We start from the raw sequence: 72089 nt of genomic DNA, 5'->3' as shown, positions 1-72089 counted from the left end.
TCCTAGGAATTTATCCCATTTCTTTTCTTTCTTTCGAAACAGAGTTTTACTCTGTCACCCAGGCTGGAGTACAGTGACCCGATCATGGCTTATTGCAGCCATGATCAGGGATCAAGTGATTCTCCCACCTCAGCTTCCCAAGTAGCTGGGACTAAAGGCATGTGCCACCACGCCTGGCTAAGTTTTGTATTTTATGTAGAGATGGGGTTTGACCATGTTGCCCAGGCTAGTCTTGAACTCCTGGGCTCAAGCAATCTGCCTGCCTTGGCCTCCCAAAGTGCTGGGATTACAGGTGTGGGCCACCAGGCCCAGTGTCCTCTTCCACATCTGATTTTATTTATTTGAGTCTTCTCTCTTTTCTCTTAGTCTAGATAAGGGGTTGGCCATTTTGTTTATCTCTTCAAAAAACCAATTGGTATTTTTGTTAAATTTTCCTATTCGTTATTTTATTTGTGTCTAATCTTTATAATATTTTTCTTCGGCTAATTTTGGGCATAGTTTGTTCTTTTTCTAGTTCCTGGAGGTGTAACATTAGGTTTTTTAAAAAATCTTTCTTCTTTTATAATGTGGAAATTTATCACTATAAAATTTTCCCCTTCATATTTCTTTTGCTGCATCCCATAAATTTTGATACATGTGTTTTGATTTTTGTTTGTTTTGAGATATTTTTAAATTTCCCTTATGATTTATTCTTTGACCCAGTGGTTATTCATGAGTGTGTTGTTTAATTTTTATGTTTTTGTAAATTTTCCCATTTTCCTCTTGTTACTGAGTTCTAGTTTCATTCCCTTATGATTGGAAAAGATACTTGGGATGATATTAATGTTCTTAAGTTTAAGATTTGTTTTGTGACCTAGCATGTGATTTATGATGGAGAATGTTCCAGGTACACTTGAGAAGAATGTCTACTCTGCTGCAGTTGGGTGATGTATTCTGAGTATGTCTGTAGTGTTGTTCAAGTCAGCTGCTTCCTGTTGATTTTCCATCTGGATGATCTGTCTGTTATTGTAAGTAGGGTATTGAAGTCTCCTACTACTAGTACTTTGCTATCTATTTCTCCCTTCAGATCTGTCAATGTTTGCTTTATATATTTAGATACTCTGATGTTAGGTTCATATATATATATAGACACACACACACACATATATATAAATGTTTTATCTTTCTTTTGCATTGAACCTTTGTTATTATATAATGATCCTCTTCATCTTTTATGATAATTTTGACTTAAAGTCTATTTTGTCTGATGTAAGTATAGCCACTGCTGTTCTCTTTTGGTTATCTTTTGCATGGAATATATTTTTTTTCATTCCTTCACTCAGTCTATGTGTGTCCTTAAACCTAGGGTGAGTTTTTCGTTTGTTTTTTTTTTTATAGACAGCATAGAGTTAAGTCTTGTTTTTGTTTGTTCATTTGTTTTAATCCATTCAGCCACTCAATGTCTTTTGAATGGTGAATTTAATAATTTTACATTAAAAATAATTATTGATAGGTAAGACTTACCATTGCCATTTTGTTAATTGTTTTCAGTGTTGTAGTTTTTTTATTCCTCTCTTCCTCTTTTTCTATTTTCTTTGGCAATAAATAATTTTGGTAGTGATACACTTTTCTTTTTTGTGTGAGTGGTTACCATGAGGCTTGCAAAAAACATTTTATTGTTATAGCTGTCTAGTATGAGCTGACAATTTTAATCACATAAACAAACTCTATACTTTTGTCACCATGCACACATTTTATGTTTGATGTCAGAATTTACTTATTCTTATGTTGTATATTTATAAACCACTTTTTGTGGTTATAGTTATTCTTAATTCTTTTGTCTTTTAATTTTTATACTAGGGTTAAAAGTAATTTATACACCATCTTTACAGTGTTACATTATTTTGTATTTGTTTATATATTTACCTTTTCCATAGGCATTTGTGTTGCTCTTCAGGACTCTTGTTTCAACTTGGAGAACTGTATTATTTTTTGTAAGAAAGGTCTAGTTTTGATCAACTTGCTCAGTTTTCTGTTTCTGTGGGAAAATCTTGATCTCTTCTTCATTTCTAATGGATAGATTTGCCAGGTATAGCGTTCTTGGTTGGCAGTTGTTTTTATTTTTCTTCTTTCAGCATTTTGAATATCATCCCATTCCTCTCTGACTTACAGGATTTTGCTGAGAAATCTGCTTATAGTCCTATGGGGAGTTTCTTGTATGTAATGAGTCACTTTTCTCTTGCTGTTTTCAAAATTTTTTTTGTCTTTGGCTTTTGACTGCTTAATAATATTGTATCTCAGCATAAATCTCTTTAAGTTCTACTTATTTGAGATTCTTTGGGCTTCATGAGTCTCCATGTACATTTCCCCTCCCAGATTTGGGGAGTGTTCAGCCATTATTTATTTAAATAAGCTTTCTGTGCCTTTCTCTTTCTCCTGTGCTTTTGTAAATCTCATAATGTATATTTTGGTTTGCTGATGTTCAATAGGCTTTTTTCACTCTTTTTCATTCTTTGTTGTTGATGTTGTTCCTGACTTAGTAATTTCAAATAATCTGTCTTTGAGCTAACTGATCCTTTCTTCTGCTTGATCAAGTCAGCTGTTGAAGTCTCTGCTGAAGTTTGTAGTTCAGTCATTGTGTTCTTCAGCTGCAGAATTTCTGTTTGGTTCTTTTAATGGCTTGTAGCTGTTTATTTCTTTAGGGTTAGTTACTAGAGTTTTCTTTTGTTCCTTTAGTGATTTTGGTTCCTTTTGTTTTTCAGGGGTACCATGTTTCCCTGATCCTTATAGCCCTGAGTTGGTGTCTACGCATTTGAAGAAGTAGTCACCCTTTTTCAGTCCGTGCACACTAATCTTGCCACAGAAAGCTCTTCACTAGTTAGCATATCCAGGAGTTCTAGGTGGGCCAACTGGTGGGATCTGTGGGTACGTGGGCCTGGTATTGGGGTCTATGGGCAGGTAGGTCTTCTGCCAGTGTCCATTGGTAGGCAGGCATGGTGCCAAGGTATGTGAAGGTAGACCTGGTGCTGAGATCCACTGGCGTGGGCCTGGTGCTAAGGTCTGCACAAAGTCAGACATTCCCTTTATTATTTCTTTCCCCACAGGAGGACTGGTGGGCTGAGGGGATCTCTTTTGGTGCTGTGCTGTGCAGTGCAGGCTTTGGGGAGGGGCAAAATGGATAAAGTAACACTGTTCTTCTCACTTTCTCCAGTGCATCTTTTGTGGTTTCTGGGCTCTACTTCAGCATTATAACCTTTCACCTGGGTTACAGAACTCTCATTATCATATTTTTGGTCCATGGATAATTGTTAAATCAGTGTTTCTGTGGGGAGATGAGGTCTGGAATCTCCTATTCCACCATCTTGATATCATTACTCCCATCACTATTTTTAATACTCTAGTCTGGACACTACTAAGTGCCTATTAACAACAGAATGGGTAAATACATTGTTATTTATTCATACAACATGCTAATGCCAAATAATTTACAATTATTTATAAAAATATTGATGAATATTACAAATATAAGATTAAGAACAAAAAGACCAGAAACAGAAAAGAATACAAATAGTTTGATGCTGGTTATATAAAGTATAATGGAAACATTACTCTCTAGTGTTAGACATCAGGAGAGTGGTTGCACTTGGGGCAATGTAGTAAATAGAAGGCAAGAGAGCAGATTTTTCTGAGGTGCTAGTAATGTTCTGTTTGTTGATCTAGGTGCTGGTTTACATGATGTATTCAGTTTATAAAAACTTATCTAGCTCTCTTTTATGTACACTTTTCATTCAGTGGCTCTCCCTGTCTACCCCTCCCTGCCATAAACATTCCATCCTGAGGCCAGTGTACCAATGGCATTACTACAGGTCTTACTCTTATCCTGCTTCTGCTCAGCCTAGACCACAGACATTTGTCCTGTGTCCATTCTTTCAAATCCTGCTCTTGGCTATGACTAATCTAACAAACTACTGTGAGTTGAAGAGTTAAGAACTGATAATAACTAATTGTGAAATGTGTCTTTTTCTCCCCCAGAAGACAATGTTACTTTAATTTTGAACTTTTCTGTCTTAAACATTAGAAAACAAAAATGGGAACATGGGGTGTTGTTGGCTGGCCACTAGGGAATATATTTTTGGAAAGGTAACTATGGCTGGCATTCTTCAAATCATAAGACCTAGGCAACTAATCATACACAAGCCTGTCTCGACCATTTTGTGAATTCTCTAGGGCTCTCTTCACAGTTTAAAAAAGGTTGTTAGATCCCTTTTGTCTTAATGATGATTACAACTTCTAAATCATATTCTTGTTTATTTCTTCAAAGTCCCTGGTTGAAATTACCCTGATTTAATAAACTGGAGATTCTATTTGGTTTAAGCATGAAACATTTGCAGCTCAGAAACCGAGAGAAGAACTGGTTTTCATCAAGTTCTCCACCCTAGTCCAAATGGCAGAGGGACATGTTTTGACCAGTTCCCATTTGACGTTTCTGAGTAATCAACAAATCAGACAAACCAGAAGGGTTTATTAGCACTTTGTTCTTCTTTGAGGCAGAGTGCTGAATAAATGCCTTTTTTTCTTTGGAAAGAAATCTTACTAGTAACCATAGCAATAATAATTCCATCTCCAAGTGAAAATTATTATTGTTATCTTCGTTGGCAGCCCCAGTTTCTTTCCTGTCACAAGTAGACAGAACGCAGACACCGTCTTGAAGTCTATAAAAGGCTCACCTAAGCAGGATGGGGAGCAGCTGTTTTCTCTCTCAGCTGAGAACAGAACAAGAGAATAATGGCTTAACCATAGAATGAGGGGCTTAAGCTAGATATGAGGAAGTGGTTCCTGGCGGCGTACTGGATAGGTTGTCATGGGAGTTTACAGAATCCTCTTCTTTAGAGGCCTTTAAAAATAGCTTAGATAATCTGTTTGTGGAATGGCAGATGTATGTCCTGCTTTGCCTGTGTCCACGGCACATTTAATACACTCTTGTATGTACAGGCATGTCTTTACTAGACTCTGAAAGCAAAGGCTACTGAGCAGGATTCTTGACCCACCAGCACCGGACATGTATCACGGGCTCTGGAAATGTGAAGGAATGAGTGAAGCTGAGAGTTTGGATACAATGATTTAGCATTGATCAATTATAGCCTACTAGTTTGTGGCTAGTTAAATACTGGCCCTGTGGTTATTGTCTTACAATCATTTAATAAAACAAAATTTAACCAGATGACACTGTTTGGCTGGAACTCTCTTTGAAGAGTTCATTGAATCCAACTCCCTTCTTCTAGGTTGTTGACTTTGTCCACTTGATGATTCTACACTAGCTCTTGAGTAAAAATTAAATGTTCTCTGAAGTGGGCATTATATCCTTCAAAAATTTATTCACATACACGGGAAAAAAACATTTACAGAAAGAACTTTAACCAGAGTTAAATCTGAGCATTCCTTCTTCCAGCGCAACGTATTCTGCCTCATCAGAGGAATGTGCTAAAAAGAGCTTTCATTTAAAAAGTAGTGGTCAGAATCCTGCTCAGTTCTTCAGCAACCATATTTTACCTCAGAGTTGACATTTATATGCCAGCAACTCATTTGTTACAAATTCTAATTGCAGAGCAACAACCCAAAAAAAGGCAATGCAAAGGCAAAAAGAAAAAAGTCTCAGAAACCCTTTGAGATCCCATCTAATTAAAAATGCAAATTAAGAAAGAAACTTAAAGTCATAAGTCCTGTTCAGTCTTTTCAAAGGCACCAATTACTAGTGACTCACTGGGAAAGGAACTGACTTTAATTTTAAAACAAATTTCTCAACAATATCCCATTGGCAGGAAATTAAAATGACTACCAGCTTAGTAGAACAATTAGCACTACAACCCTTGTTACCCAAATTTTAGTCATTCTTGTTTTTCTGTTTCTTTAGAAACCACTAATGTAGACCATTTTCCACTGAATTTTTCTGAAGTCCTAAGAACGTTTTGTTTTTCAGTGATAAGCAATCTCATCTCTAAACTAATCCACTCCTTCCCATGAAACCATATTGAGGTACATTCCAGAAAAGAACAAACTTCTTGAAAGAATCTAAAAGAATACTTTAGGAGGCAAGGTAGGGGAGAATGTTACTGCAGAATGAAGGCCCTCATACAGGAGATGTGGACTGCTGAAGGATTCTTGCTAGGCCTGGGTCTGGCCGTGTGTTACTATGAATACATATCATATGGCAGGGCCTTCAATGTTGTTTTGTCTTCAGGTATTAATTTATAACTTATGCATTACACTTTTTATTATCATGAGAAGTAACATGAGTTGTGGAATCAAATTTTTTTTAAAGTCTTAGAACTAGAAGAGAAATAATATATAACAGATTATCTAGGCCAATCTATTTAGTGTTGGGCTCGCTTAATATGAATTAGATGTATGTATCAGCCAGGGTCCAACCAGAAGATAGAAACCATACAATAACGTGAACAAGGAAAATGTAATATAAAGAATTAGCTATAATGGTAGATTGAAGTAACAGGGGATTGGAGAGTAAGAGGTAAAGAGAGTCTAAAGAATATAGGGTAGCAGATAAAAGGAGCAGTCACTACCTCCAGGACTGACATAAAGTGTTCCAGAAAGACTCCCTTCTCTCTTTCCAGCTGAGATCCAGATAGGGCATAGCTGTGGCTCACTAGATAATAAAGAATTAACTAAGGTGTCAAACAGGTGGACTTTGCTAGGAATTCATCCTGTGGAGCGCTAAGGGAAGCTGTCACTAGTTAGGTACTGCACCTAAGAACTTGCTGAACAATCCCATAAAGGATCAGCCAGGGAGTGTTATGATGAGGAGGTTGCTTGCCAATGCACTCCATTGCAAAGACACATAAGGGGATGAAGGGGGTAAGCTGCTGGCCACTAGACCTGCTGCAGAATCCAGGCATTGGGGAAACTGTCACTGCAGGAGCCAGGTGCTGGAGAAGCTGCCTGGGCTGCAGGCTCTGGTGACTAAGGAAACTGTGTGCCCTGTGGAAGATAGGTACTGGGGAAGCTGTACATGCAGCAGGAACCTTGCCCTGGGGAAGACACTTACACTGCAGGAGTAGAGCACTGTGGAAGTTGCAAATGTTGCAGGACATTGGCAAGAAAGCACAAAGGAACCAGAAAGGAAAACTCCATCCTCTATCAGTGTCCTTCTAGCATCCTCTACTGACAAAGTTTGACATTGTGCCTGCTGACAAAAGAGAAATATTTAAAGGACCCATCTCCATTTTTTACAGAGCGGGCAATAAAGTTTGGATTTAAAACTGAAAAGCAATACATTGATATTGGCACAGTGCCTATATTATATGGACACACATTTTGCATACATTACCAAATTTATTCCCTATAATATATCTAAAAAGTAAATATCATCATGCACAAGTTAGAGAGGTCCCAGTGTTAAAAAAGAGTCACTGAGCTAGTAAGCAGCAGAGCGAAGATTCAAATTCAGTTTTGGCCAACACCAAGCCCATCCACTGTCTTTCTGTACTATGTTTTCTCCAGTGACGCCTAGATGTCTTGGAAAAGCGGTGGCCTAGTGGGACAAACTTAGGGAGGGCCTGAGTATGAGGAGTATGAAATGGGGATGGGAGGGATTCTAAAAGACTAGGCTGTGGTGGGAATGGGATTGTATTGCTGTGAGTTGTGGAGCCTGGGGAAATCTGAAAGGCAGAGTCTGGAGCAAAACTGAGATTAGAACTAAAACACAAGTCCACATGGGCTAGGCAAAAAACTGAGATCAGTTTTAAGGCAATAGGATGAAACCGGGGACAGGGACACACCAAAGCAAAGAAAACAAGTCCCAAGCACAGGCCACCAGTTCCTTGAGATGAATTGCCCCTGTTGGCTATAGAGGGGACTGTGGCCATGCTTACATGGCCACAGAGGGTGGCTAGGAGTGTGGTTTTTGTTCATCAGGCTAACAAGTCAATGGTTAAACTGGGACTATAGCCTGTCTTCCTTGACTCCCATTTCTGTGCTCTAGTCACACTTGTTTTCACCACCTATTAACTCTAGAGTTAGACAGCAACAGACAAAAGTGAGTGAACCAGCTGGACCCCAGAGCACTTAGCTTGTTGAAGTTATCAGAGGGCACAAAAGTGGAAGATATTGATCACGCTTAGTTCAGCTTAAACATTTGATGTTTTCATAGCACTGTGCCTTCTCTCCCTTTGTCTTCTATGAGCCTTCATGAATAGGTGTGTGGTAAGTATTCAGGAGCCATGTTCACAGACAGAGCTTCACATCGTCATTGATGTTTGTTAGGTCTTCCAATCAGGGCTACTCGGACTTGACTGAACACTGGAATCACCTGGGGAAAAAAAATACTAATGCCTGGGGCTATTTTATACCAATAACCAGAGTATATTTCCAAGTTCCTCAGATGATTCTGGTGTAAATCTAAGGTTGGGTATCACTGTCTTTTCTTGACTGTAGCAGAGTGACATTGAGAGAGACCAAAAAAAAAAAAAAAAGAAAGAAAGAAAAAAAAAATTAGCCCTCTCTTCCCCTTTACTCTCCCATGAGATTCTGAGATCAACAACTTTTACAGAGCATTTGCCCACTCAGCTGTGTTGCACATTGACATCCCAGGAAAGACTCTGAACTCAGTGCTAGTCAAGAAAACTGGTTAGCGACTCTGCAGAAGGAAGTTACTAACATAAAGATGTACTGGTTTCTAAAGCCGAGGACCAACGCTACAAGGAAGGCTGGCATTTTCTTTTTTGGAAGGGAAACTTGTTACAGATCTGAGGCTGATCCACTTGTCTGCCTTAAGTAAATGAGGTGTGCCCCCAACAACCACCTAAGGGTAAGATTTTAACCAGGAAATCCTGATCTCCAGTGACATATGCGATGGGGAAAAGCAACGAGACATCGTTTTGCTTGGTGATGGGTGAAGCCCTAAAGACTCAATCTGGTCTTGATGAACATCCAAGAATCTGGATGTGAGCACCCCGCGGAGGCAGGAGCTTCTGCCAATGACGAGGGTAAGGAAGTCTGTGGTTTCTTGCAGTGTCAGATTTGTTCAGTTTGGGTTTCAACAAATACCATAATTTCTGTCCTAGGGTATAAACAAGCAGGTTTTAGTCTTGTCTCCAGATGCCATTTCTACCCATGAAACTAGTTGCATATCTAATAAAAAAAATGTTATTTAACCTTCAATTTGTTCTATGTCATTCCACATTATTTAAGCTAGCTCCCCTTAGCTTTGTGGAACAAAATAAAATTCAGGTTTCAAACAAGATAAAATTCTTTAAAAACTTATTATGGAAAATTTCAATTCTGTGCACCGAATAGTAGAATAAACTCTATTGTGTGTGTTACCCAGCTTTAACAATGATCAACTCATGGCAAATCTTGTTTCACCAATATACTTACCTACTATCCTCCACGATATTCTTTGGAAGCAAATTTCAGGCATCATATTATTTCATCCACAAATAGTTAGATGTTTAACTCTTAAAATAAGATATATGAACGCTTAAAAATAACATGTAATAAAATATTAATGATAATTACTCAATACTGTCTAATACCCAGTGTCCCAACTACCAGTTTTATCAATTTTATATCAATTAAATCAACTTTTTACATTTTGTTTGCATCAAGATCGAAGTAAGCTGCATACATTGTAATTAGTTGAAATGCCCAAATTTCTTTCAATTTATAAATTCCCTTTATTTTTTCCCCTCTTGTAATCATCTACTGAAGAGTCTGGGTGGTTTGACCTGTAGGGTTTCCCACAGACTAGGTTTTGCCTCTTGCACCTCCATGGTATCCTTTAACATGTCCTCCTGTTCTATATATTTCTCATGATTTAGTTGTTGGATATATATATGTTCAGGTTTTTGAGGCAAGACTACTTCAGAGGTGATATTGTGTTCTAACATCAGGCAACACATAAGAACTGGTTCCCACTATTTTGTAATCTTAGCAGTCACTGATTATCAATGCCTAGATCCATTAACCATTAGGGCTTAGAAAATGATAAATTCAGCGGGGTGCAGCGGCTCACACCTGTAATTCCAGTACTTTGGGAGGCCAAGAAAGGCAGATCACTTGAAGTCAGAAGTTTGAGACCAGCCTGGCCAACATGATGAAACCTTGTCTCTACTAAAAAAGTACAAAAATTAGCTGGCATGGTGGCATGCACCTGTATTCCCAGCTACTCGGGAGTCTAAGACAGGAGAATCACTTGAATCAGGGAGGCAGAGGTTGCAGAGAGCTGAGATTGTGCCACTGCACTCCAGCCTGGGCGACAGAATGAGACTCTATCTCAAAAATTAATAAATAAATAAATAATAAATAAAAATTAGTAGTCCCAGTTACTCAGGAGGCTGAGGCAGGAGAACTGTTTGAACCTAGGAAGTGGAGGTTGCAGTAAGCCAAGATCATGCCACTGCACTCCAGCCTGGGTGACAGAGCAAGACTCCCTCAAAAAAAGTAAAAAAATAAAATTAAATTAAAAAAGAAAGAAAGAAAGAAAAGAAAAAGAAAATGATAAATTTACATTTTATCATTCCTCTATTATTTAAAAAAATTGGAACACATGTATAAGAGACATTTTTCTTCATCTTTTTTTTAGATCCTCAATAGAACAGCTCATAAAGGAAAGGAGGACAAAGTATTGATTTTACTTCCATTTATTTCTCTTCATTTATTAATTTTAAAAATAATTAGTGGTTTATAAGATTTCTCTAGTGGTGGTCAATTAATTTCTTAAAATAGCTTTGTGTTATAATTGACACACGATAAATTACACTATTTCAAACATGTGATATTCTAAGTTTCATAATTTATATACACCTATGAAATCATCACTATCTATGGTCAAGATGATGAACATATCATCAACCTCAAAAGTTTCCCCATCTCCCTAAATAATCCCTTGCTTCTATCCTCCACACCCATCCTGGATTCCCTAGGCAACTACCACTCTGCTTTCTGTCATTTTAGATTAGGTTATAATTTTCTAGAATTTTATATAAGTGTAATCATACAGTATATTTTCTCTCTCTCTCTCTTTCTTTTTGATACAGGATGTCGCTGTGTCTCCCATGCTGCAGTGCAGTGGCACAGTCATGGCTCACTGCAACCTTGACCTCCTGGACTTAAGCAGTCCTCCCACCTCAGTCCCCCTGCCAACCCTCACCAATAGCTAGAACTACAGGTGCGCGACACCACACTCTGCTACTTTTTATTTTTTTATTTTTTTAAGTAGAGATAGTGTCTTACTATGTTTCCCAGGCTGGTCTTGAATTCCTGGACTCAAGAAATCCTCCCACCTTGGTCTCCTGAAGTGTTGAGATTACACACGTGAGTCACTGCACCAGACTGTCTCTCTTTTCTTGATAGGGGGTGGTCGGACTTCTTTCACTCAGCATGATTATGTTGAGATTCTTCTATATGACTACATGGATCTATAGTTCATTACTTTTTATATCTGTAATATTCCTTTCTATAGATCTCCAGGTTCATGATTTTTATAAATTTGGAGAAATTTTAGCCCTTGTTTCTTTCATTTTTTTTTTTCTTTTTACTGTTCCCTGCTCTACTGTCTTTCAGACTCCAATTTCCTGCATATTAAGATGCTTGAAATTGTCCCACAGCTCTCTTCTTATTCTTTAACACAATTTTTTTCTCTTGGTGTTTCATTTTAGATAGTTTTTATCTCTATGTTTTCGAGTTGGTTATTCTTTTATTCTGCAGTGTCTAATCTGCTGTTAATCCCATCTAGTGTATTTTACATCTCAACCATGTTTTCATGTCGATAAGTAATATATAGATATATATATATATACAACCTGTCTATATATGTATAAAGAGAGTGAAAGATAGCTATATATAGATATCTATCGAGATCTATAGATACAGATATATAGATAGTGTAGAGATATATATGTATAGATGTATTTCCATCTCTACTTAACATGTTTAATTTTTTCTCTAGATTTTTGAACATATGGAGTACAGTTATAATTATATTTTTTAATGTTTTTATCTACTAATTCTGTCACCTTTGGGGTCAGTATTCGTAGGTTGATTTTCCTCCTCATTGCAGGTAGTATTTTTCTGCTTCTTTGCATGCCTGTGATTTTTTTTTTTTTTTTGGATGTCAGATGTGATTTTTACTTTGTTAGGGGCTGAATATTTTTTAATTTCTATAATTGTTCTTGAGCATTGTTTTGGGATGCTGTGTAAGTTACTTGGAAAGAGTGGTTTTTTTCAGGTTTTGCTTTTAAGCTGTTTCACTTCATCTATTATTTGGTTCCTCAGTACAAAAGCCTAGAATTTTTGTGTAACATTAACTTTCCCCACTATCGAGACAAAGCCCTTTGAGTACTCTGCTCATTGCCCTGTGAGTTATGAGGTTTTCCACTCTGTCTGGTGGGAACAGACACAATTTCCAGCCCCGCGTGAGTACCAGGAATCATCTCCCCTCATCTTTTTGGGGAATTCTTTCTCTGGCCTGAGGTGGCCCCCCACATGCAGATGCTGAGTAGTGCACAGACATCCCCAAGGGAGTTCCAGCAGAGTGTTCCAGAACTCAGCAGGCATGTGCATGTTGGGGGTAGAAGGCGTACATCAAGAGTTCCATTTTGGGCATGTAATACTTAAAACGTGTAAGAGATCTTCAAGTAGGGATGTTGAAAAGAGAGTTGGAAATGTGAGGCTGAAGCTCAGAGATATCTGGGCTAAAGCGATACATTTGGAAACCATGTTCATAAAAAATGTTATTTCACTCAGGCTTTATCATGAGGGTGTTTTTGACTGGGTCAAATGTTGCTAAGAGTTTAAGTAAGATGAAAACAGAGGAGATTTGGTAACAGGGATGATGTCACTAGTGACCTTGACGAGAATAGTTTGGGCAGAGCAGGGAAGGCAGAGGCCATGTTATGATGGTTTGAAGAATGGGGAGTTGAAGAAAGAAAACAGCACATGAATACAACTCTTCCAAGAAGTCTGGCTCCAAAAAGAAGAAAAAACAGGAAAACCATGAAGAGTACTTCAACACTCAAGTGAAGTCCCTGACTCAGAGAGATAAAGCATCTCCCTCTCTTTTCTCAGGGGCTGTCTTTTACATGACGCGAAGTTCGTGTAGGTATTTCTCCATCCAACTGCTTTTACTTTTCGTCGATAAAGATTCCTCAAAAATCCTGTCATTGTGTGGTCCATTGGGCTTTGATTTTGGTGAGCTTGTAGCTATTTTAGTGGAATGGTGTCATCCAAAGGGATGGGGCTGCAAACCAGGTGCTATTTGCAAGCAGTTCCTCTGCAGAAACAGTTCAGGTGGTCTTCCTACCTCCAGTCTTGACTTACTAAATCCGTTCTTCCCATTGCAGTGGGACTACTCTCTTTAGAATCTAAATTTGACCTACTCATAACCATGCTCAGTTCCTTTCAAGAGGAATAAGCCCAAGTCCCTTATCAGGACATAGGAGGTCCTGCATGACACAGGCCTGCCATCTCTCCAGACTCAGTTCACAATTCCCTGCCTTACACGTTTCACTCTCACCCTTGTGGTTCCCCACACACACCAGGCTGTTCCATTCTCTGATGGCACCGACCCCCATGTTTATTTACACACATCTCTTTACCTGGATAACACTTATCTTTCAAGACTTAGCTCAGGGATCATTTTCTCCAAAAATTATTTTCTTCTCTAATCTTTCAGAGAACTGCAAATTTACATCCATCTCCATACATCATATTATATTGACTTTTTAAAAGTCAGGGATCTATTTCCTCCATTAGACTATAAGTTTCTTAAGATCAAGAACTATGTTGTGATTTTCCTTTTATTCCATACTTCCAGACTTCAGCTCAGTCACATATAGAATTGAGTAGAAAATCAATAAACGAAGCTCAGTGGAAAGCAGGATGATTAAGTCGAAGATTTCAGGTGAAATAAAAGTTGAAGTAAGTAGTGTAGGACAAAGGTCCTGAATAGGATGAGAAACTTGGCCTTCCTTTTTGATTCTCTGGAGCAGTAGCTTAAAGGTACTGTTCAGGTAACACAACTAAGACAAGACCAATAAGCTGGAGCCAGTTAACAAGGAACTTCAAAAGCCAGGCAAAGTAATTTCAGTTTGAAGGCAATTTGGCCACATAGGTTTTAAGTTGTTAACATAGAGAAGGAATGATTGTTCAATAACAAAACAACAACAGCTGGGAAAAACCCAACAGCATAAAATATTTTTAACAAAACAAAGTTAATGTTCTGTTTCTACAACTACTATTTTAGATAACCAGCCTTAGTTTGGGAGCCCACTGTTTTGCCTTATCCAGTTTTTCTTCTTAACTATTATCATGTCAAGCTACAGAGGCATCGTAATGATGTGGCTGAGAGTGTGAATTCAGGAGCCAAACTTCTTGGGTTTATTTTTAAAGTTATTTTATTTTAAAAAATAAGGATGAGGTCTTGCTCTGTGCCCAGGCTGGTCTCAAACTCCTGGTCTCAAGTGATCCTCCTACCTTGGCCTACCAAAGTGCTGGGATTACAGGCATGAGCTGTTGCACTCCACCAACTTCTTGAGTTTAAATATTGGCTCTGCTCCTTACTGACTTGTGATGTCAGGTAAGTTACTTAGTGCCTCAATGTCTTCATCTATAAATTGAGGATACTGACATCTACCTCATAGGATTGTTGGGAGGATTAATGAGTTTTCATAAGTATACATCACTTGCAACTGTATCTGGCATGATAAATGCATTGTAAGTGTTTGTTAAATTAAAAATTAACATCTAAAATACTAGACCTCCTGTAATTAAATAGACAATGAATGTGAAAAGTACCATCAGGTGTATCTCTCCAAGCCAAGGAATAAATAAAGATTGGGCTTAGGAAAAGACTGGGTCAGCAGTTGACACACAAGCTCCCTTGGGTCTCCAAGTTGATAAAGTTTTGACCTAGCAAGAAATGGTTTGTATTCTGCCTGCCCACTAACGATGATGGAATAGAGTGATTCCCTGTGCAGAAAAACCATAAAACATCTATGGCCTGGATTAAGCCCCTAGGTTGAGAGGCCATAATCAAGGCAATTTCTGAGAGTTCCATTAATAAGGTTTTCTAGAAGCTGCCAAAGTCCAGTTACAGCAATTATCCAGTTAGTTTGCTGAATCAGCCAATATAAGCTTCCCCAGTCCTGTTGCTAATTAGGCTCCAGCCTCTCATCTCATTAATAAGCTTCCAGTTCATTTGCATGTGAGGAAAAATTGTGGGTATGGGGGAGTTTAATAGAAACTCAAATCACCTTCAACATGTGTCTTTTTTATTAAAATATTTAACCTTTTATTATGACTCAGAAACATCTGTTGGCATTAACTCTAGGAAAAGACATGATGAATTCAGCATTTGCCAGCAGTTCTCTAGTCCCTCCTCCTCACACCTGGCCTGTTCCTGATCAAGTAGCAGTAAGAAAAGACAAATGAATATGATTAACTCAGTGTTAGAAACTTGCAGGTGAAAGAAACTATCTGGTTCAATTTCGTCCTTTTAGGAATTGGAAAACCAAGATTCTAAGAGGTGGTCTTATTTGCTTAAATGCCAGTGAAGCCGGGACTAGAGCTCAGGCCAGTCCTCTTCTGACTCAGTGCTTATTAGTCACTGTGATGTACCAGGCTTGCAAAATATCTGACGAGAAGAGCTGATAAATAGCAGTAGGCTGTTACCTGATATTGGACTTTAACTTCTCTTCACTTGCATCTGGAATTCAAGGAATTAGAATATAATTACCATCCCTTCATCCCATTTCTAAGAACTGTTGATTTGATCTCCTTAATGAAGCTTGTATGATAGGCACAATTTTTGTCCCCATGGCCTTTGCCTTCTGAAGTCATGCCCATTGTAATATTACATGTCAAAAGGGACATTGAAGATATTAGTTACTGATCCGCTGACTTTAAGGTAGAGAGATTATCTAGTGTTATCCAAGTATTCCCAATGTAATCGATGAGCCCTTAATAGCAGAAGAGGAAGACAAAAAAGGAAACCAGAGAGCTGCAGCAAAAGAGGAAGTTAAGATTCTAAGAAAAGAGAAGGATTTAATGCACCATCATTGGCTCGAAGGTAAAGGAGGTTATGTGTCAAGGAAATGAATACTACAGTCACACAACCTCAAGAAATTGAATTCTGCCAACAACCTGAATGAGTTGGGAAGCAGAGTCTTCCTCAGAGCCTCTGGAAAAGAGCCCAGGCTGGCCAACGCCTTGACTTCAGCTTTGTAAGACCCTGAACAGAGAACCCAACTGAGCCATTCTGTGCCAGGACTGTGAGATAATAAATGCATGTTGATTTGGGTTACAAAGTTTGTGTTAATTTGTTATGGCAGCAATAGAAAATGAATATAGTCTGAGTCCATCTATCCTGCTCCATCTTCATGACCACTTCCCTACTCTAAACCACCACCCTCTCCTTCCTGGACCACTGAAATTGGCTGTTAATTCTTCTCTCCAAGGCCCTTCTCGCTCATCTTCTATGAAGTCTTTACCCTGTAGTCCAAGTGATTTTTTTCAAAACAGAAACCTGATTATGTGATTCCTGCCCCACACCTCACTCACATGCACCCTAAGATACCTTAAAATCCTTCAGCATCTTCCAGTGGCTCTTAGACAAAAAATACAATACCCTTTATGTGGCCTGTGAGGGCTCATGCAAACACCCCTGCCCACCACCCCAGCTTCATCTTGAATGAAGATGAGCACCCCATGCTCCCATCACTCTCTCTGCTGTTCTCTCACTGACCTTCTGTTTCTCCTTCTTTCTGTTATGCTCCCTCCCATCACAGGGCTTCACAGATGCTCTGCCTTGTGCTTGGAGCCTTCGCTCCCTCTCCCCTTACCCAGAGGATGTTCATTCAGTCTATCACTCTCAATTTAAATGTTGCTTCCTCATGGTGGACTAGGTCTGCTTTCCCTCTTAGATGTTTTCACGGCCCTGTATGTTTCCCTTTAAAGCACTTTTCAGAGCTTGTAACTATACCTTTAATTCTATCTGTATTTAATTTTGCTCCCCAGTGGGAATTAAGCCCAGTAATGTATCATAGGGCTTTTCTGATGGAGATAATATATTTAAAACACTTATTATAGGCCTAAAAGAAAATAAGCACTGAAATAGCAAATACTATCATATATAGGAAGGGCCTTCAAAAAGTTCATGGAAAATGCATATTATGAAAAAACTATGCATGGATTTCAAAAATTTTTTTGCACCAAAATAAATTCATGCTAACTTTTTATAACATGTCTGAAGGGAATGTAGTTTGAGGGGAGAGACTAAGAGGGATAAGACTCAGGTTGAAAACAGCCCTTACCAGAGCAATATGAATTCTGCTAAAATTGAAGCAAGAATAAACATTAAATTTATGTTGAAGCTTACGTGGAAGAATGGTGAAATCATTAAGGCTTCATGAAAAGTTTATGAGGATGATGCCCCAAAGAAATCATCAGTTTACAAATGGATAACTCATTTTAAGAGGGAATAAGATGCTGTTGAAGATGAAGCCTGTGGTGGCAGATCATTCAAATCAATTTTTGAGGAAAAAAGTCACCTTGTTTGTGCCTTAATGGAAGGCAACCAATGATTAACAGCACAAGCAATAGCCAACACCATAGACATCTCAACTGGTTCTGCTCACACAATTCTAACTGAAAAATTAAAGGTGAGCGAACTGGCCATCTGATGTGTACCAAAATCATTGTGCCCAGATCAGTGGCAGACAAGAGCAGAGGTTTCAATGGAAATTTTTAATAAGTGGGATCAAGACCCTGGAGCATTTCTCCCAAGAATTGTAATAGTAGATGAAACATGGCTTTACTCCTATGATCCTGAAGGCAAAGCACACTCAAAGCAATGGCTAACCAACATGCAGAAGTTGTCCAGTCAAAGCAAAAGCTGTCAGGTCAACAGAGAAGGTCATGGCAATAGATTTTTGGGTTACTCAATACATTTTGCTTTTTGAGTTTCTGGAGGGCCAAAGAACCATAACATCTAATTATTATGAGAGTGTTTTGACAAAGTTAGCCAAAGCTTTAGCAGAAAAATGTTAGTCTGAGTGGTGGTGCATGCCTGTAGTCCCAGCTACTTGGGAGACTGAAGCAGAAGGATCGCTTGAACCTGGGAGATTGAGGCTGTAGTGAGCTGAGATCATGCCACTGCACTCCAGCCTTGGCGATAGGATGAGATCCTGTCTCAAAATAAAATAAAATAAAATAAAATAAAATAAATTTAAAAAAGAAAAATGCCCAGCAAAGCCTCACCAGAGTCTTTCTCCACCATGATAATGCTCCCGCACATTCTTCTCATCAAACATGGGCAATTTTACGGGAGTTTTGATAGAAAATCATTAGGCATTCACCTTACAGTTCTGATTTGGATTTTTCTGACTTTCTATTATTTCCTAATCTTAAATAATATTTAAAGAGCATTTATTTCAGTTAATAATGTAAAAAAGCCTTCATTGACCTGGTTAAATTCCTAGGACCCTCACTTCTTTAGGGATGAACTAAATGGCTGGTCTCATTGCTTACAAAATGTCTTAACCTTGGTGGAGTTTATGCTGAGAAATAAAATTTATATTTATTATTTTTATCTTGTAATTACATTTTCCATGAACTTATTAAAGTCTCCTCATATATGAAATATAATACTATTAAGTATAATCATTAAGATATGCACCCAGAACCAGAGAAGAGGAAGCCCTAAACCCAGCCAGCTGGGAAGAATCCGAGAAGAAAGACTCTTTAGGAGGGTTTTAAATTATAAGCAGGTTTAACCAGGTGAAAGAGTGGTGGGAGAGGGAAAAGTATTCCAGGAAAACGGGGTCACATGAGCAAAAATATGGAGATGAGACACAGCATGATGAATGTGGAGAACTCTGCTGCTGGCATTAGTAGCTATACAAATCCCATAATAGACATGCTTTGTCAAAACAGGTGTCCCAATGCCTGCCTGGTGTATAATTTGGCACATGTGCATGCCCAGCCAATGAACTGAATATTGCCACACACAATTCCTGGTGCCCTTCTTCCAACTTGGCATCCTCTGCAAGTGCACCAAAGGGACCCATCTAAGGCTGGCATGGAAAAAGGAAGGCAATGTGAATGACTGGGTCTTCAACTCTTTGACTTTAGACTGTGATTTTTTTTTTCTCCAACCAATCAACAAATGTTTCTTGTGCTCATCTCTGAACCAAGCTCTGTGGAGAATTCAAAGAAAGTCTAAGACTTGACTCCTGCTATCAGGATAGTAATTAATATAAACGGACAATATAAATATGTATAAAAATAAGGAATAATTCAGGATCGCACATGTGACAGACGTTAGTTGCCTTTCCAAAAGTCATTCTCTCCTCCTTTTTGCTAATAGAATCCCAAGTTTGCTCAGGTATAACACAGAGAAAACATGCTCTGGGAATGTAGGTCTCTACCCCAGCTCCAGGGAAGGAACTGTGACTGAACTAAGTTAATTACAGACATTTCATTTCTTATTTCCAGTGATTGGTCTAGGGTTGTGTATGTGACCCCTTCTGGACAGTGAAACATAAAGGAAAGTCTCATGAGTTGCAAAGATTCTCTTTTGTGTACCTTTTGTTTCTGTGCAAGATGCTATTATGGATAACTCTGGTACTTTGGATCCATTTTGCAACTATTCGGCAACAAACCTAAGGACAAAAAGCCAGGCTGGGTGTGCTGGCTCACACCTGTAATCCTAGCACTTTGGGAGGCTGAGGTGGGCCAGGAGTTCGAGACCAGCCTGGCCAAATGGAGAAACCCTGTCTCTACTTTAAAAAAAAAAAAAAAATTATCCAGAGTGGTGGGGCACACCTGTAATCCCAGCTACTCAGAAGGCTGAGTTATGAGAATAGCTCAAACCCAAGAGGTGGAGGGTGTAGTGAGCTGAGATAGTGCCACTGCACTCCAGCCTGGGTGACAGAGCAAGACTCTGTCTCAAAAAAAAAAAAAAAAAAACCCAACACGTTGAGGATGGCAGAGATGAGAAAGAGATGAGAGAGACATGAGCCTGGGTTCTTGATGATATGTTGATGTTCAACAATAAACCTGGTATTATCCATATCCAGAATTATTGTGATGTTAGATCACACAGTTCTTCATTGTCAAAGCCACTGTTGACCTTGGAGTAAAACACATCCTAACTGGTACAAGATAGAGGAGAGACACAGTACAAACAGTATGAGATTTGCAGTCATAGGAACATACTATGCACTCTCGTAAAAATGGGTGTTCAATTTCCAGCTCTGTCACTCAGCCTCTGTGAACCCTTCAAGCAAGGGTTCGGTAAAAGACACTGCTAAATGCATTGAGGATACACAAAGATGAGGAAACTACTAAAGATCTCACAAGCCAATAAAGATAGACATGCTTTAAAGCACTATATACATTGCAAGAGTGAATGGAATGTGAAATTGATCAAGAAGGGCTGATATTCAAGTGTGTACCAATATGGTCAAACTGGATGTTTTTGGCAAATGTCAGTCCTCAGAGTAAATGCCTAAGATGCACCAGCTTTTCAATATTCTGAAAATTACAGCTGTTAAAGACATCACACTCTGAATGTACGAAATGAAAAAAGTAGACCATTTGAGCTGCATTTTGAATAATGAGAACTGATAGAGAATGGGACAAGAACATTTCAGCAGAAGAAATAGCAAAGACAAAGGTGATTCACCTTCATACTGAAGTGTGAGCATGCATAGTATGTTCAGTTTGGTAGCTACTCATTAACTCATGTAACCTGATATGAAATAATTAAATTTATAAAATGTATACATTAGAAGAGACTCAAGTTTGCAAAAGATATCATTTATTTGAAAAATACCAATGCAAGACTCTTTCAAACATGTTGTACTAGTAAAATTATGTGTTTGTTTACAGACAATGACACAATTGCCAGAATGATAGAGTAGAGATGTGGAAAACTAACATGTTATAGTCAGTACCTTAAAGAGCAATCAGAATTAAATAACAGGTTTCTGGTATTCTAATGGCAATCAGTGATAAAGTAAAATTCAACTCACATATACTTTTTTGATAGTTATGTTTTAATTGAAAATAATATTTTAAATTTATAATAGAATTGCAAAATATAGTATGGAAATTTCTCATATACCCTTTATCCAGTTCCCCTAATGTTAATATCTTAAATATTTGTAAAATCTATAAAACTAACCTTAGTGTAGTACTATTAAATAAAGCACAGAATGTATTTAACATCCTTTTCTCTGTTCTAGGGTCCTATTTGGACTCTACACTGCGTTTAATTATCATGTCTTATAGTCTGCTCCAATCTATGACGGTAGATCAGGCTTACCTTTTTTTTCCGTGACTTTGACACTCTTAAAGGTTACTGGTCAGTGACTGTTTAGAATGTCCCTCAATTGGGTTTGTCTAGTATTTCCTTATGATTAAACTGAGGTTATGCATTATTGGAAGGTTGCCACAGATGTGAAGTGCTCTTCTCAGTATATTAGGGGTACTTGATGGCAATACATATACAGGTAGTGTATCATTTTACTAAGTTGATCATTTTACTAAGGTAATGTCTGTCAAAATTCTCCCCAGGAGTAGAATTTTCTTCCTTGTTTCCTTTTCCAAGCTGAAATGAGTATTCATTAATGCCCCAAGGCCAGAAGTACTTATTGTGCTTCTCCCCACAGATTAAGACTTTTGTTCTGTAGGAGAGATAAAGGAAAAAGATTTAAGGAACTATCTTGCCACTCTCTGTGGCTACTCCTCCTCTCACCGAAGTCTGCACACAATAGACACTTCTTAGGACTCCTCTGATCAATTCTGTGAGTGCCTGATAGGGTTCATGAAGAACAAGATTGCAAGAGAGTGCAGACTCCTCTAATATCTGCAGGCCCTAGGGATCACACTGTGTCACCAGGCAGCATTCAGCCCTCACCAATTTGCAAGCTATTGCAGCAGAATTCTTCTTACCATGTGTCTACCCTAAGGTGAACACGTGCCTGAGTTTCCTCCTTCCCCGCAGACACTGTCTTTCTGTAGATTGTGGGCCAGTTGATTGCTTTGTGATCTCAACTCTTCTCTAGGTTCAAAAACAGTCATGAATTTGAAGTTAGAAGCGTGAGGTCTTCATATATACATGTATACATGTGAAGTACAGGTAATTTGGCATAAATGACATCCAGTGTCCTTCTTTTTTTTCAGACAGAATCTCACTCCGTCACCCAGGCTGGAGTACAGTGGCATGGCCTTAGTTTGCTGCAACTTCTGTGTCCTGGGTTCAAGCAATTCTCCTGCGTCAACCTCCCAAGTAGCTGGGATTATAGGTCCCCACCACTGCACCCGGCTAATTTTTGTATTTTTAGTAGAGATGAGGTTTCACCATGTTAACCAGGCCGGTCTCAAACTCCTGACCTAAAGTGATCCACCCACCTTGGCCTCCCAAAGTGCTGGGATTATAGGTGTGAGCCACCATGCCCGGCCCAGCGTTTTTGGAGTTTCTGGAAACAGAACGTAAAAGACAGAACTATGTATCTGGATGCATGCATATATAACTTACTAGCTTTCCTGTTCCTTGGGACTTTGTAAGTTTGGAGGAGAAATAGAGGCTTCTATGCTGTCTACATACAGGGAAAAAAACTCTTGTGAAATGATGACGTTGAAGGAAAATGGCCTTTGGAGTCAAGAAATCTGGGCCCTAAATCTGATGCATAGAACTTTGACACATAAAACTTTGAATAAATTGCCTAACTTCTCATGGCCCCAGATTTTTCCATCTGCAAAACAAGGAAAATAAAAAAATAATGCCCTGGCCTGGGAAGGTTGAATGATAAAATGTTAAAGAGCAAGTATTTCTTTGAACTAGAAGTCAGCGTTCTCTTTTTTTTCTTTCTTTTTTCTTTCTTTTTTTTTTTTTCCTGTAAAGGGCCAGTTTGTAGGTATTTTAGGCTTTGCAGACCACACAGACTCTGTCCCGATTATTCAGCTTCAACATGGTAGTGAGTGCAAAAGCAGGCACAGAGAATGGGTGACTAAATGGGCATAGCTGTGTCCCACTTTTATTTACAAAAATAGGTGTTGGACCAGAATTAACTGCAGACAGGCAATAGTTGAGGACCCCTGTGCTAGATCAAACCTGCCTGGGGGCACATCCAAGGCATAATCAGATTGTCCTGTTACTTCCTATTCAGGATGCCTTCCTCCTCTCACCCTCAGCTGGTTGCTAATGTCAGGCTAATGGAAATTGAGGTCTGCCCTTCTAGGTGAGGGTGAGGGAAAATGTTCTCTCAGATTCCACAAACTGTTTTAGTTATCCATGTTCCATGTGGTCACTTGGTCACTATGGTTGAGAAGGTGTTATTGCTTCTGCCCAGAAAGTCAGCCCCACACCAACTGCTGTTGCCTGGGCCTACTGCTGAGTATCCCTAGCTATTTTTCTGCAGCAGCTTGCTTCCATGATGGGGCGTGGTTTTTTGTTGTTGTTTTGTTTTGTTTTCCCCCCATGAGATGGAGTCTCACTCTGTTGCCCAGGCTGAAGTGCAGTGGCATGATCTCAGCTCACTGCAACCTGTGCCTCCTGGGTTCAAGCAATTCTCCTGCCTCAGCCTGCTGAGTAGCTGGGATTACAGGCGTGCGCCACCATGCCCGGCTAATTTTTATATTTTTGGTAGAGACGGGGTTTCACCATGTTGGCCAGGCTGGTCTCGAACTCCTGACCTTGTGATCCTCCTGCCTCGGCCTCCCAAAGTGCTGGGAATACAGGCCTGAGCCACCACACCTGGTTCCATGATGGTTTTTAGTGAAGGCCCCTGAGCCAGACTCCAGGGCTCAAATCCTAGCTCTGAAGTTTGCTAGTTGTGGGACTTTGTGCTGGAAATAACTTCACTGTGTTTAGTTTCCTCATCTATAGAATAGAATGGTAATAAGTCTTTGTCTCACAGAACCATTGTGAGGATTAAGTAAATTTGCATGTATTTAGAAAAACGCTTGGCACATCATAATTGCACAATAAATCCAATATTATTATTCTCTTGGGCAGCATTCTCTGTGCCAGACACTATGTCTGAAGAGATAAATTCTCTTCTAAGAAGGGAAATTGTTTTCCCCCATCTCATCCTTCTTCTCACCCGGAGCCAGATACCCCTCTGTGGGTTAACATGTGTCCTGGGGCCCCTAGACAGGCTGCATGCTGACACAGAATTAACATTCTGACGGCGATGCTGGGGTCCTTACAACTCTACCTTCCACCTTCCTGACCAGGCTTGGGGCTGGGTCCTCCTTCTTTGCAATGAGCTTTGCTGCTCCCACCACTTCCAACATACACGAGAGTTGAACTCCTTCTCCCCTCAGAGATGAATGCACCATCCTCTCACCCAGACAACCCTTTCTCAAGAAGTTATACATGCAGAGGCAATCTAGGCTTTGTGGGGACATTTCCAAGCTTTTAACTCTATATAAAGTACCTGGGGTGTAGCTGCTTCTTACTAAATTTTCATTCTCTTTCCCCTAAACCAACAAAGCAAAGCAAAAAGAAAAAAAGAAAGAAAGAAAAAGAAAGGAAGGAAGGAAGGAAGGAAGGAAGGAAGGAAGGAAGGAAGGAAGGAAGGAAGAAAGAAAGAAAGAAAGAAAGAAAGAAAGAAAGAAAGAAAGAAAGAGAAAGAAAGAAAGAAAGAAAGAAAGAAAACTTTGCAAAAAAAGTTCTTAACTTTTGTGTCGCTACTTGGGAGAGCTGAGGTTGCAGGACAAAAATGAACAAGTGGTAGGCGCCAACAAGGGTCATGATGAGGACACAGTACTTTCTCCTGCTGAAGAGCATGAAGTGATGATGAGAACAACGATGATGAAGATGTTAGTGGTGATGTTCAACACTTATTGACCCCTTAATACCTGGAACAGGGCTAAGCTCATGACATACTTAAGCCTCACAATAATCTTATAAGGGTTCTTGAGGAAGTTGAGGAAGCTGAAGGTAGGTTTTATTCATCCACCTTTGATAGCTGAGGAAACTGAAGGTCAGAGAGCATGTCTAAGGACACATAGCTAAATAGTGGCGATTCAAATCCACATCAGTTTCTCCCTAATGTCCTTATTCTTAAGCTCCTCGCTCTCCTGCTACACTAGTTTATGTGTGGCACAGTTTATGTGTGGTGGTGGCACAGCCAGAAACCTTCAGGTGTGTGTGAATAGGCGTTTGGCAGCCTCACCAAGTTCGTGTATGGCAGCTTTGCCAGCTGGACCTATACCTGGAATAACAGGAGGGGATGCAAGAGTGGACAGATGCTCATTAGCCGAGTGACCAATGAGAGTCAGGGGATGGGAGAGCTAAGGGACAGGAAGCAGAGCTGCAGAGCAGAGGGAGCTAGGGTGGGACCTCTGGCCTCTCCCTGAAGTGGGGTAGGAGGGGCCACAGCCTCACGGACAGGTCAAGCATGTGCCCGGTTAGGCAGCTGTGAAAAACCTTGTTTCATGGCTGGGACGTGAACTTGCTGACTTTTGAAGCTAAGCGGCGAGGCTGTACTTGGGAATGGAATTTAGGCTCAGGTAACTATCAGTGGCTAGAATGTGTTTCCTTCTCAGAGCATTGCAGAGCTGCGCTCTGGCTCTGGGAGCACACTAAGGCCAAGTCCAGTTGGCTTAAGAGCCAGTCTGATGGATGATTTATTTAGTTTGGTTCGTGTGTGTGCATGTGTGTGTGTGAATATATGTGTACATGTGCAGGTAGCTATCTATAAAGGTACACATATGTGTTAATATGCATCGGCCGTATGTATTCCTGTGCTCACCACCTGCGCACATGCCTGTGTAAGTACCTTGACACTTAGAGGGGTGAGTTAAATGAACAGACGCTTGCGAGCCTGCCAGTTGTCTTTTTGTACTGATGGGTCAGGGCCATTGTTTGGTACAATTAACCTGGGACTCAGAGACTTGCAAATGAATTCAACGGGGTACTGCAGCTTGGATGCCTTCCAGCGTGCGGTGTGTAATGGGGGTTGTGTTTCAAAGCCTTCGTCACACTAGACTGCCAACTTTCCTGATACCTTGTGCTTTGGAGGACACAGGCAGAGTGGAAGTATCAGACTGGAAAATTGCCCAGTGATCTGTTACAAACATATTGTCAACTGCTGGAGCCTCCAGTGCCTGTCCCTGCAGTGATGGGTGAATGCCATTCCCTTTGGCTCTTTGGAAGCCATGTCTGTTCTGATTCATACTGCTGTGGAAAAAGCAGCATGCATAGAGATGGAGGCATTCAAAGGCATGAGCACGTTGTCTGCGAATGAAGGATGGTCTGGGGGAGTGTGAGGGGGGAAATGCAAGCACACTCGAATATGGGAGGGCAAACTTTCCTCCTTTCTGCCTCTGCTGCTGCCTCTACCTTGTACTTGTCCCGAAGCCCCATGTCAACTGAATAACATCTCCCATCTGCCTTTTATTATATGGACGGTGGGTTGGGAGCCCTAGAGAACTCAATTACAACATTCACCACCACCAGATCTACAAAACAAAGTTATTTCAAACCTGGTATTCAAAGGCCTGGGCAAAATAGGCAACTGATTTCCTAATATGATTTAAGAGTCCAGAAAAGTGTCCCTATTTCAAATTATCTACCCTTCTAGTTTGATATATTGTTCCTTACTTTCTCCATTAACTCCGTTTTTGTCTTAAGGAGACATACACTTTTATTTTTTTTTGACTGAATTTCACTTCTTCGCCCAGGCTGGAGTGAAGTGGTGTGATCTCGGCTCATTGCAACCTTCGCCCCCCCCACCAGGTTTAAGCGATTCTCCTGCCTCAGCCTCCAGGTTGAAGCGATACTCCTGCCTCAGCCTCCTGAGTAACTGGGATTACAGGCGCCTGCCACCATGTCTGGCTAATTTTTGTATTTTTAGTACAGACAGGGTTTTGCCACGTTGGCCAGGCTGGTCTTGAACTCCTGACTTCAGGTGATCCTTGGCCGATATGTGCATTTTTATTTAATTTACAGTATATTGTTATCTGGCCAGGGTCGTGCATGAGAAAACTAACACATTAGCAGTGCTTTATTTTATTAATTAATTAATCCATTATCACCCTTGTCCCCTTGTAGGAGACTTGAAAGAATGGGATACATGATGGGCAACTTTTGATGAGAGGAGCTAGCACTGAGTTGACAGCAGTGCTGTAGGGTGTGTGTGTTGTGGGGATGGGTACATTATGAGAAACGGCTGAGATAAAAGGCAGTCAGCACACCTTTGCCTAAAGAGCTTGTAGATACCTAATAAGACAAAATAGACATGTTCACCGGTTAGGTGAAATATACTAAAAAAGTTCCTCCAGGTAGCCTTCCTAGGATGGTTTTTGAGTTGGGTTGAGAAGGGCTGAGGGATTGCTTAGCATCACACAAAGCTAGTTTCTCTGGTCAGGGAGCAGGCAGGAGGTGAACTACTTTGAAAAGGTACGTTATCAGATATTCGGGATGGCAGGTGTTGATGAGAATGAACACAGTGGAGGGAGGACATGAAAGTTCCTAGCTGCCTGTTCCCACTGGCCCGGGGAAGTGACGAGCATAAAGAAAACAAATAATTGAAATGGACACAAATCAATTAGATGATGACAAATAAAAATTTTAATAGCCCAGGATGAAATGTTATTTAAAATGACTTGTCTGTGCCCGATGCCTTTAGATTTACATTTAAATGTAATTAACACTGAATGGCACTTACTGCTGTTCTCATTCTGCCAGCTGATGGTGTCCTTTAGAGCGCTGTGGAGATGCCGGGAAGCATTATCTTTAGAAAATACTCCATCCCTATTTTCATTCATTTGTAGTTTAACTTCCCTCATTATATTGCATTAGGAGAAAGAGCGTTGGTGCTTCCTGGTGCATCCACTCCTGCGGTTCATTTCCCCAACTGAAATCATCATCAGCTTGAGATATCACAGCCATCTCCACAGCAACCAGCTCCATCTTGAGAGCACACTCTTCAGTTCACATAGCCTTCATTCCTCTTGTTATTTATTACTAAAATGATTTGATGTGGAAAAATAGACTTGGGTTCCTAAGACTTTGGGGTAAGTTGCTACTTCTCTTTTTCTAGAGAGATGGCTATGAAGTAAGGAAAATATGTTTTCAGAGCGAGATTGACTTGGTCCCTTGAATAATACTGTCTCTAACCCTCCCCCAGCACTTTTTTTTTTTTTTTTTTTTTTTTAGATAGAGTCTCGCTCAGGCTGGAGTGCAGTGGTGCAAGCATTGCTCACTGAAGCCTGGACCTCCCAGGCTCAGGTCATCCTCCTGCCTCAGCATCCTGCATAGCTGGAACAAAAAGTGCTTGGGTTCCAAGTAGGAGCCACCATGCCCGTCCTCTACTTCTCCCTTCTATTTCAGACTCCTCATCATGAAAATGGAAAAGTCGATTCCCACTTTGCAGAATTGTTTGCAAAGACCAAATAATTAATGGACGCAGGTGCTTTATGTGCATGATCGTATTTTATCTACAAAGTAAAAGCTATTGTTCTTGTGTTATAATCCACTCCAAAATTTGATGACTTAAAATAACAATTTTTTGATCTCATATAGTTCTGTGAGTTGATGGGGCTCAGCTGGGGTTCTTCTGCTGGCCTTTCTTGGGGTCTCTTATGTGGTGCAATCAGATGCAGTTAGGACTGAAGTCACGTGGGCTCAGTGGAAATGTTGGAAAGACTGGGTCCCTCTCTCCACATGGTCTCAGGGCTTTACCTCTCCTCGTGGCCTTTTCACATCATGGTGTCTCCAGGATAGACTTCTTACAAGGCAGCTAAGGGTCCCCAAAAGCACAAAGGCAGTGTCTATCAAGCCTTTTAATGCCTAGGTTCTGAATTCCCAGAAGATCACATTTGGTTTCCTTCTGTTTATTCAACTGGGTCACAGGCCAGCAGAGTGGGAAGGTGGGCGGAAACTGTACCAGGGCAGTAATACCAGAAGGCATGGCTTATTGGAGGCCATGTCTTGGAGTCTGGGCACGATGTTTCCATTTTACTTACGAGAAAATGTAGGCTTAGAGAGTTAAGCAGCTTTCTCAGAGTCACCGAGGTAGTCAGTAGAACCAAGATTTAACCCGAGGCATCCTGAGTATCAGAGCTTGCATCTTTGACCACTGGTCTATACTAACTCTCGTGTCATGAAAAATTCCTAAAATAGTGCCTGGCATATATAGGGTACTCACTCATGGAATCTAGTTTTATTTCCTTTCCTCTTTCTTCACCTTATTTAAAAACATTTATACTATATCAGTTACTCTACTTTCTATCAAGCTTCTGTTATGTGCCAAGCACTGTGCTGTAGGCACTGAAGATAATGCAACAGACAAGACAGACCTACTCTGTCCTTGTGGAGCTTTCAGTATTTGGTATTTATGTAATTAACAAATATAAGGTGCTTGAGAAAGGCTCCTCTAAATGAGGCCTGGCGTTTGGGATCGGACCACCGGTCTGACAGTGACTTAGCTTTTTATAGAGTGGTGGAGCCTGGAGAGGGGAGCAGGATGGGAGGAGCACAGACCCACGATGCCTGCCTCTCGGCCTAGGGGTCTTGCAGCCTAGGCTTTGGGGAGGTCATCTAAGCCTGACTTGCAGATCAGGGCATGCTAGTTAATATTCCCTGGACTGCTGGTAAAGGAGGCATTCAGTTAATAATCTGTACTTTTAAAAAGTAACTTTTACTTTTTCTGTGTTATACGAATAATGCTTGCTCATTGGTGGAAAAGTAAGAAAATAGGTAAAAGAAAAGACAAGAAAAAAATTTCCATTATCCACTAACCAGAGGTAATAATTGTTGACATTTTGGCCTATGTTCTTCTTCCTATATCAATAAATCACATTTTTATTAAGAGTATACTATGTGTCAGGAACATACCAAATGTACCCATTTGTGACCAGATTCTTTTCTTTAGCGATGTAGCATGAACATCTTTCCATGCCAATAAATATAATTATACATCATCAGCTATACTTATTCATTATCTGCCAATATATGGATATTGTATAATTCATTAACCAGTTGCTTGTTGTTGGACATCTGATTTCTCTGCACTTAGCATTCTTGTAGCTAAATGTATGTGCACATTCTTAAACGTTTGTCTGTATAAATTTCTCAGAGTGAAAACATTGAGCCAAAATCTGTGCAAGTTTTTGGCTTTTTTTCCAAATTAGGAAAAATTGCACCCATCAAAGTGCTCAGCATTCAGTGTGTACCCATTTTCTTACTAACTAACTTACCCTAACTAACATGAATGGTCCTTTAGCTTAAAAAACTGCTACTAGTTTAATAAGCAAAATATGGTATCATGTTTTAATTTGCAGTTACTTGATTAATATTGAGGTCTGACATTTTAATATCTATACTGACTAATTGTATCCTTTTGTAAACCGCTGGTGCCTGTCTTTCATCTGTCTGGTTTCCATGGGTGGCCTGCTTTGTCCCATGTCTCAGCCCCAATATGAGTTCCATTTCTTGTGGCTCGATGGTTCTTGGTGCCTATTTCTCCCAGGCCTTGGCTACATTTCACTTCCTCTTGCTCTGTTGCCCTGGGTTACCTCCCCAGGGATGGCAGTTCTGTCCCTGATTCCCAGCCTAGGAATTCACTTCCTGCTACTCATTGACTAACTACCAGGTATTCAAATCTACCCGGTGCTGACTACTGGTCTTTCAGCTAGAAACTAAAAAATTGTCTACTTCTCAAATATCCTGCCTACTGGAATCTGCTAATCTCCCCATCCTCTGCTGATTCCTGAGGGTGGGCCTCTCTCATGCCAGCCTGTTGCCTGTCACCTGCCTTCTTGCAGGATCCCCTCACATTCAGGTTCTGTTTCTCCTTTTTTCCTGTGTCCTACAGCTGCTTACTCCAGGCTGATGCTACACCAGGCCTAGTCCTCTGCTGTTAATCTTGTTCTCTCCAACTATGAATACACTATCTATTCCCATTTTAACATGTGCGAAAATAGAAACCAGACAAACTGGCTTATCCACAACAGCATGGCAAATAAGCTAATGGTATCATCTGTCCACAGGGGTGTCTCAATCTGAGGTCTAGATTTTAGGAGGCTTGTAAAATTCTTGCAGTCTCATAATCGTATGTTTATTTGTATCTATACTTTTTGGAAGAACAGGCCCTTAGTTTTGTAAGATTTCCCAGGACTACTGACCCTCACAACATCTACTGCACAGCCAAGAAGCATTACTGCTATTGCTACTACTGCCACCACTTTCACTAATACTACTATTGATAATGAAGTGAGTGCAAAAGCAAGATATAGAACATATAATTTTGGGGGAAAATAACGTCAGTGAAAAATGTTCTTAAATCAACTTTTTAGGTCACCTGAACAGCTTTCTAAAAGGACCTGTCCAATCTCTATCTCAGGTTCTATGAAGCTTTAAAGCCTTTGGGCCCATTAGCTACAACAGTCACCTGATGAAAGTCTGCATGTCCTGAGATAATGGTGCAGGATCACTCTCCACTCTGTCTTCCCTAATATCAAGCAGCACTCTCAGACAGTTGCTGGGGAACTTCCAAAGGCAATACCTGTAAGAAGAGAAGAGAAACACAGCTGCAGCACTTCCTGTCTGAGCAGCCATGTCAGCACTGCTTTAATTAACATGAAGAACTGGAAATGATCGCTACTGTCCCAGAAGAGGAAAAGGGTGTGCAGGATGGGGAAGGGCACAAGGCACGCAGGATGAGAGCAGTGCTAGCATCATTAAATCCTGGCTGCATCGCTAAATCCTGCCTACTGGACACTCTCTGGGGTTACACGTATTTCTTACGCTGATGCCACTGGACATTCAGTTAGAAAATCTTGGTTTGAGGCTCCCATCTGCCACTCACGATTGTGTGACTTCAGAAAAGTCTCTTTCCCTTTCCAGAAGGAAGCCTTCACTTCCTCACCAAAGAAAAAGAAAAAAAGATTTGGGCAAAATGGTTTCTGAAGTCCATTCTTATTCCATCAATTCAATAATTGTATTATTCTTTAAAATATTATGTCTGTAAATCCTAATTTTTTTGAAAAATAGTAGTGACATCCTGAAAGATAGATAACTAAAAGGGACGATCAAGAAGGACTGATATAAAAATGGTGGACTAGGATAGTCCATCCCTCATTTCCTCAGGGAAACATCAAAGAACAAACAGAAACTGGCTAAAATAACCTTACAGGAGCTCTGAAAACAGTCAAAAGTCTACAGCAACCAAGCAAACATTTAATCAAGGAAAAGCTACATTCAAAATATGAGGCAAATTCATGGTGATTCACTTGCCCTTCTCCTACACCCTCCCTAGCATGGTACACTGGGCCTGGAGGAGGGGCAACCCAGTTCCCCATTCCCTTCTTTGAATCAGAAGAGCAGAGAAGACCTGAATTGCAATGTTCCAACATATCTGGGAGCTCCATGAAGGATGGTTCTCTGTCTCACCCTGCTTGGAACTTAAGTGAGAAGTGGCAGGGCTGCTCATGAAAGCTGCAAGAGACTGCAGACCACAGATTCACAGAGCTGTTTTTCCAAATAACCAATTTTCAACAAAAATTACAAGGCATACAGAGAAACAGGAAAACATAGCTTGTTCAAAGGAAGAAAATAAATTGGCAGAAATCATCTTTGAAGAATCACAGACATTTGACTTATAGAAAAAGACTTTAAAACAACTGTTTTAAATATGCTCAAAAAGCTAAAAGAAAGCACAATGAACTAATGGAAGTCAGCAAAAATCAATATATGAACAAAATGAGAATATCAGTGTTTCTTCTGTCCATGTGTGATTTTGTTATTACTTGTCCCATTTTCTTTCCACAGGCAAGTATTATAGGCACAAAATTAAATCTGGGTTACAATGACATTCCAAGTTGTATTCACTGTACAGTAGTCCCCCAATATCAGCAAAGAATAAGTTCAAAGACTCCTAGTGGATGCTTAAAGCTGCAGATTGTACTAACCCTATATACACTGTTTATTCCTATATCATGATGGGCGGGTATCACACAGAGCATATATACACTGGAAAAAAGGATTGCTCGTGTCCCAGGTGGCATGGAGCAATATTTCATCATGGTACAGAGGACAGCATGCAATTTTAAACTTACAAATAGTTTGCTTCTGGAATTTTTTACTTAATATTTTTAGACTGCAGTTGACCACAGGTAACTGAAACCACAAAAAGTGAAACCATGAATAAAGAGGGACTGCTGTATCTTCTATATTTTGGGAACTATGCTAGGTGCATTATATACTTTGTATACTTTGTTTACTTAATTCACCCACACAAAGGTATTATGATCATACTCCTTTACAGATAATGGTCATATAATTCTCTTATGCCCTCTTGACATCTGAGGTCACTTTTGGCTGCAGAGAAATTGCTGGAGGTTATCCCCACTACTTCCCCACAATTGGCACCACTGTCTCCTCACCCATGTTTAAGCCTCTTTTCCATGATGCCCATCCTAACTAAGCTCCCCTGTGCTCTATATCCTATGCACCTTTTTGTAACCCTTTTACTTTGTGAGACGCATTTCTCTCCTCTTGCAGCCAGGGCTGTGAGTGTCAAAAGGGTTATGCAAATAATGACTGGACGGTGGTTTCTGGATGAGGCAGATTATTAGAACTCTCCTGGGAGACGTTTTAAAAATACAGATTCTTAAACCCCGCTCAAGATCTGATCAGATTCTCCAAGAGTGAGGCCAAGGTTTTGGTGTGGGTAAACTCTCCTGCAGGTAACGTCGGTGTCAATCAGGCTTTGGAGAACTGCTGTGGGGACTCCGAGCAGACTGCTCCTGGTACAGGCAACGTTTACCCACAGCAGCAGTCAGAGAAGACTCAACCGAGGAAGTCAAACTCCACCTGGTTTTCAAGGATACATGAAATTCAGATAAACGATGATGATTGAGAGGACATTGCATCCTTGAACAGGGGCCATGCTAATCTTCTCTGTATCGTTCCAATTTTAGTATATGTGCTGCTGAAATGAGCACTGAGAGGGCATTTCAGACAGGATAGATGTTAAACAGGATACAGAGGCAGGGAAACACATGACCTATTAAGAAATAATGGAAAATTTTAGTCAAGGAGTAATCGCTGTTCCTGATGCTTGCCTCCATGTAGACAGAGCTCCGTTAGAGTAACAGTCCTGGCCTCTCTTTATCCCTTCATTCATTCTACCCCAGTGCAGTTTAGGGAAGAAGTTTAGCCTGTGCTTTCCAGCACCTGCCCTTCCTCCTCTTTGGAGTCAGCTGCTTGGGGACAACACAGGAGCTGCCCTGCTCCCCCATGTCATAGCTTTCAGGAGCAGGTTCTGCTCCTACATCCAGCACTACCTGAGGCTAGGTGGGTAGAAACTTGTAGTTTCAGTGTTAATTACCCTACTAGCCTGAAGTTATATGCCACCTTCTTCAATATTAATGTCTTAGTTCAGGCTGCTATGACAAAGTAACATAGACTGAATGGCTTGTAAACAACAGATTTTTATTTCTCACAGTTCTGCAGGCTGGAAATCTGAGATCAGGATTTCAGCATGGTTAGTTCTACTGAGGACTCTCTACCAGGTTGCATGCTGCTGACTTCTTGAATCCTCCCATGGCAGAAAGAGGGCGAATGAGCTCTCTATGGTCCCTTTCATAAAGGCATCAATTTCATTTGTAAAGTCTCCACCCTTATGACCTGATTACCTCCCAAAGACCTTACCTACTGATACTATCACATTGGGAGTTAGGATTTCAACATATGTGTTTGTTGAAAATGTTCAGTCCATTGCAATTAGCCACTTAGAAAATAAGGTAATATGTTCATCTCCTTTCTACCTTACTAATTTATTTCTAAATTGTCAGTTAGGAAAGAATGGTGCTATTTATTAGGTCCCTCGATCCCCCAATAGGAGAATAGTGTTGAAAAAGAAAGATGAGGTCAGACTAAAAAGCACCTAGCATGCCAAACTTCATACAAGGGGTTCTTAAATTTCTTGGGGTCACAGATTTTTTTGAGGTTCTGATAAAAGTCATGAACATTCTCCCCAGTTAAAGATATATTATCAAAAGTACCAGGGAGGTTCTTTTAAAAAAATACAGATTCCCAAATCCCACCTAAGGTCTCCTCAGTCAGTTTCTTCAATGGTGTAACACGCATTTTGATGTGGGTAAAATCTTCTGCAGAGAATTCTGATGTTCATTTAGCATTACATTCGATTTCAGGGTATCCACACATTTCCTGAAGCCTATCCTTGGGCTGTTCTTTTCCCGTGTTAAGAACTCTAGCTTTAGGCAACAAGGACAAATGTGTTCCAGGCATGACAAAAGAGACATGGCAGGCTTAGTGATGTGGTTCTGATAGTGATGTGGGCATTTTGTCTCAATATCTAAATTGACTCTACAAAGAATTATAAGCTTGAAAGAGCAAAAAGGTCCACCTTCTTGAATTTCCTTGGTGGAATCCATGGCAGATTTGTGCAGGCCTCTAGGAGCCTGATGGAAAGAGGCTAACCACCCCTGTACTGGAGAACACTGGGAAACACAAGGGTTCTGTTGTTTTGGGATTCCTATGGCTCCACAACATGGCTCTCACATCAGATGATGGGTTACGAAATAAATGGGTGATGTTATACTTGGCTTTTCTCATTAGTATTTCTTTTGCCTTTACATTCCTCCCACTCCCCCCAAAAAACTCCCACCAAATCGCAGCTGCTTCTTCCTTAACCTAAAGCATATAATGCTAGCAATTTTGGAAATGGAAACAAGCTAGTCTGTCCAGAAATCTCCAGAGCATTGTAGACTAATACATTAAAATGAAAGGGAAACAGAAGCCATCACTGCAAATTGCAACATTATTGTTCAAGCCAAGATCGTCCTAATTATAAACTAGCATTTTTATAGATGTCACAGGGGCTGTTTTAATGCTGCTTTGCTGATGCTAAAAAGATAGTGTGGAATTGTGATCAGGGATTCTCACACGACTGTCTAACTGGAGGAAAAAAGAGTTAATTAGACTCTTTCTAGCATATTAGTGAAGACAGGCTTATTAGACACATTTACAAGCTAATGATATGCCTATATTCTGCTATCAAAAATGCATTTAAATAAACTGATTTACAGTCCAGCCATTTTCATATCTTTAACCCATATATTCACGATTGCCCATATTTAATTGACATGGAATCAGAATATTTCTGAGGCCCACTCTGCAAGGTGCAAATGGTATGTTGTTCTCTGCTCATCCTGCCTTTCCAAACCTATCTTGGACCACAGGTAGCCCCTACCATGCTTGTTGTCCACTTTCTAAGTTGAATAGCCTCGATTTCCCTAAAGTCCATTGAACCAACACTGGTGGGTTTCAGAGCTGTCACTCATGAAGAGTGCAAATGTGGGAGGGAGAGGGGGTAAACATGGTCGGGACAGGCGGAAGGCAGTAGCTAAATGGCTTGGGTAACTAGGGCCACATTCCTCTCCTGAGCTTCCTGGGGAAGGGAGCAAACGTGGAAGGACAGGAGCGTTTGCTTCCCCAGCTCAGAAACGGAGGGCCTCCCGATGAGTCCTGAGTCATACATTTGGGGCCAGGATAAACCCCTTCTCCTTTGAAGCTGACCTTTCACAGTGCTTTTAGTGATCGTTCTGATAAACACAGCCATCTAAGCCTGTCACAGCTGGGGAGCCTGACTCTGCCACAACAGGCTACTTCAGCTCCCTAACCCCTGGTTTCCACATTTGTAAGACAGAGATCATAGCAGTTCTTTCCTCAAAGTGTTTTGGAGAAAATTAAATGTGCTACTGCATGTAAAGCATCTAGCAAAGTGTCTGGCCTGTGGTAAGTGCTCAATAAATGTTACCTGGGATCATTATTATCACTATTTCTGTACTCTTGTGCTTAAAAGCCTTTGATGGGTCCCTATTTCCTAGAGGAGAGAACCTGAATTACATAACATGGTCCTCAACGTCCTTCAGATTCCCATCTTGATTTCCCTTTCCAGCTTCCTCACCACTTCTTCTCCCACAAAGCCACACGCTAGCCCCACAGACTGCCAGGCTCCTCTGAGCATCCCTTTGTCCTGGGCCCATACCGCTCCCTCTGCCTGCGCAGTCCTGCCCTGCTGACCAGCGGCCCTTCCTTCCCAGTCCCACAGACAGGTTCCTCCTCCTTAGGAGTTCAGCTCCTGGGACCTCTCTAGACTACTTCTCCCCAGCACCCGCCCTTCCAGGTGAATAATGGCTCCTGCCTAGATTGTACCACACATACCTCTTTCAGGTATCATCTACTTCACAGTGTGAGAGTAAGTGGTTTACCAGGCTGTCCCCCTTGCCAGTATGCTCTTCCAGGACAGAAACCAGAACCAATTCCTATTTTTATATCAGGGTCTGACACAGTGTTAGGCACAACCAGGTACTAAATGAATGTTTATTGAATCCAGTGGAATTGAGCTAAATTAGACTGATTTGGACTAGAGTTTCAACTAGATCACTTCTAAGGTGCCTTCCAAACTTTAGATTCCACAAGCCCCGATTTTATAAAATATTAGATTTAACTCCCTTCTCTGAGCTTCGATTTCCTTCTCTATAAGACGTGAATGATAATTTCTAACTCACAGGGCTATTGAGAGACATATATAGGTCAATTCACGAAAAGACACTGTACATTTCAACTGCTACACAAATGTTAAGTAGTACAGACTTTCTTACCTTTGTGCATCTCCTGGGAGAGGACAGGATAATAGAAAAGTGCATTGTCTGTGCAGCTAAATTTGTATTAGGTTGATGCAAAAGTAACTGCGATTTTTGCCATTACTTTCAATGGTAAAAAGCGCAATTACTTTTGCAATCAACCTAATACTTGTTGTAAATATTTTTCCCATTCCAATTCCCCTTAGTAAAGGTAATCTAGGTTTCATTCCTTCCCTGCTATTCATTTCAACTGGATAGAATGGGGATGGATGCTTGGAGTAAGTCTCCGTACAGTGTGGCCTTCCGTTCAGATTCTCATCTCAGTTCCTATCATAGAAGGATTGCAGAAAATGCTTTTTCTCCTCCTTCCTCTTGCTTCAACCTCCTCCATAATATCAGAGCCCAGTCCATCTTTTTATGATGATACTCATCATTGAAGACATCATTTGAGTTTGATGCCAGAGAATGACTTTGCATGCCAGTGACTAACAATGTTATGGAAAATTATTTCTTTACAACTATGCTACTTCACTGTCAAAGAAAATGTCACTTTTGTAAGGTAATAAATGTGGTTTATTGGGAGCGTGGATATGTTGAGGTCTGCCATTTAATTTGATAACAGCTCAGCCTCAGCAATTCTTTGAGATAAAGTCACTCAAGAGCAATTTCTGGCAAGTACTTTCCCAAGTGTTTCCTGAATCCCTGTGTTCCAAAATGACAGCTCCTGTTTGTCTGAGGCATCTTTTGAACCAAAAGGATTAATTCACCAAATAGGAGGATTGGAGGAGCCCTGTTTCTTACCACCCAGTCCAGAGCAGTCAATGCCCTATCTCCAGTTTCCATCATACGTGTGAAACTACTCTTAGCACCCAAAGGTGCAGTTGGGTAGCATTTCTGGCAGCATTCCTACTGTGCCCCAGATGAGCTCAGGAAAGAGACACTCAATTGTGGGAGGAGAAAAGAGAGGGCAACTCTTCCTTCTTTATAGGTAGCTGTGCAGTTGCAACAAAGGCTGGACCAAATATTTGCCCATCTATGGGAACCCAGCCCTGAAATGGGGTTGTGAGCACTACAGAAAGTAAGATATTGGATCAAAGACCTCACAGAGTCATCCTTACTTACAGGACACACCTGTGTGTTCACTGTCCTAAGTATTTTACTCATTTCTGAAATAGCAACGACAAATGACTTATGAAATATTCTGTGTGTGTGTCTGGATGTGCATATAATGCATTCAAATCTATGTAGAATCATAGCATGTTTAAATTAGAAGAAACAAGAATATGAGACATTGGAAGAGAGTGACTTTTTTAACTTTTATTTTAGGCTCAGGGGTACATGTGCAGGTTTGTTATATAGATAAATTGCATGATGCAAGGGCTTGGTGTACAGATTATTTCACCACCCAAGTAGTAAGCATAGTACTTAATAGGTAGTTTTTTGATCCTCACCCTCCTCCCACCTTCCACCCTCAAGTAGGCCCTGGTGTCTTTTGTTTCCTTCTTTGTGTCCATGAGAACTCAATGTTCAGCGCCCACTTATAAGTGAGAACATGCGGTACTTGGTTTTCTGTTCCTGTGTTAATTTGTTTAGAATAAGTGCCTCTAGCTCCATCCATGCTGCTGCAAAGGACATGATGTTGTGATAGTGAATCTTTTTTATTCATTTGTTTCAGGAACAGAAAGGCTGGAGTCCAAACCCTGACTGATGCTTATTCCTAGTTGGAAAACCTTGACTATGTCCCTCAATCTCATAAACTTTCTCTTTCTCAACAGCAAAATAGAAATGGAATTAATCCCTTCCCAAGGACTGGATGCAATAACATAGATGAAGCACTTAGCACAGTGCCTGGCATCCCGTAGGAGCCCAGCTCATGGTGGTTGTCATTGCAGTTGTCAGAGGTGATCTATAAGAAACTGCAGTAATTGCAATAGTGACAGAGCACTTAGCACAATGCATAGAATACAGGGGATGCCCAGTAAATGTTGAATTTATGACTGAACCAGTAAGTGGATAAGTGAGCCTACTATCTCCCTTCATAGTTCAGAAAAAGGTACTGAGGAACAGAAGTGTCAATGAGTGGAAAAAAGTCACACAGAAGGTTTTTGGCCTCAGAGCCTTTGATTAAGAGTTCAGAGCTCTTTTAGTTATCTCTGATCACCACCTCCTTCCCTACAGTCTCATCATCTCATATGCTCCCCAACATATGTGTGTATGCATGAGATACACATGCCTGTCTGATAAATAGGAAAACTAAAATTTTGAAGGAGGTGCCCTACCTGGGTTTCCTGGGGGCTGGTGATAACCTGCAGATGGGTACACTGTCTGATGCATCTTGTACTTTGCTTCTCTAATGTCAGAAGCCCAGGTCTGAAGCAGGGTTGAGCTGGAGCCTGGAGGTGAAGCAGTGAAGCTGAAATTTGAGCACAGATCTCCAGAGATTCTGTGGCTGAATGATGTTGGGAAAATCCATAAATTTTTCTCTAAAATGTCTTTGCTTTCCTCTTCTTTGTATTGCCCTTTTCCACCTTATCCATTTGATTTACACCACGGTTTCTACCCTACCCAGGAAGTGTAGCCACAGCAAGGAAGAGAGAAGGAGCAAAAGATGCTGCAGTCCTGGCATAAATTATAGGCTTAGAAAAATAATTGTCTAGCCCATTTCTTACCATATAGAGGGAAATGAAAAACAAAATATCTGAGCTGACAAGTTGAAAAACAATAGGAAAGGAAACAAGAAACATCCTAGTTTGAGTTTCTGAGAATGGGCCCTATTGCCTACTAATCTTGGACTATGTCCTGGGGATTGACATTGCTGGGAAATGCATGATATCCCTGTTAAACTGAAGACCAGGAGGAGATGATAGAAACCATGGTCTGCTTTCTATAAAGCAGGGAGGGAGGAGTTGGGCATCACCCACAGTGGCTTCTTATACTTTCAAGGTGTCAAGCAGCAGACACAGAGCAAGCAGGCCACAAAAAAAGTTGGAGAAGAAAGGGACAGCCCACCGCATGTTTCCTGGGCCCCCAGAGTTGCTGAAAGAGCAGTCAAGCTTTCCTCTATCTACTCCCCCTCATCACTTCCGATTAAGCCAAGAGGTAAGAGTTGAGGAACCAACAGAGGGAGGAAGAGAGGGATGGAGGGAGTAGGGGAAAGAGAAAGAACCAGTGCACCTGAAGGAGTGTCACAGTCTTGACAAGAAAATCCCACAGTGGAAAAGCTTGTGGACAGAAGACCAGATGTGAATGCAGAGATCCCAGCAGAGGCCTGTGAGAAACTATGATGACAATCAAGAAGGAGATGTAGTGGCCAGGCGCAGTGGTTCATGCCTGTAATCCCAGCACTTTGGGAGGCTGTGGCGGGCGGATCACGAGGTCAGGAGATTGAGACCATCCTGGCTAATGTGGTGAAACCCTGTCTCTATTAAAATACAAAAAATTAGCCAGGCATAGTGGCAGGCGCCTGTAGTCCCAGCTAATCAGGAGGCTGAGGCAGGAGAATGGCGCAAACCCGGGAGGTGGAGCTTGCAGTGAGCTGAGATTGCACCACTGCATTCCAGCCTGGGTGACAGAACAAGACTCTGTCTCAAAAAAAAAAAAAAAAGACAGAGATGTAGCAATGCACACCTCTGCACATGGACAGTTACAGATTCCCACCAGACACTTGTCTCCACCCCAGTGTGACCATATGCACTCCAGAACATATAGGCTACCCCAGAAAGGAAGCACAAGAGAAAACCTAGAGTTTACTGACTTTAAACCAAAAGTGTCTGAATCTACTCCAAGTGGACTAAGACTGTTTTTCAGGCCTCAGGTGAATTGGGAGCTAAAAATACAACTGAATGTTGCAAAATGTGAATTGTATTTCTGCACACCTGAGGAACTGACTTTAAATTATTTCCTACTATGACTTCTTTTTATCTTGGGATGCCAGTATGTGACAGCCATTGGGCTACATACCATCATCCATTCTGCCCAAACTTAGTCTGCCGAGAGCAATCTAAATGGGTCTCTGTTGTACATCAGAGCAGGTCCAAAACACAGGCATACACTCAAATGCTCAGAAAACTTCCCAAAGTACCTTTAACACAGCAGGGGTTTAGTCATGGTGGTGACAATGACATTCTTGATGACTGTACACACTCCAGATATAAAATCCTCAGAAATAACAGACACAAACTCCTTAATATATATCATGTATGGCATCCTTAGTGCAAGACTTTTTGTCTTTATACCTCTTACTGGAATTCCAGAATCATAAATCTATTGCCTTATTTGACATCTCTACTTGAATGTGTAACAGACATCTCAACTTAACACATCCAAAGCTTAACCTGTGAGCTCCACCCCAGCCCCATCCCCTCCCCAGCCAAATCTATGCAACCTGCAGTCTTCTCCCCCATTTCAGGCATGGCAACTCCCTCCTTACGGTTGTTCAACTGAAAACATCATCCCTGGCTCCTCTCTTCTCCCACACCCACATCCAATCCATTGGGACCTCATGTTGTCTTTACCGTAGTTCCCCCTTAGCTATGGTTTGGTTTTCTGTGGTTTCATTTACCTGTGGTCAACCTTGATCCAAAAACATTAAATAAAAAATTATATACATAAAGAATTTATAAGTTTCCATTTGTGCACCATCCTGAGTAGTGTGATGAAATCTTGCACCAGCCCACTCTACCCCACCAGGGATGTGAATCATCCTTTTGTCCAGCACACCCACCTTGTCTATGCTACCCTTAGTCACTTAGTAGCTGCCAGTAGATTGGTTGTCACAGTATCACAGTGCTGTGTTCAAATAACCCTGATTTTCCTTAGTTGCTCTATTTTATTATTAGTTGTTATTACTAATATCTTACTGTACCTAACTTACAAATTAAACTTTACCATAGGTATATATGAGTGGGAAAAATCATAGTGTACCTAGGGTTCAGTACTATCTGTGGTTTCTCTCATCAACTGGGGCATCTTGAAACATAGCTTCATGGACAAGGGGAGCTCTACTGCACCTTCAAAACAATATTCAGAATGCGACCACCTCTTAACATCTCCACTGCTACTACTCTTGTCAAAACCATCTCTCACCTGGACACTTCAATTGCCTCCTACTAGTCTTCCTCCTTTCCTATCTGCCAGGCTATGTTTCACACAGCAGTCCGAATGATCCTTTTAAAATGTAAATCATGTGATGTTACCCCACTGTTCAAAACCTTCTGATGGCTCCTATCGGACTCAGATAAAACCCCAAATTCCCAGACCTCCTTCGCAGACCTCCTTTGAAATGAAATTTAGATGTGGTGCTTCTTCAGGCCATGTACTCTCTCTGTGAATTGGGAAAGGTATTTGAACTCACTCCTGTGTGTTTCTGATGCTGCGTCCTTATGTTGGTGGCAATCATAGTATATACCTTGAACATGCCAGGCATATCCTTCCTTGCCTTGGGACTTTGCATGGCTGAAACTTCTCCCTGAAATATTCTTCTCCCAATTATTTATATAGAGTGTCCTACTTTTTCAAGTATTTGCTCAAATACCACCTTTAAAAATAAGTCCTCTCCCGAGCACCCCATCATAAATTGCACCCTGGCACTCTTCCTCTGCACTCCTAATACCTTCCTCTGCCTGCATTTTTTTGCCTTTAGTATTTATCACCTTTTTCATATACCATAATTTTATGTTTACTGCTTGTTATCTGTCTCCTCTCACTAGAATATAATCTCCACAATGGCAAAGGGTCATTCTGATTTGCGTTTTGAGGTACTCAGGCACTGAGAATATTGCCATGTATATGGTAAACATTACATAAATATTGCATGAACTAATGAATTAAAATCACTGGACACAAAATGTTAACATTAAAAGGGACTCTGAGGTTTATCTGGCCAAGTCAGTGGCTTCCTGACTCACTTGTTCTGTTGATCCATCCCTGGTCTTGAAACAATGTTGTTATGCATCTTTTCCCTTCAGAATTTGAAGTGCAAAGAGGTTTAGCCATACTCATGAGTTCATGACAGGCTCTTGTCAACATCTCCATTCTCCTCCTGCTGCCCTCCCTAGGCACCTCCTCTATTATGTTTTATCTAGATATGCTCCAATAGGAATTTGCTACCAACATTGCTTTTTGTATTTGTTTGCTTAACTTCTATATATGGTATCATGCTATAGAACTCACCTTGGTCTCTCATTTTTTTCACTCAACTGCATGGTTCAAATCTTGCTATGTTGCTATATTAATTGTTTAACTGTTGCATGTTTCCCTTAGGTGAACTCACTACATTTTACTCTTCTATTCTGCTATGTAACACGACTTAAAAGCATCTATTTGCAATTGTTTTCTTTTTCAGGATCAGCAATAATCATCCTGATTTCAAATCATTTTTAGAAATAAAGAGGAAGATGAGCTGGGTGCAACAAGAATGAGATCATGTTGAGTACTGGTAGGAGCAGGGAATTTGAAATGAAGTTTGGATGTGGTTCTTTTTCAGGTCATATACTTTCTCTGACTTGGGAAAGGTATTTGACTTCTTTCCTGTGTGTTTCTGATTCTGCATCCTTAAGTTGGTGGCAATCATAGTATATACCTCAAAGGGTTCTGACAATGAAAATATCAACGAATAAGCTCTACTCAAATATTAATGGTCATTTTGTTTTGTCTTTTTTTCATTTTTTTCTTATTTTATTTCAACAGGATTTTAGGAGAACAGGTGGTGTTTGGTTACAAGAATAAGTTTTTTAGTGGTGACTTCTGACGTTTTGGTGTATCCATCACCTGAGCAGTGTACACTGTACCCAGTGTGTACTCTTTTATGCCTCACCCCCAGAGAGTTTCATGGAAAGTTCTGCTTTCTGGAACATGTGGGCTGGAAATTACTCAATTAACATGCATACATCCCCTGAACACGGCGGACTGTGTTATATCTTTCTCCACATCAACAATGAAAAGGCTCCCCTTCCCTGCAGTCATGTACACAACACCTGGGAGGGCTGCAGCTCAGAGAACTAGTTCTTCTAGGCTCTTTTGCACATTTCATAGCCTTGGTGGCTTCAAAATAAGCTGGCACCAAAAGATCCTGTGTTAAAGCCACCACAGTTATCCGCTGCACAAAGTCTTCTTTTGGTAATTCCCATAAAATTCAAGTCTTTTCTTGACTGCTGCCCTAGGCAACAGGTCAGAGAGTACATAAAATAATTCCTAAAGGTACACATTTTACAGCCTTTTGAAAAATAGATTTGCAAATATAGATAGGAAATTTTCTCAAGCTTAGAGAACAACAGCCACAACAAATTTTGTGATAGTAATTGGAAGAAGCTTACCCCAAAAATGGAGCAGGGAGCACATCTTGAATCTCTGCTCTGTGTAGAGACGTGCCTGGGTATGTTGAGTGAGTTAGTAAAATGGTCCATTAGAAGATCATTTTCATGTTTCCTAAGAAGCCTCCTAGAAGAAAGCTCATCCTAAGGAAATAAAGAACCAAGTATAAGACTAACAAAAGTACAGGCTATGCTGCTATAACAAAGAAAACAAACAAACAAAAAATACAATAGTGTGAATTAAAGAGAAACAGCCCAGAAATGAACAGTCCAGGGTAACAAAGTAGCCATGCTCCATGAGGTCACTGAAACATCCAGGTCTCTTCCACTGAATACCTCTGCCACTCTGTAGTGCATAGTCAAAGGATAACTACCATGTGTTGTTGTTTTTTTTTTCCAACCTTCACAAAAGGCAAAAATACATGGAGAAGACCCCGTCTAATTCTTTAGGATCCAGTCACCATTTCAAGCCAACATAAACATGTATCTTATGCTATTGTGTATTTTTGAGTCTCTTTGTTACACCAGCACAGTCTGCATTTAAACTAAAATACTGGGTCATAGCAGCCTCCTTCCCTTAGGATAGATGATCTTTCTCCTAGGTCCTCAACAGAACCATTAAAATGCATTTCAGTCCTACTTGAAACCTTTGACCTAAACTTGGTCATATTGTCAAATTTCATTACAAGAATCCTCAGGAAATGCAGTTTCTAGCTGAATGACGTCTGCCCAGCTACCTAACTGGGGCAGGGGGAGAGGGGATCTGTTACTATAGGAAAAAAAAGAGGTAAAAAGTTCTAGGGAACTGTTAGCAACTTCTGTGAAACCCAGTATCAAGCCAAAGGTTGTTGGAGAAGAGTGATTCTGGTCCCTGAAATCAAATTTATCCTTAACCCAGCCATGTGGACTCATGTCTAGGACCCAGTCTGAGACAGTGCTGTAAATAAAAACCAAAAGATCAAACATGTTTAATTAAATGGTGGGTAAGTGTTGGGGGGATAAGCTAACTACTTTAGGGTTCCTCTCACACATTGGAAGGCCAAAAAACAGGGAGACAGCATCCCCCGTTTAACCAAGAAACGAAGTGCAGATATGTTACCTTAAGAGCTCAGTTGTCATTCCCAGCAGATTTCAGGGTCTTTGGGGGGATGGGAGAAACCACAGTGGTGACACATGGAAGACAGCAGTGGCTAGCAGGAGCTTGCTGTACCTTCTAGGATGCAGTAAAACCAATGGCAAGAGATGGTAGCATCCAGCAAGGACTGAATGGCCTCATTGGTGATGGCGATAGTGCCAACAGAGGTGGCAGCACTTTCTGGGTGTGGAGAGAACATCAGCTCTGCCTGGGGAAGCCGGTGACACTTGCTGGAGGCAGAGAGAGCAACGATACCCAGGAACTCCACACGGCAGCTGGGGATTTACTCCTGGATGCATGTGAGCTCTCTCTAGTGGGCTGCCAGAAATATATGTATGCATGTGTATGAGTGCACTTGCATGTGCGTATGTGCTTGTGTGGTTACTTAGCATAAGATCCTCCACAAACAGGTGCCAGTGAAATTTATATTATGAAGTTGAAATGACCTCATTTGTATCCAAAAGAGAATAAGCCATGAGTTAACTAGTCAGTAAAGCTAAGTTTCATCCTCCAGCCATAAACATATTTTGAAGAGGCTGTTAGCACTTTTAGTACAGAGTAACTGCAACCTTTAAAGTATACAATGGAGGTTTGAAGTATGCAATGGAGTTTTTCATTTTTGAGAAAATAAAGTGAAGTTAGAGGTTTTAGAATTTACCTGGTGTTTTAAAATCAGAAAGTTATAGAACAAAAACTACACCAAAGTCACTAGTCCTACACCCCACATTTTTTGTTTGTTTGTTCGTTTTTGAGACGGAGTTTCGTTCTGTCGCCCAGGCTGGAGTGCAGTGGGGCGATCTCAGTTCACTGCAAGCTCCACCTCCCGGGTTCACGCCCTTCTCCTGCCTCAGCCTCTCGAGTAGCTGGGACTACAGGCGCCCACCACCATGCTTGGCTAATTTTTTGTATTTTTAGTAGAGACGGGGTTTCACCGTGTTAGCCAGGATGGTCTCGATCTCCTAACCTTGTGATCCGCCCTCCTTGGCCTCCCAAGACCCCGCGTTTTAACACTGCCCAATGTTCTTGCATGGGATGACGTCTCTGCTCATAGGGATTCCAGAGTTGCCCACCAGAGCAAGGAGCTGAGTGATTTGGGAAACACTTTTTTTTGCACAAGGCAGAGCCTGGGATCTTGAGGCACTGTACAACAGTGGGGAAATGTCAAAGTTATTAATTTTTATAAAATATGTTAATAAGCTTCCCATTATTTCCTCTCATTATTCAGTGTTGCCTTTCTGGTTCTCTGACACTTAACTGTGACAATGTGACCCAAAAATATCAGGGCCTGCAGGCTCCCTGACCCCTAGCTCCTCTTCTTCCAACAGCTGGGACATGTGACCCCTGCCAAAATCTCTGCTTCAGTCAGGGCAAATCATTCCCTCCTGTTTGGACATTTTTTTCATACCTAAAAAAAACCATTGCATGCACGAAAGTATATAGGACTCAATAAGCCCTCAGCAAATTTTAAAATCCTTCCTCTTCTCCTCCTTGGATCTTCTCACATTCTCTAAATATGGTTTTATCTCCTTAAAGGTAGATAAGTATAAAGTGTATCAGTTGGGTATTAGAGAAGAACTTCAACACTCCAAGGACACATCTACAAAGCAAGTCCCAGAAAATGCTCCAATTAGCCATTTAGAGATTGAAAATAAGCCACCAGGAGCCACCACTCTCCAGTTGGTGACCTGTGGCAGGCATTTCTAAACAGCATTCATTCATTTCGTCCTCCATACTCCTTCCTTTCTGATAAGGTGCAGCGCAGACCACTATCCTAGTCAGAGTAGGCTAGGCAGCCACTAGCAATCATTTGGAGCTAGCACATGAAAATGAAAGCTATTTTCCATGCCTGCTGTAGTTTACCAATATAGACACTCAAATGAAACCCAACCTAGCAGTTCTAGGTTGGACTTATTCAATAATTTTTATCTGGGTAATTTGGTCTTTAACAGGTTTAAGTGAGTCACGTGTGTCCAGGCTCAACCTTCTGAGGTCAGAAAACATTTGTGGAACCCTGGACATTCCACCCAACTCACCATGGGGCAAGTGTCATTAGGAACCCGTGCCATTTTGGAGGACAAGGAGCACAAATTTTATAACGGTTTATTTCTGTAGTTTTATAGTCATATTTGTAGCATTAAATAGCTCTGTTACTTAGATGGTTCTAGGGAGAGTTTAGAGCTTTTTCTACTTTTACCTCCAATAAAGGGAAAATAGAGCTTTTTACATAAATAGGTTAAAACTTTTAGTTTGGGGAGGAAAAAAACCGTAGTAAGAAATGGATCATATATATTACAACAAAGTTCTTCAATTATGAACTTTTTAAACTTAATGACACCGTGTCTTATATGCAATCCTGTAGATTGGCACTTCCCCCAAACTAATTATAGATAAAAGTTTAATTATCAAACTTGCTAGCATGTTTTCATTTTCACTGTAAGTATGTTTATTTTTTATTAATAACAATTCTGAAATCAATCCAGTTTGGTTGGTGGTATACAGAACATGTGTAAGTGTGTTAACTATTGTGACTTCTTTCAAGTCTAAATGATGTAATAAAGCTTTTAAATTAAAAAAAAGAGAGAGCTTGAAAAAAAGAGTCATGAAACCATGCCAAAGAGACAAACAGACAACTGACCCACGCAGTCACTGTGATTGAAAGGAGATGTTTTGTAAACCAGAAGGAGGAACCACAAAACTTGGAGAGACAAGACGGGCATCAGAACAGAGCCTACAGGGAAGGGCAAAATGTGTATAAGGATGAGGTCGGATGTCAAGAGTTTGCAGTCCCACCCCCACACTGCTCTGTGTGTACCTGCTGTGGGGCCAGCTGCCTCTTTACACCTCAGGCTGATGCCACAAAGACATTTTGTGTGATTTAACCTGAAACATTTCCCCTGCTAATCTCATCACTCATATGATCCAGGAACGTTGGTTAAAGAATCCACTATTTAAATTCCAATTCTTTCATTTCTTTATGGGTAACGTGACTTTGTGAGAGCTGCCCAAATTCACCAGCCTTGGTCCCACGTTTATACAGCAGTAGTCAGACGAGGTGACCTCTAAGATCATTTGTCTTTAAAGTTCTGGGATTCTGATTCTGATTTTGACTCTGGATGCCAAAAAACAGGAATGAACACCTTTAAAAAAAAAACATAATAAAGCAGCACTGGAAATTATCTTGCTATTTAGCAGTATTTTGGCCATTATACTTGGTTTTTACATTTGCCAATTTGAGGCTAAAAATGAAAACGTATCCATCATTAATATTTCTTTTCTGATCATTCCATTAAATTACTATAAAGTCAACCAAATTTGATAACTTATTGGAGGCCCAATTCCTGGACTATTTCATACTTTATGCATTAGATTATGTAATAACAGACAAATAATTAAAGCTTTCACTATATGCCAGCTACTGTGCTAAGTATTTATATTTATTAGCTTGCTTAATCCTCCCAACAAAGATATTAGGTACTTTTAACTCTGGAAGGTGAAGAAACTGAAATTTAGGAGAATTAAGTAATTTGCTCAAGGTTACACAGCTAATAAATATTTAGAACTAGATTTTTAACTTAAGCAGTCTGACACCAGAGTCTTGGTAACTGGGGAAATGTGAGTGGTATAATGTGCTTTATTAAAAAAAAAAAAAGTCTATAAGATAGTCTTATAAACAATATATAGTTTGTGCATATCATATTTATATGTAGCATTTTTCATAAAATACCCTGTAACAAAAATAACTGTGCTTAGAGGCCCTCTGGAAAGGAATGTCATCATTAGCAGTCTACTGAGTGGCTCTGTGATGCCTTCAGTCGTGTGGCAAACACACAAAGTCAGCTTGAAGGTTATATGCGCTATGCTCTGCCTCTCTAATGCCAGGGTCACTCCAGGATTTCGCCCCAGGGCTGGTGCACTGGGGGTGCACAGGGAAAATCCGATCCTCCCTCAAGAATCACAGCAATCACCTCATGGGATCATGACCAGGAGGATGAATTTGTGCAGGCACACGTAGATACAAATCGAACAAACACATTAAAGTGCCAGGGGAGAGAAAGAGAGAGAGAGAGAGAGAAATCTTTTGATCCCTCAACAACTGTCCACATTTTCATTTTCAGTCTGCACTCCCTAAACTCATTCTCTCTCCAACTCACTCCAAGATGACTTTTGTCTTTCACTACTCCACTGGAGCTTGACTTCTTGTCAAGGGCACCAACAACCTAATCTTTGAGATATGCAAAGTGTGGTCAAAGGGCAAGTAGATTCAGCATTATCTGGCAGCTTGTTAGAAAAGCAGAGAAGGCTGGGCATGGTGGCTTATGCCTGTAATCCCAACACTGGGAGGATGAGACAGGCATTTTGATTGAATTCAGGTGTTCAAGATCAGCCTGGGCCACATGGTGAGACCCTATCTCTACCAAAAAAAAAAAAAAAAAATTAGCCAGGCTTGATGGTACATGCCTGTTGTCCCAGTTACTTGGGAGGCTGAGGTCGGAGGATGGCTCGAGCCTGGAAGGTGAAGGCTGCAGTAAGCTGAGATTGTGCCAATGCACTCCAACCTGGGTGACAGAGTGAGACCTTGTCTCAAAAAACAAAATAAAATAAGGCCGGGCGCGGTGGCTCAAGCCTGTAATCCCAGCACTTTGGGAGGCCGAGGCGGGCGGATCACAAGGTCAGGAGATCGAGACCATCCTGGCTAACACGGTGAAACCCCGTCTCTACTAAAAAAAATACAAAAAACTAGCCGGGCGAGGTGGCGGTCGCCTGTAGTCCCAGCTACTCGGGAGGCTGAGACAGGAGAACGGTGTGAACCCGGAAGGCGGAGCTTGCAGTGAGCCAAGATCCGGCCACTGCACTCCAGCCCGGGAGGCAGAGCAAGACTCCGTCTCAAAAAAAAATAAATAAAATGAATAAAATAAAATAAAATAGAGCAGAGAATTGCAGAGTCCCTTCCCCAGCTCCCAAATATGATTTTAATAATTCCCAGGTGATCTTTATGCTTATTAAAGATTGAGAAACACTGACTAGGTCTTCCTAAAGCAAATGATCAACTTTCCTCCCTCATTGCTCTTAGCCACACTTGGCATGGTTGACCACTCTCATTCATGGAACACTTTGTTATGGGCTTTGGTGCCACCACCCTTACCTGGTTTACTTCCTCCCTCACTGACCTCTCCTTCTCGGATTCCTTTGCTTGCCTTCTCCTTTACTCTCTCCGTCTCCTCTACCACATTTCCTAACACTGAAGCATCCCCAGGCTTTGTCTTTGGTTCTCTTCTCTTCTTCATCTATACTATCCCCAGGTGATTTTATCTAGTCCCTTCTAACACTGACGACTCCAAACTTTATACTGTATCTCTATCTAAACCTCTGCCCTGAGCTCGAGACTGGTCTATACATTTGCCTACTGGATATATCTACTCGGATATCTAATAAGCACCTCAAAATTAGCTTTACTAAAATAGGACCATTGACCCCACACCCCACCTCTCCAAATCTTTGACATAAACAGCACCATTATCTATCATTTTCTCAGGCCTCAAATCCAGGAGGCATCCTCTAGTCTTCTCTTTTCCTTATACTCCACATCCAAATCAATCTATCAGCAAGTCTTATGAAAATTATCTCCATAGTAAATCCAAAATCTAACATTTCATTTTGTCCTCATTTTACAGCCCTATTCAATCATGGACTACTGTAGCAGGTTCCTCACTGCACTCCTGCTTCCACTCTGATCCACTCTTCAAATGGCATCCAGAGAAATCGCTTGAACCACAAATCAAAGTATCGTGCTCCTGCCTAAAACCCTCCACTGTCTTCCCACTGCAATAACAATAAAGTCCACTATCCTTGCTATATTAGTTAGAATACTTCTGGCTGCAGGTTAGAAACACCCAGCAGAAAGTGATTATATTTTACTCCTCAATAATGCTAAAGGTCAGTGGCTCTAAGGTTGGTTCAAGAGCTTGACAGTATCATTGCAAACCTAATCTCTTCCATCTGTTTGATGCATCATCTTCAGTGCAGCACTGATGATGCACCTCATGAGTATAAGATGGCTGCTGCAGCTCCAGGTATGACATCTGCACATTTCCAAAGGGAAGAAGAAAAGAAAGCCTTTCATTTTATTAGGAGGGAGGAGAATCTTTATCAAATGTGCTAAGCAGACTCTTCCTAAGATCGCAGAACTGAGTCACAGTTATTAACTAGCCCTAAATTAATCAATGTTAAAGAGAAATGTCCAAACCAATCATGATTCATTTCTAGAAGGGGAAAAAGTATTCCTTCCCAGGAGATGTTGTCGTCTCATTTCTGAATAGGCAGGACATCAGAAAGAGGGGGAAAGAACCCAAGCAAAAGTATAATATTATGTGTTTATGTTGCCTGTCTTTGGCCTCTGGAATGTCAATTCATTGTCAGGTATTTTGTCAGTGCTGTGTCTCCAGTCCCTAAAGCAATGCCTGATGTATGGTAGTTGCCAATCAACTCTTGTTGACTAACTGGCTGACTACAACTCTGGAGAAGTAACTCCATGTGTCTGCTCCTAAGGCTCTGCTGATACGGTAGGCTCACAATCAGGCCAGGTTATAAAAAGTAATTAGCCAAGTCAATTAGAGAACAGAAGCTTTTAAAGGGGATCAGTTTGTGGTCAACTGATTGGCTGGCTTTGCCCACTTCTCAATCTAGGGTGGCATCTTCAAGAAACTGTTTATATTTATCCCTCTACGTATGTGTAAATATTTCTGAGTTAAGCCTATTTATCTTGAGAACTTCACATTAGAGACCTGAGCAAGTGAGTTACTGCAGCTCCACATAATGTCCTGCATAAAAACGACACTGGCGGTCAAGAGGCAGTTATTCTAAAAGGCACAAAGGAGTCTGTGGACCCTGGTTTCTAAATTCTATTTAAATTTATCTTCAGGACAACAGCATCTCTACTTTTGTGCCAGGACAACAGACCTCACCAAAGTAGAACTGTATTTTGTTCTAAGCAAATTATGAAGGAGGTAAAAATGACCAAAACAACCTTGAAGTTAGCTTCCTGTGCATGGACATCACACAGACCAAGGTTTAAACCCAAGGTTTTTCAAGCCTGATTGCTGTCTTGGAAGCCACTTAAAATTTCCCTGCACCTCAGCAGCTTCATCTATAAAGTGAGGCTCGAATCTCACAAAAATATCAGGGGGATTATACTAGCTAATGCACGTGAAGTACTTGGCAGAGAGCAAATGCCCAATTTATACTGGTCCCATTTCCTTCCAGGTTTACCAGCAAGAATTGAGGCTTACTAAATGCAGAGAAATTGAAGTGTGATCATTTATGCTATCAACATACTCATACAATCTCAGAGGTGAAAAAAAATTCACTAAATAAAGCACTGCAGAATTTCTTTGAAAAACAACCTCGTAGGATACACAAAATGCCTGAAAATGAGCTTTTATTTCCAATAATTTCCTTTCAATAATCTGCTTTTCGTATAGAGCCTGATACACCTCCTGTATTGTAACTTATGGAAGAGAGAGCTCAGCTTTGGAAAGACTCTGAAGATAATGCAAATGCAGCCCCATCCACAGTATCCAGGGCACGTCCTGGAGCACTCCAGGCTCATGCACTGACTGAACACCCATCGACCCATCGCAGCAGCCCAGACAGCTTACCGGGATGCTGCAGTGGGGATGCTGGTATTGCCTTCCCCAGAGGAGAAATTGTTACCTACAAGGAAAGACACATTCAGTTTTCCAGTTCTCCCAAATCACCCAAGGTCTTGTTCCTCAACAGTGAGTCAGTGGGTCGACTTCATTAGTCTACCTTGATTACTAGTGTTCCTATGACTGGCATAAAAAGGTTACACAGCAGTGTGGTCAGATAGTGATACTGAAAAGAGATCAGTGTGTCCCTCTCTGTTCTGCTAAATATCACCCCAGTAGCACAGGATATGTTGCTGAAACTTTTTAAGCTTCAACTTTCATGTTCATAAAATGAGAATGTAGGACTTGACAGAATCTCCAGAAGTTTTTTCCATATCCAAATTTGTATGTATATCGACATTCCACATATTTTCTCTCTTACCTGCTCTTGGTTTTTAGCAGAAGGAAAGTTCTAGGTAGAAGGTCTGAGGATTAAGGCTGCTAATAAAAACTATGAATAGTCCCTAGTATTTACGGATTCATTAAATATTATTAATGTTCTCACATGAAATAATCAATGTATATTGTGCAACTGCTTGGTGTCAGAAAATAGGGAGGCAGAAAGAAATTTCAGGCTTAGATGATACCCTTAAGGATGTTTTAACCGATTGTAGGAAGAGATGAAGAACAATGCAATAATCCATAGGCTAAGTGCCATAATGGTGATAGCTCTGATTGATTAAAAAGAACACTAAATTTAAGGTCAGAAAGACTGGGTAAAAAGCTGAGTTGTATCACCTACCAGTTCTGTGAACTTGGGAAATCAACTTATGCTTACTGAGCACCAAGTTCTTCATTGATAATAGGAAGGCAATAATACCCACCCCATGTGACTATTAAGTGTATTTCATTCAATGAAGTAAATCACCTAGTACACTCTTGCATACATCTTGAAAACTTACTTGCACTAAATCCGATGCAAAGTTCAGAAAATGCAGATGATGAAGTTCTGTTCTCAAGGAGTTTATAACCCAGTGGGTAAAACTTCCACAATCACAACCACAACCACAAGAACCATAAGAAAAGTCCAATTCACGCAATTACAATCAGTATAATGAGTATTACCAAGGTTTAAGCACCAGGAGCTATGAGAACACAGAGAAGAGGCTCTGTGATCAGAGAAGGGCTTCTTAGAGGAAATTTATGTTTAAGATGAGACATAGAAAAGAGAAGACCTTATCTAGGTAAAGAGGAATAGAATATACAGAGCAATTGTTTGTTTATTTAGTTTTGTTTTTGCAGCATGTGCAAAAGCCTGGTATAAAGAGAAGGCATAATGCCTTTGACAAGTGCGTAGTATCCTAGTTCAGTGGGGTAGAGAAGATAGACTGATGGAATATATAGATTAATAGAGGAGATGATAAATAGTAAAATATTTGGACTGATAGAGGAGCTGATACTGGAGATAAAAATTATTTTTGCAGCCATAGTTAGAGTTTGGATTTTTTTTTAAATTATACTTTAAGTTCTAGGGTACATGTGCACAACATGCAGGTTTGTTACATATGTATACATGTGCCATGCTGGTGTGCTGCACCCGTTAACTCATCATTTACATTAGGTATATCTCCTAATGCTATCCCTCTCCCCAGAGTTTGGATTTTAACTTATGACCCTGGGATCGACAAAGGATATCACGGAGCAGAGATCACAATATGTTTCCAACATCAGAAATATCATTAAGAATGCAGAGTGGAGAGATTGCAGGGAAGCACACGAAGTCTCTGAAAACAATTCAGGTTAGACGATAGTCTAGAAGAAGAAAGTGACATTAAGGATGAGAGTAGTAGGTGGATTGAAGAAAGGTTTATGATGAAGAACTGAAAAGACCTATTATTGCTTAGACATGGGTGGGTAGGAGTGGGAGAAACACTAGTGAAAAGAGAGTACTAGGTTTTGGGTTTTGGTAATGGGCAAATGATAGTGTCATTGGCTGTAATTTGTTGGAAGTAAAAAATCAAATTCAGTTTTGGATACACTGTGTTTTGTTGAAGCAGAAGATTACCTAACATAGGGGCCAACACATACTACATCCACATTCATTCAGAAATACTTGTTGAACACCTACTATGTGCTAAACACTGTGCTGAAACCTAGAAATACAAAAATGAATACATTTCAGCAGTTCCTGTCTCAAGGATCTCAGAGTTTCATGAGACATCAGATATAGAAACAAATAAGTACAATATGGCCAAGGTGAGGAATGTTATAGAAAACAAATGTATTCATGGTCAAAAGTATATTAAATGAAAATTCTCAAGCAGTAAGTAACAGAGAATTAGAAAAGAAACAGGCAGCACAAGGCTCCATTGGTGAGAAGACTTGTGATAAAGCTAATTGAGTTTTAAAAGAAGGGTCAATTGTAAGCAAGGCATAAGAAAGTCTGTTAGGCAGACAGAGCAAAGTGAGCAAAAGTGAGGAGCAGGACAGTGTTTGGCATGTTTGAGGGACAGTACCTAGAACACTTTTACTAGTCCAGAGGGCTCTTAAGTGGCATCATGGGTATAAGCCTGGAGATGCAGAGTCTTGTGGTCTTTGCCTGTGATTTTACACCTGCAGCCTGGGCTTCACTCAGTTCCAGACTTGTGCCTTGAATGAGACTTGACATCTCCCCTTGGATAGCTAATAGGTAAAGGTAACATGCCCAAAACTGATTCCCCCCCGCCCTTTAAAATACGATCTTCCTGGAGATCTTTCCATATCAGAAAATGTCAGTTTCACATTAATAATTGTTCAGATAAAAAATCTTGGCAGCATCTTTGCCTCCTCTCTTTCCTGCCCAGGCCACATGTAACTCATCAGCAAAACCTGTTATCTAAGGATGATGTCAGTGAAAATAGAAACTAAGGACCTGCAAAATTTCTCTTCTCCATAAAAACAATGAGAACACTGCCAATTGATTTGTCAGAACCAACTTTTTTAAAACCATGAAATTAACTAAAATTTTGCAGCACCTAACAACAGAGATCAAAAATACATGAAGCAAACTGACAGAAATGAAGGGAGAAATAGTCAATTCAAAAATAATAGTTTGAGACATCAATACCCCACTTTCAATAATAGATATAACAAATAGATTAACAAGGAAATATAATTCTTGAACAATACCATGAACCAATTAGAGCTAACAAACATCTATAAAATATTCCACTCAACAACAGCAGAATAGACATTCTTCTCAAGGGCCCATGGAACACTCTCCAAAATAGATGACACATTGGCCCATAAAATAAGTCTCAATAAATGTTAAAACACTGAAATATACAAAGTATGTACACTGAACACAATGGAATAAAATTAGAAATCAATAACAGAAGGAAAATAGAGAAATACACAGATACGTAGAAATTAAAATATTTGTAAGTAACCAATAGTAATATAAATAGTCAAAGAAGAACTCATAAGGAAAATTAAAAAATACTTTGAGATGAATGAAAATGGAAACTTAACATACTAAAACTTGTAGATCACAGCTAAAATACAGCTTAAAGGGCAATTTATAGCTGGAAACACCTACATTTAAAAAGAAGAAAAATCTCAAATCAGTAACCTAGCTTTTCACCTTAAAACACTAGAAAAAGGAGAACAAATTAAATTCAAAGCAAACAGAAGGAAAAAAATAGTAAAGATCGAGGAGAAATAAATGAAAAAGAGAGTCAAAAAACAGTAGAGAAAAATCAACAAAACCAAAAGAGATAATCAACAAAACATTTCAAAATGTTCGTTAAAAATATCAAGAAAATTAATAATCTTTTAGGTAGCCTGACCAAGAAAAAACAGAGAAGACTCAAATTACTAAAATCAAGAACAGTGAGACATTACTACTGACCAAACAGAAACAAAAATAACTGTATCCATACTAGTGTATGGATAATTACACCCTAACAAATTAGATAACTCAGATGAAGTGGATACATTCCTAGAAACATACAAACTACCAAAAAAACTCAAGAAGAAATAGAAAATCTGAATAGATTTATAACAACTAAAGAAGTTGGAATTAATAATTTAACAATAACTTACCACAAACAAAAGCCCAGACAAAAGCTGAGCATAGTGGTGTTCACCTGTTGTCTCTGCTACTCAGGAGGCTGAGATGGGAGAATTGCTTAGTCTGAGGAGTTTGAGGCCAGCCTGTGCAACACAGTGAGACCTCATCTTGAAAAGAAAAGAAAAGGGAAAAGAAAGGAAAAGAAAAGAAAAGACCAGGAAAAGAAAAGGAAAGAAGGTTCCAGAAAAGATGGCTTCACTATGAATTCTTTTGAACATTTAAAAAGGCTAACATCTATTCTTCAAAAACTCTTCCAAAAAATAGAAAAGGAAAATGTTCCCATCTTATTCTGCAGGGCAGTATTATCCTGATACCAAAATCAGAACAGGCGATTGCAAAAAACCTATAAAACAATATTCCTTATAAATAGAAACATAAATATCTTTTACAAAATATTAGCAAACTAAATCTAAAAGAATATTAAAAGAATTATACATGATAACCAGGTAGAATTTTTTTTAGCAATGTTAGGTTTCAAATACAGAAACCAATAATTCACCATACTACTAAATAAGGAACATAAATCACATGATTACATCAATTGATGCAGAAAAAGCATTTGACAAAATCCAACTCACTTTATGATTAAAAAAAAAAATCACAAACTAGGAACAGAAGAGAACTTCATTAATCTGATAATGGGCATCGATGAAAAACACATAACTCGCATCACACTTCCATGGCAAAACATGGACTGTTTTCCCCCTAAGATCAGGAACAAGACAAGGATGTTTACTCTTGCCAGTTTCATTCAGCATTGCACTGGATGTTATAACCAGAGCAATTAAACAAGAAAAGAAAAAAAAGGCATACTGATTGAAAGGGAAGGAGTAACACTCTCTATTTGTAATGACATAACTTTGTAAATAGAAAATATTAAGGAATCAATTGAAAAACTATTATTGCTAGTAAACAAATTCAGCAAGATTGCAAGATACAAGATTAAAACACAAAAATCTATTGTTTTTCCGTACAATGACAGTAAACAACTTAAAAACAATTGTAATAGTAACAAAAAGAATAAAATGGAGAGAAATCCATTTAACAAAAGAAGTTTAATGAAAACTATAAAATATCATTGAAATAAGGCAAAGAAAATCTAAACAAATTAAAAAACATTCTGTGTTCATGAATTGCAAAACTTAATATTATTAAAATGACAATAATTTCCAAATTGACATGCAGATTCACTGCAATCCCCATCACAACTCCAAAGACCCTTTTTGCGCAAATGGAAGAGGGTAATCTTAAAATTCATACAGAATTGCAAGGGACCTCAAGTAGCTGAAACAATCTTGGAAAAGAAAAACAGATGACTTACACTTTCTTTGAGTTCAAACTTACTACAAAGCTACAATAATCAAAGCATTATGTTGCTGGCATAAGGCTAGACATATGGATGAAATAGAACTGAAAGTCTATTTTTTAAAACCCCATTTATCTATGGTCAACTGATATTTTACAAGGGTGTCAATACCATTCAATAGTGAAAAAATAGTCTCTTCTACAAAAGGTGCTTGGACATCTGGATACTTACATGCAAAATAATGAAATTGAACCCTATAATAGTCAAAATTCTCCAAAGAAAAAGAACCAATAGAACACACACACACGCACACACTAGAGAGACAGATATAGATACATGTAAAATGAGATTTATTATAAGGAATTGGCTCATGTGATTACGAAGACTGAGAAGTGCCATGGTCAACCATCTGCAAGCTGGAGACCTAGGAAAGGCAGTGGTACAATTCAGAGGCCTGAGAACCTGAAAGATGCTTTAGAACCAGGAACACCAAGAGCAGGAGAAGATTGATATCCCAGCTTAAGCAGTCAGGCAGAGGGCAAATTCAGCCTTCCTCTGTCTTTTTGTCCTATTCAGGCCCTCAGTGGATTGTATGATGTCCACACACATTGGGGAGGGCCATCGGCTTTACTCAGTCCACCAATTCAAATGCCATTCTCTTCCAGAAACACCTCACAGACACACCCAGAAATTGTGTTTAAGCAGCTATCTAGGCATCCCCTGGCCCAGTGAAGTTGACACGTAAAATTAACCATCACAGAAACCTATGTCACACCATATAAAAATGAGCTCAAAATGGATCAAACACTTTTAGAGTAAGAGAAAACTATAAAACTCTTAGAAGAAAACATAGGAATAAATCTTTATAACCTTGAATTTGGCAGTGGTATCTTCGATATGACACCAAAAGCAACAATGAAAAAATAGATAAATTAGAATTTCATCAAAATTTAAAACTTTTGTGCTTCAAAGGGCACCATCAAGAAAGTGAAAATGTAACCCATCAAATGGAAGGAAATATTTGCAAATTATTTCTGAAAGAGTCTAGCATACCCAAGATTTCTAAAGAACTCTTACAATCCAACTATAAAAATACAAATGACCTAACTGAAAAAATGGGCAAAGAATTAGAATACACACCTATCTATGAATGATATACAGGTGGCCAATAAGCACATGAAAACATGCTCAACTGTATTAGCCATTAGGGAAATGCAAATCAAAACCACAATGAGATACCATTTCACACACATGAAGATGGTTATAATAAAAAGATATATAATAACAGGTGGTAAAAATGTGGAGAAACAGGAGCTGTCATACATTGCTGATGGAAATGTAAAATAGTAAAGCCACTTTGTTCATTGCTGTACCTCCAGTGTCTAGAACAGTGCCTAGAACAATGCCTGACATATAGTACATGTTCAGTAAATATTTTTGATTGAACGAATTACATGGTGTGTATAGCTATTTATCTATGCAAAGGATTGGGATATACACAAGCCTGTGAAATATTGTTAAGCTTTTAGGTTTTGATTCTTCTTACTCTGTTTTTATTTTCTTATCTAATTATTTACATGCATTTTCTTTGGAAAAGCTTTCTACCTCTCTCATGTTATTGTACATACATTCTCTTCAACAGACACAGTTGATACCTGCATCTATGCCTTCTACGTGGTGCTACAGTAACTGCACACAGAAGCTCTCAGCTTTCACAAGTCTTGGAAAGGTAAATGAAATGAAGGCCATATCCAAGCTGAATAGAGAAGTTGAAATGGCTTTGAATTACTTGACAATGAATGTAGGGACCCTTCTTTGAGAAAATGTCAATACAATTCTATTTTTACAGGTCCGTAACTCAAACATGTCTGAAAGCTCTAGTCCCTGAAAACATTCATGGGGAAGGGGAGATGACTACATGAGAATTTATCCATCATTCTTAGTTCCTATGTACTATTCCAAAAAATATCAAAATTAGTGAGAGAAAGTTTGCTTTTGACTTTTCTTGCCCCACCCCTACCCCAAGTAAAGTGAAAGCCATAGTTTGGATTCATCTACTGTCTAAAAAGGCAGAGATGAAGTCCAAAAGACCAAGAATTCTTTCCCAGTTGTGCATATACACTTTAAATTTTAGCTGTCTTCCCAAAATGAGAAATATTTTGTTAAAGCAGTTGTTCATTTGTGTTCATTTGTCAAAAGCAGATGCTTTTGAATTCACGTTCAGTCTAAAAACAAGTCATAAGTGATCTAAGTGACAATGTTGCTGCAGGGGAAGATTGCTGCTCAGTTTTTGTTAAAAATAGAACAAATAGAAGTATCTTAAGTGTGTTCACTAGAAAGCTTTTCTTACAAAGAACACAAATGACACCCGATAAAACATCTTTCATAGCTGTGCTTCAGTTCAGTGATGTGATGAAGAGTAGCATGAGATGTTTCTCTCTGGGTTCTTAAGACAAAAATTAGGAATACTTACCTGATTTCCCAGCAGGCAGTGGGGCAGAGGGTCCTTGCAGGACTTTGGGCTGTTAGTACCGGTCCCAGCCAGTGCATTGTCAAAGACTGGAGAGGCAGTGTTGAAAACCACAAATTTTAGAATTAGAGGGCTTGGGTTCCAGGTTCAGCTCTAAGTTAGCTAGCTGTACAGAATAATTCACCTTATTTCCTTGAGACTCATTCTGTAGGCTGAGTTGCTGCCAACATTCCCTGCTTCACAAGTTCTTATGATGTCAGCAAAAAAATATATACTTTAAAAAAGAACTTTATAATGATGCAATACGAAGTTAATTATTAGTAGTATAACTTAGTTGCTCCTGTTTACTAAGCTCTTTAACATGGGTTTGTTACAAGGACTTTGACAGTGTGTCCCATGAATCATAATAACAAGCTGTTATTGAGTCCGTAGTATGCACCATGTACTGGGTTAGGTGTTTCACATATTATCAAATTTTATCACTATTTTATTAAACACTTTTATAAACCTTATGAAGTTAGTATAACTTTATGAAGCTCCATTTAACAGATGGAAGACCATATGATTATAAAAAGGTAATCAAGCCCAGGGCCCAGATAAATCCAGCTATAACACTCACACACAACAATATTATGCAGCCTCTTTGGAATTACTGAGCTGCCCCCAGGACATTTCCATTTCTAGAGGATAGAAATTGCTAGTCCAAAATGAATCTAGTTAGCCTAACCCAAATTGTTACTAAATATCAGAGAGGATTCAGAAGAAAGATGATGACTCATGCTATTCTGAAAAAAAAAAAAAAAAGGACAAGCCACTTCATGCTGGATACGGGGAGGAATTGATATGAACACCAACAGATCCGGGTGAGGAAAACCTGGACCAGACTTGAGTTTGTGGCATAATCTGACATCCCCTGGGCCACAGGTCACCTAAACAAAGATAAGAAAATGTTTTGTGCCCTCTCATCATGCTTCTCCTGACTCAAGCCAAAAACTGGGCAGCTGTTCTTCTCCTTCCGTGGTCTTGCTCTATAAAATGGGAAGATATCATTTCCCTGGACATTATATCTTCTCCTACTTATACCCCTACCCACACACACACATTGTTTTTATTCAGACGGGGGCTGCAATGCCAGAAAAGAGTTAAGTCAGAAATAAGAAGAGGCTCATTGATGGCAGAGATGAGAAAAGCTCTGGTAGCCATACATATTATAAATAATAGTTTTTAAAGAATCATATTGACTTTAAATAAAATATTCAAGTAGACATAAGTTAAAAACTCGTTAGAGCAGAGGGCACTGTTTGAAACTCACCTAGAAATTGAGAAATAAATTAAGAGCTAAACTCATCAACTGTCCCTTCCGTGGTGGGTGTGTTAGCACATAAGTTGTGAACCAAAACAATGCCTTCACGGCCGACAACAAAAGTGGACAAAGACGCTGCCTTCTCCAAAGATTACTGAGGAGAAAGCAACCAAAATGAAGCCATAAAAGAAAAAATAAAAATAAGTAATTCTGACCAAGAGAAAGTACTCAGAAGACCCAGAATAAGATCTGCCTGAAACCGACCTTTTGTAGCACACAGAAGAAAATGTCCGGAAACTGATTGGCATCGTCGTAATAGAGGTCTGGATGGGACTTCCTCTGTCAAACAGAAGCAGAAAATAACAAAAATGAACAGGGTGAGATGATAGGACAACAGGATGGGAAAAACAGCAACCATGTAAGACAAAGAGATGTAAATGAGATAAGAAATGATTCCAACAGAACTAAAATACAAACAACAAACACAGGATTCGAATTTTCACTGAAGGAAGTACAGCAGAACTGAGGCTGCGGAAAAATGAATGAGCGATGCAAAATTTTGAAATGGCCTTTCAGAGTACAGAAACAGAGTTTCGAAGGTGAAAAACAGGTAAGTAGTCTGGAAATGGCAATGGGGTGCAAGTAGGATCTCTGCTCCCATCCTGGTTCTGAAGGTTCAGGGAAGGAGGGTAAAAACAGCCTCCTCTTTACAGGACTTCAGGAAAAAGTATGCCCTCAAGGGACAGGTAGATTTCAGTTAAGGCAGCAAGCAAAGAGAAAATCCATATAATAGACTGAAAATATTGCGGAGCTTGTTCTTCCCTCTCCGAGATAATCACTTTATATCATCTCATTGAGCCTCCCGAACCTTGGCCTTCCACCTTCCACAAATGACATTGCCTCACAATTTATTCAGAAAAACAGAAACCATACATAGGAACACCTGCCTGTACCCATCCTCTCCACCTCTGCTCTCATGGAGATAGAAAAACCATCTCTCACCCATGAAAGCCAGTCTCCTGAGTGTGCACAAAACCCCTTTCTCTTCTCTTTTTCTCAAGGATTTTACTCCAGCTCTTCACTCTCTCTCCTAACCAGTGTCTCCTTCTCTGTCAGCTCATTTATATCACCATAAAACATACTCCAAGGAAGAATATCTCATTTTTAAAAGCACTGCCCCTTGAAACCATATCTCACATTGGTTAATAGCTCGTTTATGTTCTCCTCTGCACACTTAGCCTTCTCAAACAAGTTGTCAGCACGTGCCATTTCCACTTCCTCACTTTTGATTCACTCCTCATTCCACTTTAGTCTGGTTGCTGTCCATCTCACTCCAGAACACTGCCTTAACTCCACGTTCTTCCTACTCCACTGCTTGTAAGCTCAACTTCCAAATGCCAGCACCTACACTTCTTTACCCAGTGGCCCCTCTTGCCACTGTACCTCACTTTGCCTCTGCACAGTAGAACAGAAACGCCAACAAAACAATGTCTTCTCCTCACCCCAGGAGAAGACCTCAGCAGATGATTGACTGGGTTTAATGAATAAATGATGCCCGTCGTTTGAAGTGACCCTCTGAGGAATGGATTTTGCACCAGCTTCCAGCGTTTTCCCAGTGATATCCAACATCAGTTGCCCACACTGGTAGCTGCCCTGATGACACACCCTTTACCACCTGCCTTGTCTTTCTTGTCTGTTTCCCACTCCCTCTACTTGAATTCTTATTCCTGAGTTTGCTGCTAAGAAATCCAAACTAAGACAACATCTATGATGCTAACTCTAATACATTTCTCCATCTCCCATCACCAAGTTGTTAGTTGAAAGCTATCTCCTCTGCTGGCTTTCAGAACACCACACCTTCCTGGTTTGCCCCTGCTTCACAGACTGATCCTTTTCCACCAGACCTTTCATATTGGAATGCCTCAGGCTTTGATCTCCATGTCTGCTCTTTCTTTTCCTATCTTTTTCGTATGACTCAAGTTCATAAATCTAGCCTGGCCTCTTGTCTGAATTACAGATTCACTCTAGACATTAATTTAAAAATTAATCTTAAATTTACATTGCACTTATTGTCCTATTGTTTTATGGTACACCAGACTTTGTATAAGTTCTTTGAAAACATTGTCTCATTTAGTCCTCACCACAATGATCCAAATCATTACACTTCTCAGGCAAGGAAAGCACGGTTCAAAACTGGGAGCTTGCCTGGATTCATGGAGCTAATGAGGAACAGCACCAGGATGTGAAGCAGTTGTTTCTGACTCTGAAGTTTGTCTGCTCTTAACCACCGGGCCACTCTGCTTCCTGTATTCCTGCTTCCTTTATTGAATGGGCTTATAGGTTTTATAGAATGATAAACTGCTGAAACTGGAGAAGAACTTAGTGATCATCCAATGCAGCTCTTTCATTTTATAGTTGTCCAAAAAAAAAAAAAAATTTCCTGAGATTTATTTAGATATCTGCTTATATTTATGATGGGTGGTTATTTTCATGCTTTGTGTTTGGGGCTATAAATGGTGCCAAGATTCTTCATTTTTTCTCTGAGTTGTATTTTCAGCCCTAGAGGCACTCTACATAAATGTTGATGACACACAACTTCCTAACCACCCCCCGCCCCACCCCAATGCTGACAGCCCTCTAGAGAGAACCCTGAAGGGTCACCATGCCGTTTCTCTTGGAGACTTTCTCAGGTGGTGATGATTTTCCAATTGCACAAGCCAATAACTGGAATTCTAACCGCTGGAACCCTGCGAATGTATCTCTGTTAAATATCTACCCATCACCACTAAGGCTATTTATTGTGCTGTATCCAGAGCAACTCAACCCAAGACTGTATCTATGCCAGAGACATGAATAAAAACTATTAAAAAAGCAGCCATCCAGATGTTCATTGGCAATGACAAACACCCAGACATTTGGAGACATCTGGATGACTGACTGACTTTTTCAGTTTTCATCTGGAAGATGAAGATTATTCAGACACAGTGTGATTACATGCTGGATGATAATAAACAAATCTTTGACAATGTCCACAGGATTGCAAACATCTGGGTGAAAAACTGAACAATCCAGCTAACCATCCAAATGTTTGGCATCATTTAAACAAAACATTGGACAGCAGGCGATGGGCAAAATCCAAAAACGGAGGCAGGAGGTACCCAAAGCAAACATTGCTTACATAAAAAATTAGTTTACATTCAATTTAAAGGGGAAAATGAGTTAGGAATGGTAAACTTCTTATTATGACCCACATCCTACAGCTCTCTCTCCTACAATGGCCTTTCCAAATCTACCGAAGTCACAGAACCTCCAGAATTTTGTGATCAGAGCCTAATCTGCTCACCTAGTACGGAAACTTTTAGGCATCACACCAGAATAGCAAAGTCTTGTTTTTTGTGTGATTTTCTGGTCCACCTACAAAGACAAAAAGTACATCTGGGGCTTAAGGACTTCTCAACAAAAAGCATGCAGGTGGACATTATTGCCAGGGGTGGGGAGAGGAGGGTGCCTTGGAAATCAAAGCAATAGCCCTGAAGTATGAGAATGCTGGAAGATAAATGAACCATTTCAGGCAGCTGATTCAAGGTCACTAAAGGATATGTTGAGTGAGACAATGATACAAGGGTGTATGTCCCCCCCAAAAGAAAACTTAGTACTATGTTTTAATTGATGAAGAAAAGAAGCAGCCTACTCATGGAAAAATAAACAAAATGTTGATGTTGGGGCTGAGAGAGATGTTGCCCTTAGAGGAAAATTTTCTTTCTGTTTGTAGCAGAAATGGCTCTTAGAGTAATAACGGCAGCTACGGGAGCACCAGCAGCAGAAAAGTAGTGCTGTGGTGGTGACAGCAGCATCAGACAGCTTCAAGTACTGGCAGCAGAAATGGGAGATTGGCTCCTGTTGGTGGAGGAGTCAGAGAACCAAAGCATCTGCAGGTGCAGATGAACAAATCTAAGTGTAGGCTGGGAATCAAACATTTTTCTGCATGTAACCTGAGCCCACAATTTTTCTTTTTGCTGCTATATTCTAGAAAGACAAGAATTTTGAGCCAAAGAAAATTTGAAGCATCTTGATGTTGCTTTTCATCTGGGCCATGTTAAGGAAAATGTAATAAAACTTCCACCACTAAGCTGTTATACTTGTGATATTTGCTTCCTGGCCATTTTCCTTGACATTATCTGGAAACAAATGCTCTGCTAGAGCATGAGGAAGAAAGTGAAATTTGCTGACCAAAAAAGGAAAAAGACTTTGGACTCAGAAATAACGTTCACACAAAAATATGAAAAACAACAAGCAGGAATTTTACAGACAACCCAAAGCTGAACTTCCCTTGCCAAACAGCCCTTGAGTTCCTTGCAAATTTAAAAACCATTGTCTAAAACCAAGATGGTTTCTTGGAAAATGTCTGTCTCTTGATTAGTCACCAAAAGAGATGGAAAAATATATATATTCCAAAGGCCCCTTTGGATTGTGTAACAGTGAAGGTCTCTGTAAATTCACCAGGGCCTTCATTCCACTGTGCTAACAATATTTAAAACCAGATGCTGGCTCTCCCCACTTCTTTGCTGGAAAAATGATTGTCAACATGCATTGTTTCTGAGAGAAACTTAAGGCAAAACACTCTCCAAGTCTTGTAATTAAAATAAGTTAAAAAAAAAAAGCTATACAAAATTCTCTGCATTAACACTTTTATTGCAAAAACATCCCTTAGGTTACAAAGAAATTACTTAGTTATAATCAAAATAAATACAAAAATATGTGTCTTTTAAATAAGGCCCACTATGTATCTTTGTGATCTTGGGCAAATTATTTTTGTGTTCTAAGCATCAAGTTTTTTGTATGTGAAGTGAAAGATTTGGAATTCCATGGTCCATAAGGTCCCACCTGGCTCTATGAGTTTGTAAAAATATTTTCTATTGAGTGGAAACACTAGCCACCTAGTGTTATTTCTCCTAAGTAATCCATTCAAATTCTGTATTTGCTTCTATCAGGGGAAAGGTGCAGAAAAGGGAGTGTTATGGAAATAATATTAGTGGTCCTGCTCTAAGAAAATCTAAACAGTAAAAATCTTCACTTAGAGAACATAAAAAAGAACGCTGTTTTTAAATTCGAAGTATTCACCACAGAATCCTTTAAATAAATTCTTCCCTGCAGAATCCAAATCTCACATGCCAGTTACTAAAATTTAATTCACACAACTCTTGTGTCTGACAAAATCCCCTACTAGGGCAAGCCATAAAGATTCTGTAAAGCTGGAGTAGGGTGGCAACAGGTAGAAGTTCCAAGGGACATTGGAGAGGGATCTTTTATTAGACAGATTTACAGGGCTCCTCCAGGCTCATATGCCTCTTCTTTGAGAACATCATACATATAACAAGTGTGAGTCCAGTTGGTCAGGTTTGGACTACACACCCCCTCTTTCCCCATCTGCAGCTATGGATGATTTGATCATGAGTGGAAGATGACTTGACCATGAGTAGAAGATGATTTGACCATGAGTGGATTGATCAAAAATGAACCAATCAGATTCTTTCCCCTGAGAATCTGGAGTTGGGATAGAGAGGCTGGTCATTTGCTCCAATGTATTTAACTAAACTGAGGACATACAAAACAGATCATAGAGCAAGGCACATAAAGATGGCCAGGGAAAGGGATGGAGAGAGAGGGGAGAGAGAGAGGGAGAAAGAGGGGGAGAAACAAGAAGCAGAGAAGCAAGAAAACCAGAGCACCTGGGGAATTTCTGTGTCCAGATCTCCTGAGATCCCGACATGTTCCCACTCAAGCCACCCTGGGTTTCTTATTTCAGCTAGGCTTACATAAATTCAGTATAACTAAAAGAAACCTTGTTTGAAATAGAACTTACAAAGCCTCTGCACATCTGGGCTTTTACACCAACCAATTCAATACTGAATATTTCTTTTAATATTTAAACAATAAGTTTATTAATTTCACAAATACTTATGAATCACCTATTATGTGTCAAGTAATAGACAATCAGAATGTATTTTTTCAACTAATACCAGGTTCTGGGAGATGCAAAAATAAATGAGAAACACTTCTTATCCCCAAGAAGTTTACATTTATAGAGTGCTAACTGTATCTACTTTGTTAAGATTATTGCTATGACTTGATGGATTTAGTATTAATATAAGTTAATTAATAATATTAACTTAGTAGTAATAAAAGTTAAATTTCAATGTATTTGCCTCACTCAGCTGTGTACATTGTGTACTGCCCTTAAATTAAATGACACAGGGACCACGTCTTAAGCACTTTTGTTTCCCCAGTACTTGACAAATGAAAATTGCATATGATGATTAATAAATAAATATTTTCCAAATGAATGAATAAATATATGATAGAATAAAGGGTTAATTTCTTTTAACAAAAAGACTATTTTTAAACATTGAAGCCAACAACTTTTTGGCATTTAATAATTGTCTTTGTGACTGTGTATGTTTGTGTGTGTAGATACAGCCCATGTGTTTTGGTAACTAACTGCTCAAGTGGTGAGGCCATCTTTTCTTAGAAACTTTCAGCTATTATACCCCCGTGGATCTCATTAGCAGAAGAGGCTGAAGCTTAACCATTCCGTCTCATCTCAGCTTGTGTCCTGTCAGGACTTATCAAGATCTTCCTTGCTCAATTCATGGGCAATCATTATTTTAGAACCTGAGATAGGAAGGCAGTAGATCTTATGTGATTAGCCACTGAGATAAAAGTTAATTAATTTTCAATTTCCATAAAATATCTCACTGACAGAAAGATTTGTTAAGTCAGTTAATGGCTACAGATGATTATTCCAAAATTGGGATTGGGGATAAAGAGCTATGAAGACAAGGACTGGTGAAGAGTGAACATGAAGCAGGCAGCACATAATATATTAGGAAAATAAATAAAAGGGGAAGCAAATGCATCACCACATGACTGTACAGTTAAAAATCATTAGGCAAAATGACTTGGGGATTGGGAAAAGGTAAGGAACATAAAGTGGGTGGCGGGCCTGGCATTTTTATCATTTGATCTTGAAAGAAAAATATGTCAGTCCAAAATCTAAGAACTGAGACATGTGTGAGGGCATATCTACTGTCTTAGTCTGTTTTTGCTGCTAAAACAGAAGACCTGAGACTGAATAATTCATAAAGAACAGAGAGGGAAGGCTAAGGGGTGGCATCTTGTGAGGGCCTTCTTGCTCCGTCATCCCATGACAGAAGGTGAAAGGGTAAGGAAGCTCAAGTGCACACACACGAAGTAGGGAGAGAGAGAGAGAGGAAGGGGTCTAAGCCCACCCTTTTATCAGGAACTCAGTCCCACAATAACAGCATGAACCCAATGCCTTTAAAAGATTACCTAATCATCTTTTAAAGATCCTCCCATCTCAATACTGTTGTAATGGGGATTAAGTATCAAACACATAACTTTTGGGGGACACATTCAAACCATAGCAACGACTAAATTTAGACCCCAATGACAAATCTGATGTGGACTCTGTTTTGATTTAGTCCCATCCAGAAAGTCAAGAAACTATCTCATTTATTCCTTGACTAGAGGAAGTTTCTTTGGATAAGCAAGGACAAAAGGAGGAGAGAGGGATGGGTTGGTGAGTTTTATTTCTTCTGGATAGCATAGAAACTCCTGTCATAGGTTTGTAGAAGAGAAATTCTGCATCTCTTCTGTACCTCAAACTTTCTGGGTTGGACAAGTCTCAAGCTTTCTGTATCTCAGTTTTATTTTTTAGAAAAGAGAAAGGTTACATGTATCTACTTCATTAAGTTGTATGGAAGACTAAAAGAAATAATGTACAAATGCTCCTTGCACTGTGCCTGCACATGGTAAGTATTCAACACACATTATCTAGTTCTGTTCCTGTTTGTGGAGTGAGTCAGTTTACCAAAGACTCAAAATACCTCAGTGCCTTTGGTGAGGAATTTCAAAAATTTGCTAATTTCCTTAGACTTAGGTGCTGCTATTGGAGTTTCTAAACATGCTGAAGGCAACTCAAAGTCTTGCCAGACAAAGCTAAATTCTGTAACAAAGAGACCCTAAGCCCAGCAGTCCCACAAGTGACTGTATTCCATTCATGCACATCTCCCAGTCAGTTCACTGTGCCTTATAAGGGGAATACTGCCAGGTCTACTGACAACAATTTTCTCTCTCCTTCTGAATCTAGAGGTCAAGGCATATTCCTGACAATATCTTTTCATCTAATGTCATAGAATAAACAAAAGTTTACAAGAAAGATGCCACAGGTGACCCTGTCTTGTTCTCAACTCAATGTTACCTCCAGCATCATCCTTTTTCCTAGAATAGGCAGGTCAATCCACCCTCAATCAATAGTGTCCAAAAGCCAACCTTAAAACTTTGAGTCAATGTCCTCATAAGCAGCAGGTAATCTCGTCGCCCCAGCAATACAACTGCTTTCAAAAAGCACTAGCTACCTGGTTTTCATTTTGCCAAAGTGTTTCTGAGAGAGCTGAGGAATTTGAGGGAGCCAGGTCAGAGTCAGGTGTGTCTGCTCTGACATGGAGCTATCCAGGGGAAATACCGTATCTTTAGTATCAAGGATTCAGTTGACTATACCTTCAGCATGTCTTAGCTTAGCCAAGCATGTGTTGATACATGAAACCCAGGAAATGTTTATTAAGTACACCACAAATTATTCCAGGTCTTCTGTTTTAGGACCATACAATGAGTTAGGGTTCGATATTAACCCATTAGGGTTTCTTAAGAGTATCTCTTTTCAAAGTTTGGGATCAGCGTATACATATCATGGAACTGAATAAGAAAGCACAATGCCACAGATAGAAAAGGTTAATTAGAAAGAAACTCAGCCCTCTCTTTGCAATAACAAAAATAAAAAAGAGAAGGAGCAAGGAAGGAGGGAAGAAGGGAAAACATTCATATCATTGGGAAAATCAGAAGATGTTATTGGAAATAATGATTGACAAGCAAAAAATTTCCTCATGGTAATATTTTCTTATGCACTTAAATGTAGATGTTTGATTTTTTATAGTAAACTTTATAAATAAGCAAGAAATCAGCATAAAGCTTGGGGTTAAAACACAGCTTGCTTCTACAGGCACAAGATGTTATCTGGAAATATTCTGTCTTTATTTCTTTATTTTTAACACAAAGAATAAAAAGCACATGATGCAGTTAGAGGTGGATTGACAGTGACATTTCATTAATGGTTTGAATAAAGCAAT

General features: G+C 39.8%; 1 non-coding gene across 1 annotated transcript; it reads right to left on the bottom strand.

Annotated features, from left to right (window-relative positions):
* Positions 1-33851: 33851 nt before the first annotated feature.
* Positions 33852-33954, bottom strand: LOC116272001. The gene has a single exon (XR_004180731.1). It is a non-coding gene; the product is annotated as a U6 spliceosomal RNA (small nuclear RNA).
* Between the last annotated feature and the right edge of the window lie 38135 nt (positions 33955-72089).

This window comes from Papio anubis, chromosome 1 (genome assembly GCF_008728515.1).
Source record: "Papio anubis isolate 15944 chromosome 1, Panubis1.0, whole genome shotgun sequence".
NCBI lineage: Eukaryota > Metazoa > Chordata > Mammalia > Primates > Cercopithecidae > Papio > Papio anubis.
Note: the sequence above shows the minus strand (reverse complement) of the source record. Positions and strands in the feature narration are given on the sequence as shown.